Source organism: Mixophyes fleayi, chromosome 6 (assembly GCF_038048845.1).
Source record: "Mixophyes fleayi isolate aMixFle1 chromosome 6, aMixFle1.hap1, whole genome shotgun sequence".
NCBI lineage: Eukaryota > Metazoa > Chordata > Amphibia > Anura > Limnodynastidae > Mixophyes > Mixophyes fleayi.
This window is the reverse complement of record NC_134407.1, coordinates 123810533-123882621: the sequence shown is the minus strand read 5'-3', so window position 1 is coordinate 123882621 and position 72089 is coordinate 123810533. Positions and strand designations below refer to the sequence as shown.

Here is a 72089-nt window from a genome sequence, read left to right as displayed (position 1 = left end):
TAAAGAACAAAGAAACAGTTCCGCGTGCCGGGCTAGATTGGAGTAAGACTAAGCAAGAATTGTTCTGCTTTCTGTGTTTTTTATTCAGCAAACTCCCAGCAACACATCGTTCAGTTTTGACAACACAAATCGGTTGGGGACCTTCTAAAGGTTATAAAAAAAACTGTACAATAAAACACCTGACCATGAAAATAGTAATAACCATCGGTCATGTTACGTAGAGTGGTGACATTTTGAAAACAATCTTTAAAAAAACAGTACAGTTGATAGTTTATTATGGCAAAAAATCCAGAATGAAACAGAAGTTTGGAAAGCCTTGTTGCAAAAATTTCTGGATGTAGTTCTGTTTCCTGCAGAACGTGGACTGGCATTTAGAGGAGCAAACAACCTAATCGAACATCCAAGAAATGGCAATTTTTTTAGGTATGTTTGAAACTGTAAGCCACTACGACCCTTTGCTTGCAGAGCATTTGAAAATAGTAAAGCAGGCACAAATAGAGAAAAAAAGATTACAAGTACATTACTTGTCATCCGAAATACAAAATAAATTTATATCATGTTGTGCAGAATATGTGTTCAACTGCATTTTAAAGGATAGAGATAGTGCAAAGTATTTTTCTATCATTCTAGATGCAACACCAGACTCAGCACACATGGAGTAAACTACATTCATTTTGTGTTATGTTCTTGTCGTAAATAATGAACATGAAGTTTTAGAACGATTTTTGGAATTTGTCAACTGCAATAAAAAATCTGGGGAAGCTATTGCAGATTTAATTCTAGAAACACTTTGAGAACATAATATTTCAAAAACTAATTGTCGTGGACAAGGCTATAACAATGGTTCTAACATGAGTGGAGCATACAAGGGTGTTTAATCTCGAATTTATAAGTTAATCTTCTTGCTATTTTTTCTCCTTGTGCCTGTCACAGTTTGAATCTGAGTACTGTCCATATACTTCTGTCTACTGCTTCTATCGAAATGCTCTGGACACTGCAAAACAAACATACTTCCAATCTCTCATCTATGCTCCGGCTTCTAACCCCAAACACCTTTTCAATACATTTAAATCTCTTCTCAATCCTCCCACCCCGAACCCTCCGTCTACTATCAGTGCCCAGGATCTTGCTTCCTACTTCAAGGACAAGATTGATAAGATCAGACTAGAAATTGTATCCTCTTCCTCGACAAGCAATCAGCTCAATTCCTTCCCACTACCCTCTGACACCCTCTCTTCATTTGACCCCACAAATGAAGAGGAAATTTCTACTCTCTTCTTATCTTCCTACTCTACCTCCTGTCCTCTTGATCCTATTCCCTCGCAAATTGATAGATCCCTGTCTTCTGTGCTCATTTCACCTCTAGCTATCTGTAATCTTTCACTCTCTACTGGCATCTTTCCATCACTATACAAGCACGCAGTGATTACTTATATTCTAAAAAACAAGATTCCAACCCAAACTCTCTCTCAAATTACTGTTCCATCTCTTAGCTCCCGTGCCCCTCCAAGCTTCTAGAGAGATTTGCCTACACTCGCCTCACAAACTTCCTTTCCACAAACAACCTGTTGGATCCTCTTCAGTCTGGCTTTCATTCTCTACACTCCACAGAGACTGTGTTGACTAAGGTTGTCAATGATCTGATCACTGCTAAACCTAAATGCCATTACTCTCTCCTAATTCTCCTGGATCTCTCAGCTGCATTTGACACCGTTGACCACTCTCTTCTCATACAAACGCTGCAATTCCCTAGGTCTTCAAGACACTGTTCTATCCTGGTTCTCATCCTACCATTCTAATCGCTCTTTCAGTGTTAATTTCTCTGGGGCCACCTCTGCTCCGCTTCCTTTATATGTTGGAGTACCGCAAGGCTCAGTGCTAGGTCCTCTGCTGTTCTCTATCTATACTGCTTCTCTTGGAAAGCTAATAAGTTCCTTTGGATTTCAGTATCATCTCTATGCGGATGATACCCAAATTTATCTATCCTCTCCTGATCTCTCGACATCTGTGTTGTCCCGTGTAACTCACTGTCTTTCTGCCATTTCATCTTGGATGTCCTCTCGCCAACTCAAACTTAATCTTTCAAAAATTGAATTAATAATATTCCCACCCAAAAACAGAAGCTTCCTGCCTGACATTTCTATTTCTGTCGATAACATGACCATAAATCCCACCCCACTAGCTCATTGCCTAGGTGTAATCCTTGATTCACAACTGTCGTTTATTCCCCACATCAACTCTATATCTAAATCATGTTACATACACCTAAAGAACATTTCCAGAATACGCACATATCTGACACAAGACACCGCAAAAACATTAATTCATGCACTCATCATCTCCCGCATCGACTATTGCAATTCCCTCCTTACTGGTCTTCCCAAAGTCAGACTTGAACCCCTACAATCTATTTTGCACGCAGCGGCTAGACTGATTTTCCTTACAAACCGTTATTCCTCTGCTGAGCCACTCTGTCAGTCTCTACATTGGCTGCCTGTATTTCAACGAATCCAATATAAAATTCTTCTACTAACATACAAGGCCATCAACAAAATTGCACCGACATACATTTCCTCACTTGTCTCGAAATATCTCCCTACTCGACACCTCCATTCTGCACAAGATCTACGTCTCTCCTCCACTCTCATCACATTCTCCCATTCTCGGTTACAGGATTTTTTCCGGGCTGCACCTACTTTGTGGAATTCCCTCCCACGCACAGTAAAACTTTCCTCTAGTCTTCAAACCTTTAAGCGTTCACTGAAAACCCACCTCTTCAGACAAGGTTTTGATATTCCTCAACCATCATCTTAATTTCCCTAGATTACCCTATTACCATCCTCTACACTGCTAACGCAAGAAAACAACCTTCTGACCAACATTGCAACACACATAGCCCACTCAGTACTTTTACCTTTGCAGTCTGGTTGGTCCATTGTGCAATATGATGTAGCACATGCCCTTGTGTTTCTAACTCCCATTGTCCTATAGATTGTAAGCTTTCGAGCAGGGTTCTCTTACCTCTCTGTCTGTATGTATTACCCAGTAATGTCTTATTAATGTTTGTTCCCAATTGTAAAGCGCTACGGAATTTGCTGGCACTATACAAATAAATGTTGATGATGATGATGATATCCATGCAGCAGAATGTTGTCCTGAGGTTGTGACATTTTTTGTACGGTACGTTGATGCCTCCTAATCCTCTGCGAAACTTTTTTAGTGCTGAAGGACTGTCTCCATCCTGACTGTTCAAGAACTGGGATGGGATGGGCACATTGAATGTGACTCTTCCATTATTAGCTACAGAACATGTTTCATCAAATGCCTTATTCAATACACGCCACAAGGTATTATCATCTTCTCTTATCCATCAGTACTGACCTGTTAGTTCTATGAGGTAATTGTAGGGTCCATGGGGAATGTCACCCAGTGATATACTTCTCTGGGTGGGATAGGGATTGCTTAGCAAGTCAACAGGTATTAGACTATTTGTGTAATGATGTTTTATTAATTAATGTGAGCAGGAGAGGGCTCGCAAATTTTATCCCAGGTCACAAAACTTTACTCAGAGGCCTATTTTAAAGGGAACAAAATGCAGGTGGCACAGTTACCCAGCCCAGGTAAGGCGCAGTATGGGACAGGCGCGTTGGGAAGATACTCCCCTGACCTCCAGCCCAGCCAGCCACTGAATGTGAGGAACTAATGTAATATGGGTGATGTTCTTTTTTCAAAGCTAGATACACTGTGCTATACCTCAAATATATTAATCTTGTACAAAGCTGCACACAAAGTACACTGCTTCCGCATTGACCACATTGATTTTCCTACCATGAGACTTGGATTAATGAGTGTACTTGATGCAAACCCGCAGACACCTATGTGCCCTGTTATGCCCACTTTTGACTCATTTAAATTAGATACATATGTGTTTCCATGCTGGAGCTGCACAATTGCACTACAGTGATGTGAATTGCTTACATTAACCTTTCAACAACTGACATGGAAACAACTATAATTATAGCATCCAAATATATTCTCAAACCACATATACTCATAAAATAAGTGAAATTACCATCATAATGGGACACTCAATGTGACGGTTAATTTGTTGAAATGAGGACTCCCATCATTTTGAAACAGAAAATCATGTAAAATATAACATGGAGTTTTCTTAATCCATTAAAACACTCCTTGCTGTCTTTGTGAATGGTAGGAAGAAACCACTAAGGCGTGGGAAGGCAGAACAAGAAACCCCCCAGAAAATTGTTTTAAGTGGAACTAAACCCAAAAACCAAAATATACTATGTTGATAATCAAAAATTTATGAAGTCATTTACCTGTTGCCAAATTCTGGCCTATTTATGAAAATGTCTTATATTTAGTTATACCTCTACCTCCATAGCAGTCACAGCCACTGTGAATGCCCAGAGTGGTCCTTCAGAGGATCAAACTAATATCATCATCATCATTTATTTGTATAGCGCCAGCAGACTCCATAGCGCTTTACAATTGGGAACAAACAGTAATTAAACAATACTGGGTAATACATACAGAGCAGCAAGAGGGCCCTGCTCAGAAGCTTACAATCTATGGGACAATGGTTTGATACAGAAGGGTAAGTGCTACATCTTATTGAATATTTGTCCAGCTAGAATGCAAAGGTTACAAAGTAATTGGTGTGCTGTATGCTCAGTCACACAGCTACGTTGGTCAGAGAGTTGTTGTCTTGTGTTAGCTGTGTAGAGGGTGGCAATAGGGAACCAGGTAATGAGAACCAGGATAGGACAGTGTCTTGAAGACCTAGAGATTGTAGCGTCTGTATGAGGAGAGAGTGGTCCACAGTGTCGAATGCAGCAAACATATCCAGGAGGATTAGTAGAGAGTAATCACCTTTAGTTTTAGCTGTGATCAGATCATTGACAACGCTGGTCAGCACAGTCTCTGTGGAGTGTTGAGAGTGAAAGCCTGACTGAAGAGGATTGAATAGGTTGTTTGCAGAAAGGAAACGTGTGAGGCGAGTGTAGGCAATTCGCTTGAGAAGTTTGGAGCGATATGGGAGCTGAGTTTGGGTCAGAATTTAGTTTTTTAGAATAGGAGTAATCACTGCGTGCTTGAATAGTGATGAAAAGATACCAGAAGAGAGAGATAGATTACAGATTTTAGTTAGAAGTGGTATGAGCACAGAAGAAAGGGATCTACCAATTTCTGAGGGTATTGTATCAAGAGGACAGGAGGTAGAGTAGGAGGATAAGAAGAGACTAGAAACTTCCTCTCCATTTGTGGGATCAAATGAAGAGAGCGTGTCAGAGGATGCTGGGAAGAAATTGAGCTGATTGCTAGCCGAGGGAGATGATACCATTTCAAGTCTGATTTTATCCCCATAGCAGAGCAGCTCCAGATCTCTGAACTCCTAGGACTTTTACTCTTCCATCCGTAATGAAAATCTTCGTTTTATTACTTTAGCTTATCTTAATGATGTATTCCCCCCCACCCCATACAAATTTCTTGATGTAACAGCTCTTAAATGTTGTGCTTTTTCCTCAGTCATTCATTTGTAAACTTGCCTGATGAAGGGGCCTCTGTGCTCTGAAAGCTAGAAAATATAATGATTATTTTTGGTTAGCTCATAAAGGTATCACTCCTATAATACTTTGTATTTTTTGACACAAAAGTATTTAACATCACATAGAATTTAAATAGGAAAACAGTTAATGAGTGTTAACTAGAGGTGAGAGAAGTAATTAAGGGGCAATGTGGACAGAGGTGTGTGTTGCAGGAAGGGTGAAGGAGGATATAAAGATAATGACATGAAGGGAAAGCAAGAAAAATAATTTGGCAAACATTGATATATGGAAGGAAAATAGCAACAAATACAGGAATTAAAAAAAATTTACCTAGTTGTAATGTCCTGTGCAATCAGAAGTAGCAAAGTAAAGATGCAGCAGATGTAGATAATTTCTAGATGTCTTCAATTGTTGTTCAATGCTTGTTCAACTGTCTTGTTTACTGTATTTTGTAAACACTTTGTGAGAAAAGCACTTAGTGTAAAAAACACACGTCTGCCCCCACATACATCATCAGCTTGAGGAGACACCTGTAATGTCTATGAATGCATGATCTGACCAATTATATCTGGGCATTTCTCTTACAAAATCTTTTGCTAGTTATAAATTGATTGAGTTACTTGTCTTATTTCTTTTTGCAGTATTGTTTGGGGAGGGACTATAATATATATTTGTTATGCTCAATTTCAATTTTGTATATGTGAGTCAATTTTGATGCCCTTATTGATTACAATTAGGACCATCCTATCAGCAGAAGGACTTTGTAAGTGGTGGATTGGTCAAGTATATATTTGTAAATGTATACAGCTAAAACTATTACTAGTATTACTATTATAGAGGCAGATTTTAAATAAGTTCTGTATTGCTTGCTGGCAGATAAGTGAAGATGGATCCTATTGTCTGCGCACTTGTGAAAAGGCAAGCCTGCCTACAATTTCAGACAAGAGAAATTGGTACTTTGATTCCAAGGATATTTGAAAACAAATGCCGGTAGTATCATATTAAAACAACCATAATTCTATCATGATACAATTTTAACCAATTTATTTACTGCATTAAACATAGCAAAAATCTGGTATATACATCACATCTCTCACGATACTGGAGTCCAAGGGGAAAATTAAATTATGAGAGAAGTCCCATAGGATCGTCTCGCGAGGTGACAATCCACACAATGACGGTACAGAAATCTTTGCTCATATTTGCTCAGATGAGTGAAGATTTTAATGAGGAACTTTCTGCAGAAGGAACTTCTTGCGGGGTTCCTACAGAACTTCGCTCTTAATTCAATCTGCCCCCAACTCTGAACAACACTTAAGCTAAGTAGGGCAAGTGGGACCTTGCAAAAAAATAATAATGTGAAGGTGGGACCTGATGTATATTCCAACAAACATGTCAAAAAGTTCTTTTTTCTTGCAAAATACTTAGAAATGATGGTTTCTGTGTATATTAATGCACCTGGAGTGAGGAACTTGATTGTTTTCAAATGAATGTGTAATGTAAAAGATAGTTCCCCAGTGCACATTAATGAATTAATAGTGTTTCACTGTTTCTGCCACTGTGCTGAGGACCATCCCTGCCACAATACTCCCATCTCTAACAACATGTAGTGCCCGGGGTAACTGAGGTCACTCCTGGAGCCAGCCAACAAGCCTATGCGTAAAGTGTAAAATAATAATGAAAGCAGAAAACCAGGGATGCATAAGCCTCATAGCATTGATACCTATTTTCACTGGACCACAACAAAACAGTAGCCAACTGTCCATAATTCCACAGACCTTCCAGGTTTTAAAGATATGTCTTCCTGAAAATCTCCCAGTACTGATATTTTTTATTTATGAAAATATTCCTATCTCTTCTCCTTTTCCCTGCTTTATAACTTAGAATGTTTTGAAGACAAACATTAAAGTAAATTTGAAATATGTTTGCATCAGTGTTCAGAAAACATGTTTTTATGGGAATTGCGCTAGGGTCCACCTAGACAGCATCAACTGTTTAGGTACCCCAGCCTAGCAGCATAGTGTCCCTGGAAATGATATTAAATGTTGGCAACTATGTAATAAGCCCTCAAGGACTCAATAGGAATGGAAAAGAGTGCTGCACATAAGTGAGCAACTAAATTTCAGCATATTTCCATGTGCAAGTTGTTTTGTTTTGTTGTAAACATCATGTTATGCAGCCTTATATGTCCTAGCCATATAAACCGTATATGGCACAGACCTGTGTCCAGCAGATAATTTACTATTAATAATATAATCATTCAATCTACTAAAGGGATTAATTAATAGATTGCATGATTGGGTCCATTATTCACTTGTAGAAAAAACTATTTTTTATGATGTAAGAGTTTGTTACATCAGTAAAATTTAGACAGACTCTATCAGAGATCTGTGAGTTTGGATAGCTTTATATATTGAGAGGTTTATAGTTAGCACTTTGGCTTGGATTAGGACTTGCACCTTACTTGTGTCTAGAGTTAAAACTTGTTTTAGTATTAGGTCTTTGTTAGGGCTGCATAAGGATTAGAAGAATTGCTTATTTTAGTTTAAGGCTTAGTATCTTTTTTTTATTTTGCTGAAGGGTTTGTAGGATTACCAGGGTCAAATAGCTTTAAAAGTTGCCTACTCAATTGTGCTTCCTAGGACATCAAGGGGACAGTATAGAAACTATTTTAAAGGTGCCTATAATCAGGGCTGCCATCATAAATTATGGAGCCCATTACAAATGAAACCAGCATGCCCCCCCCCCCCCCCCAATCTCCTTGACCACCCCAGTCCTCTTTGCTCACAAAGGTGTAGTGTGGAGCAATGGCAAAAATATGCCCATATGCCCTTTACTTGCTCTTTAGAGCTCCCCACATGCCCTCAGACCTCCTCACCAAATGCCCTTTACATGCCCCTCAGACTTCTCACACATCCCACAGACCTCCCCAAATGCCCTTTACATGACCCCTCAGACCTCCTCACATGCCCTTTATGAGTGAGTGAGAAAAATAGAGTGAGAGAGAAGCTGACCTTTGATGAATGCAGCACAGATACTGAGAGGGAGAGAGGTTGATATTCTGTATATTGCACTATGTAGAAGGTTCTACCAGAATTAGCCCTACCAGACCCCACATAACATTAATACCTACCCCACGTATCATCATCCTCATCATCATTTATATATATAGTGCCAGCAAATTCCGTATCGCTTTACAATTTGGAACAAACACAGTAATAATACAATACTTTGTAATATCCAATCCCTCTTACCACCTACTCTTTTTCATCCCGCAGACCTCTACCTCCTTCACCCTTACTCCCTGCTTTATGTCTCTTGTTAGTCTGCCCCTCCCTTCTAGAACGTAAGCTCACGTGAGCAGGGCTCTCTTATTCTTGTGTCCTCCTCCTTCTGTTATCTTTCCCCTCAGCTCCCCTACTTGATTTCCTCATCACAAGGCTCATCCTGCCCTTAGTCTCATCTTCTCCCTTGTCTTCCCACCTTGCTGGCTTTAATCCTGTTACTTGTGCCCACACCGTGGGGCACAGGTTAAGCTTGTTTTATTTCTCTCTCCCCTCTCTTGCTAGCTTTAGTTATCCCCCCTTCCACTCTCTAGCTTCTTAGTATCCTGCACATATGCCTTCTTAATACAAGTGGATTGATAATTTACTGCACTCTGTTTGTATTACCCAGTATGTCATGTTCTGTTTTGTCCTATACTCTACTGGGTTGATAGTTTATGGCACTTTGTTCTTACAATGCCCTGTAGGCTGTGTTTTTGCTTTCTTGTTTTATTTTCCATGCTCTAGGTACAGTGCTGCGGACACTTTGTGGCACCTTATAAATAAACAACAATAATAATAATAATAATAATATCAACTTTAAATTTCAGTGTACAAATAAGCTATCAAGTATTTGCATACTACATGAAAAAACAGTCAGTATTTAACTTATGTGCAAAACAGAAAACTAATTTGCACCCCTTGCATTGTAACATGGGTTTGTCCAGAGACTTAAATAAGAAACTTCTTCATTTAAGATCCTAATGAATCAGGCCCCTGGTGAATATTGTATACTTTAGTTCCTGTTTTCAGTATACAATATGGACCACAATATTCTCAGTATATAGCTACAAGTCTATCCATTACATCAGGACAAAAAAAGAAATATAAATACACATGACATTCAAACTATTTGCTTACCATCTGCCATATGTTGTGGAATTGGCCAATACCAGATCACCTGAAATTCAGAAATCATCTTTAAACCACTGCTGGTTAATAATGAACTGGAACCAGGGGCGGATCCAGAAGTTAATTGTACCGGGGGCGATTTAGAGGGGGGGCGATTTAGCCCCGCCCCCTTTTTGACACCTAAGGCTGCTGACGGCTGCACACTATGTGCAGATCCGTTCAGCAGAGAGAGTTAGGGAGAGAGTCCTGCCCGGCTGCTCTGATTGTGTCAATCAGAGCAGTTGGGCAGGACTCTCTCCCTAACTCTCTCTGCTGAACGGATCTGCACATAGTGTGCAGCCGCCGGCAGCAAGCCCCTGCTAGGGGGGGCGATCGCCCCCCCCCCCCCCCCTGGATCCGCTACTGACTGGAACACTTACAGAATGTATCACATCCTCATATATAAATGCATTTGCATTTATTTTTACATACACAGATGTAAGCTCATTCACTGTTATGAAGAAATATTTGCACATTCTGCAAAAGATTCCTGTATAAACAGATGCAAGTGCTGTGATGCTACAACTGCTCATGGAAGCTTTGTGAGCCACACAACTTATTTGTAAATGGCACCCTTTGTACAGATGAATGTATGTGACAAGCATAATACCATAGGTTTCTGTTGTCACAAGTTTAATTAATGACTCATTCAGCTGTGGTGTCTCCTGTAACAAACAGAAATAAGGATGCTTATAAATCTACCAGCCCAGTACTTTGTTCACTAATGATTGTCCTCTAATGTTAATCTATTAATTACAGATACAGCGTATTCTGAGGTTAGTGTAAAATAACATTTGCTGTCATTTGTTGTGTTCAGTTGATTTTCCTCAAATCAACTCCATTGATGAAGCCAAGCTCTCTGCACTTAACAGAACCAAATTGATTGGCTATTGGAGCACACCAAATCACCACATTGAGAATCTAAAATGTGTAAACTTGGAAACCTGCCTGGAAATTCAAATAAATATTAGAGTTAATAATTTGCATATCATTTTTTTAAAAATGTCTCTAGAGTTATTTAGATTAGTGGGTCTATTTTTTTAATCATATTTTGGGTTCAGCCCTGTTAGACTTTATGCCCACTTTTACCTGTTTATTAACCTTTACTGTTAAAGAAATTATAAGAACAGCAGTGATGGCCATTATTGATTTTTGCTCATCATAGCTTTGTAAATAGACCCCTGAATCACATAGTCCCACTAAGCAATCGTTCCCATTGCAATCTTGCTGTACAATACTGCATTCAATATGTGCTTTTGAACCTCTTAATTAAAAATTAAAATGCCCATTTTCTCATACATTTGTAAGCTTGTGAGCAGGTCCTTCTTACCCCTTTGCTTATTAATAATCGGTTTTGCTCCATTACTGTGTTTGTTCCATATTGTAAAGGGCACTATATAAATAAATGATAATCATCATCTTCATCCTAATAATAATAATATTAATATTCATCATCCTCATCATAATAATTTTGTCTTTAAAGTCAGTAGAGCACCTGACAATGTAACCAGAAAGGTAATTACCAATCACAGGGCTCATTATTCTTTTTTTTTTTTTTTAAGAAAAATCTTTAATTTTTTTATTTACATTTTTATTAATGTTGTTTGCAAAATACTGCAGCTAGACACTCATTTTCCCTTTTGTAGAATATTTTACTTGGTTTATATTGACAAACTCTAACCTTGCAACTTTACTTGACTTTGCAACCAATAAACTTTTACTTTCGAGGGGTGTGAGGTTTTACAAATAGGTGTAATTAAAAAATTGCCATATATGGCAAATTGAATTGAAAATAATATAATTGAAACTCATCACTTCTTTATAAATAGGCTCCTTTGAAAAAAGAGTAACCCACACACTGGATTGTATCCCTTTACTTTTTTAAATGGATTTAAATCTCTTTACTCCTATGTGCACCGTTAAACAGGAATACATAGTTATTAAACTCTATAATAAAAGAAACCTGACCAAGCCTCTGAATTCTTTTAGTTCTGATTGGCCATAGCCAGCAAGAGGTGCCCTGTGATTGGACAGGCGCGCTAAACGTCAAATTAGCACCACCCTTCCCAGCTCCTGAGTGTGAAGCTGAAAATTGAGCTTTGAATTTGACACCCGGGAGAAAAGAGAACCACACAGGCATCGGAGCGAAGGGTAGACCTAATCCGTTATAGACAGAGAGGAACATAAAGTCTAGCAGCGCAGCAAAGCAGTCAGACTAGGCATACACACACTAAGTAAGACACGTAAAAACAAAATACTAAACAATTAAGAAAAGAAAGAAGCAGACAAGCATAGTCCCTGATAGTTTACAACAAAAGAAAGACAAACACTTAACGGGAAAGTTTTTATGTGAACAAAGTAGTGTAAGACATAGGGGAACATTGGCATACATACCACTGTCCTTGTAGGTATCATATATACTGGAGACCCAAAGCCAGTCCTAGTGATGATGGCTCAGTACTGGATGTTACTTCTGTTTTTGACACTGGGCAGGGGCAAGTCACCACAGGGCTCTGACTCGACCACAAAAGACAGTCCGGCTCCGGGATTACTGAGCTCTTCTTCAGATCCACTCTCACTACATATGATGAGGCTCTATGAGAAATACAGCCGGGAAGGCAGCCGCCCGCAGGATGGAAACACAGTACGGAGCTTCCGGGCACAGCCAGGTACGACACACACAGTAATATATCAGTCAGTGTGGGGGTAAGGAAAGGGGGGATTTCAAACCAATTATCTAAGTAGCAGCAACAGGATAAACATAATACAAAATTCACAGAACCAATCACACATCTTCCTAGTAGTAACGACAAGTAAGAAGACCAGAGAGATTGCATTCAAATAAACTTGTATTAGTCTCTCTAGCAGCTGTGGTTCCTCTAAAAATAATTTGCAGCAACTCATTTAACTTAAAAGGGACGCTAACGTTATTAAATATAAGGTAGTGTCATGTAATCTGTGTAAACTATTAGGGTAAAGTTTGTAATTTTATATATGTAGACTTGGAATCACTGTGTGTATGCAGGTTCACAGTGTCTCCAGAGGAGTCTTGCAGAGCAGAAAGGTCCCTACACTCACTTGCTTGGCTCAGACCACATCGGCTCATTAGTGACAAAACAGCTGTCTGTTATTTTTCACCAGAGTGAAAGTGACAGGTTATTGAGGCTTGGGAAGGAAAGCATCAATGACCACAACTGAGAATACACTACAAAGAGCAATTAGGGATATTCATTTAATTGATTAGAAGGTAAAGAACAAGAATGTATTCATTTTACTTGGAAAAATGTACTTACACTAAGCAGATAATGACTAAATCTTGCTTTCTTAATTGAAGCAATGGTTTCTGAGAATGGATGATCAATACTCATTAGTAATATTAGAGGATAGTTGAAATAGGTTAATGTTCTAAAAAGCAAAATGTACTACAGCAGATTGTACAGATAGTAGTAGATAGAGCATTAAATGATCACATAAGAAAAAAAAATCCTGGTATCTATTTTCAGCAGTCATGGTATATAGGCACAGTCGAACAGTGTGATGCAGAAACTTGTATTGGAAATGGACACAATGCTATTATTATAGTTAACAAGTATTATAAGTGAGGTGTCAAGTTGATGCAGGCCTAAAATATTAGCATATTTTTATATTTGTTTGCCTTGTTTTCTCTACATGGCATTGGATTGTTAGCTCCTCAGGGTAATATCATATTGCCATTAAACTCTTTATTAAAGTTTGCATATATACTTTTCTAGAAGGTGCTGCATTCCTCTTGTGACATTAAATACATAAAAGCACACATGTGCATGCAATTATATCACATATATGATAAGATATATAATGTGCTACTATCTGTGGAAAAGTTTGTATGTTTTCATTTTTTTTTTTTTGCATTATGTTAAAGGCAACAGCTTTTACAAAACATGTAGAGCTCAAAAAAATAACTGGATTATTCCCAGAACCCTTCTGTATACAATGTTTTGAGTTTGGCAACTACTTTGGTGACACACAGGGAAGCTCTAGAAAGCTTTGTCCACATCTGGCAGTCTTGTTTAACAGTGAATGAATGGAGAAAATCTTATTAGGACCTCTGGAAGTAGTTTACACTGTATATCACAACTAAAGGTATGCAATTTCCTTTCTGAATCAGTTTGTGTTGTAACAGATTTTTGTTGATCTATTTGATAGATTCTTTTCTGACGACTATCAGATACTTTGTGTGGATGTTGATGCTTGAGATTGTATCTGATGATGGCAGATTATGTAGTATTTTCTGTTTTATATTGGGAACTTCTTTTCTTACTGCAGGTCTAGGTTTATTGTAGATGATTATTTGTTTTTTTGCTATTTTAAACATGAAAATCCACACTATTTACTAATAGTTGTAGTAATAATAATAATAATTAATAAAAATAATAATACTAGTAGATAGGATCATTAAATTCAGTGATATTCTTTTTATAGCAGTGGCATTGCTCCTGAAAATCCTTAAGGCTGCCTATTCCAAAGATGAATAAGATAAGTGGTATGATGTAGAAATTTGAGCAACAAATGCATCTGTGGATAACTTAATCATGCAGAGACATCAACGGGCTTAAATGCATGTACACATGTTGCCTAGTTGTTAATCCATCCATGAAAAATAATTTGTTGGCAGAACTTGTATTTTTTTGTAAACTAAAGCTTCTCTATCTAACAGATTTTCTGGCTTCCCGTCCTACATATCACTTCAATTTAACATCTCTCCAGCAGTCTGAAGTTGTCTTGGCTGCCACTCTTCACTTTGGACCTGACAAAGGCCCCAGGCTTCCCAGGGACTCATTCTGTAAACGTTCTAAGAATGCTTCCTGCCGTCTTCTGATTCCACCACAAACTCAGAGGTTCAGTGTGATCTTTAGAAGCACCATCCACCGCACAGACTTGGGTTTGGTGAAAGGGAACATAAGCAATGTTCTGTCCTATAAAAAGGGGGCCTGGCATGTTAAAGACATCACCACCATCATCAGGGAGGCCCAGCACAATCAGGACCTGTTCATATCAGCGGAGATTGACTTTGGGCACAAGTTTTCTACCATTTATGAAAATAAACCTAATGAGGTCCCATACATCTTAGTATTTGCTAATGATATGGCAATTTCAGAACCTAACAGTGTGGCAATGACCTTACAGAGGTACGACCCATTCCAACCCAATGTTGGAGAATCAAAACAGCTGCCAAATGCATCTTCAGAGAGCAGAGTGAGGAGAGATGCCACATTTGTGGCTTCCACCCATAATAACGAGCTCCCAGATGTCAAGTATGTACGCTACAGCAAGCACGAACTGTGGGACAGTACTTATAAGTCCCTGAAGCAAAAGCCCCCAAGAAAGGAGCGGAAGAAGAAAGGGCAGGAGAATGCTGACACAATGCCTAAATCTCCAGTGTTGCACTTTGATGAGAGGACAATGAAGAAGGCACGAAGGCGCCAGTGGGATGAACCCAGGGTCTGCTCCCGTAGGTACTTAAAGGTGGACTTTGCTGATATTGGATGGAGTGAGTGGATTATATCCCCAAAATCATTTGATGCTTATTACTGTTTCGGTGTTTGTGAATTTCCTATGCCAAAGGTAAGAAATTAACATTTTTATCAAATATAAAAGTAATAAATAAAGTATCAGGAATATGACTTATTCCATCCTAACTTTATTCATTGCCCTCCATAACCTCTTCTGCTCAATCACTTAAAATATTCATATATATATATATATATATATATATATATATATATATATATATATATATATATATATATGTGTGTGCATTACCAATAAAATATCTACCACAAACATTCCACAACTACAATAAAACAGTTTTTCTTAATTTTATAGCCAAGTCATTTTGACATTCTTCTTGTAAAGGTTAAATCAAGCTGATCATTTCTTACAGACAATGCAGCTTCCTTCCTAATCTTTTCTGGGTTAAATTATCTGTCTCTTAGCTCCTCAAACTGTAGTCAGTCTTCTGGGAAATTCCCTGAACATGGCGACTGACAGTTGTATTTGTGCATGAACTCATGCTAGAAGCCCATTCTGTGGGGCAATTATCTACCAGGTGGTGCTGCTCTAGTGGGCAGCCAGAAGTAAAATGCATTTTGAGGTGTGTTACAGTAGGGTATCAACAACTATTTTAAGTCCTTCTTTATGGTCAGTGATGTCTGTGTGGACACCCTTTTGAAGTATACACAGGTGCAAGGTGCATGCATCTTATGAAACTGAATGAATGGAGCCATACTCAACCATTTGTAAGTCCTTCAAAGCACAATTGCATTTTAGAAGCATTTTTGACCTGTTGAACAAAGGTCAAATGCCTTGAAGTGAAGGAAGTCCTCAAAAATGCTTCAAAGCCCTCCATAAATGATTCACAAATGCTTGTATGCTTTTGAAGTGCTTCTGCAGAATTGCATAGGGATCCATTTCAGACATCAGCAGTGTTGGACTCAGTAATTTGTAACAGACTGCACTGTCATTTGAGATAGCAAACATTAGTTTTCCAGTAGTGATCACCAGTCACTAATCAGAGCTCAATTCATGAATGGCAACAGGAAAGTTATGTAGCAATATATAGCTAATAATTGCAGTTTGCTAAAATATTAATGTAAAAGCACTCACCTCACAATATATATTAGCTAGATGAAACCTGTACAGTAAATAAAAGAATATTACCAAAGTAATCTTTGTTTGCATACTAAACGAAAATAGAAGTGTATAGCGTTGGTGACACAATGCAAAAACCTTTACTCTAAAATAAACCATTATCTGTATACTATAGCAAGTGTCATAGTATACATATATAGTTGTAGTGTTGTTTTTTTTTTTGGTACCTGCACACATACACATAAAATGTGCATTCACAACACAACACAATCACCTCATCCTCAGCCATGTCTATTTTTGTCTGTTTTCCTTGTTAACGCTGTCCTGTGTCCCCCTTTTCTGTGTCTGCCACTATACATATGTCTCTATGTCATTATAATATGTACCCATTTGTTCTATTCTTTATTTGTGTATTACGTGTCTTCCTGTTCTGTAATTTAAATGAAGTAACAGGAGAACCACAAATGAGTGTGCGAAAAGGGGGAGGTGTCTCTCCAGTTGAATAAGTTCTGCCTATTCAGCAGCTCTGGGTTCCTTTCTAAATGAAAACTTGGGGGGCACAGGGTAATAGCATAATTGCACAATGCAACCTTCAGTATTTATAGTTGGAGATTATTCCAGAGCTGCTGAATAAATTGTTACTTAGTTGGAAATACAGCTTTAAAGTTATCTGCAGTGGAATCTGGTGCACCTAGGGCAGGCCTGGCCAACCTGTGGCTCTCCAGGTTTTGCAAAAATACAAGCCTCAGCATGCTTTGCCAGTAGAAGCCAGCCAAAAGCTGTCGGGGTATTCTGGGACTTGTAGTTTCACAACACCTGGAGAGTCACAGGTTGGCCAGGCCTGACCTAGGGGTTCCAATGACCTACATGTAGATGGCAAAAATTCTTCCTGCTTGATCATAGTGTATATCTTGCACACTTACACGCATGTTACAGACGTATTGGAGTTAAAATATTGTTAAAAGTACTGTAAAAGAAAACTGTAGTTTTCCTTCAGTTGAGCAGCAACTTTTTCACTCAAAGAAATCCACCATCCTTTGTTTACGGTAAATTGTTTGCACGGAGAAAGGCCAGGGTGTAAAATTGTCCATCTAATTGCAGTGTCTGTATATATATATATATAAATCCAAAAGATGAGGGCGCTTCCATGGTGCATTACTTTTAAAAGCAATTTTATTGAAAGATTCACGGATTGAACACGTATCGGATCTAGCAGATATCAGGCATGTCCAGAATCTAGCAGATACCATGCAGTGACTGCACAACCTCTACGTGTTTCATCAGGAGAGAGTCTGTCTGCTAGATGCTGGACATTGGACGGAGCTATCTTTTGTGACATGCTTTTATAAATTTGCTATCTGTTATGTGTTCAATCTCAATCTCAATCTTTCACTAAAACTGCTTTTAAATGTAATGCTTTTTGATTTTTTAGATTCCACCATTGCCCCGGTGAGATCGGGTATATGAAGGGGAGCAAGCACAGACCAGAGTCTGCTTGGTCTGAGAGTTGCAAGCAGTGTGGAAAAAAAATGATGCACAGACTTTGTAAAGTATTAAGATTCATATTTAGCACTGTAAACATTGTACGTTTGATATACACATTAACCACACCATTTGTTAAGGCAGCACCCCTACTAGCAATAATAGAGAATGGCCAAAATACCATACAAAATGGAGCCAATATATTCACGGTCAGATAGACATAACGGTAATGGAGAACGCTGAGATCAAGCCACACAATTTAGTATGTTTAAGAAAACAAATCCCAAAAGGTCATCCTTGCAAAGGATTTTAAATCTACTAAAGGGAAAATTAACAACCTTTGCATTTTGTGATGGATTGCATGTATGTATGGTATGAGTGATATATATCGAGGTGAGCAGTCAACCAGGGGTGACTAATCCTGAGGAGTCATAACAACTCAGAAAGTCTCAAACAGCGAAATCAGTTGACTAGACCATTTTCATCATCCCAGCAGACCTATAATAATAATTTATTAGAGGAGAATCAAACATCTTGACCTATTATCCAAATCTGATTGAGGATTTTCACTCGTCCAAACACATTCTGTCCTTACTGCAAACCAGTACAGGAAGGGAGTTTGTTCTAAACAGCACAAGGGTGACAGTTCTCAGTATTATATAACCTATGTCTTTGTTTGCTTAACCTGGTACCCATATAGTGAAGGTAATTTACAAAGAGCAAAATGAGACTGACCATGCGCCTTGGTTTGTGCAAGTGCACCTAATTTATGATGATGGCTGCAGCTTTAGGTGCAAGGTGGCTATGTTTGCCAAGGAGCAGCAGTTTGAGTGGAGTGAAGGTTTTTCTATGGTGTAGGCAAACCGCTGCTTCTCATTTTATGGAGCAATGTAGAAATCAGATATAATTTTGCAGAATTACATTATGGTATTGAGGTAAAGGGGTGGAAAAAGTACATATTTAAGGGCATTACTTGGTAAGCTAAGGTATGTATGATCATTTCCACTCCTCAAAAGTACTTCAGTTGTACACCTCAGCTGGTGGTCTTCTGGTCTCATCCTATTGCTCTAATGGGACCATATTTGCACCTCCATGATGCACTTTGGCAGAGATGCACTTTAGGCACACTCCGATCAAAGTAATAAAAAGTTCACCACTCAAATGTTCCATGTAGTAACGATGCTGCACATATCCTTCAACTCTCATGAATAATGTAAATCATGTTGCATAAAAGATAAAAGTACTCCACCATGTTCCATTTTCACTGTTTTTATCTTTTATGCATCACTGAGAGGGTGAAACACAGAGTGTAAGGAAAGTACGATACACCAGATCATCTGCATTAGGAAAGAGTGTGGAGAACAGTAGCTAGACACAGAGACTTCTGACACAGGGATCTTGGTTAGTACAGTGGACTCCTTACCTCTTCCCATGGACAGTGTAATTCCATTGGGATATACTATTTTTCACCTCTCCACCTTTGAACAATTTACAAATAACAGGACAGTTTTGGATTAATACAGATGTCACCTATTTAAATATATATGTTATCATATTGCGTTATATGTTCTCTTCACTATTGTCAGCACTGAATGGATATAACTAATTATACTAATCAATCACATAGGAATAGATCCGATCAGTAATACAAGGTGGTTATATAGGATTATCATCTTCATTGGACTAGATCTCTGTAACAATTGTATCAAGTTATTGACTTGTGTGTCCAGTATAGTTACTACATCTGGTAGTATCTATACTGGACACACAATGACTGACTGATATAAGCACCAGCAAGTACTACATCATAATCATGACCAAGATCTTCATCTGCTATAAAAGACCCTTACCATCCACTTCCCCTTAATCCTTTACACTCCCTATTCCCTTGAATTTTTGACCACAAGACCCCATAAAGACCCCTACTGTAAAATATTCTGTGCTAATTGTTGCAGAAGGATTCAGACACCCCTTCAGGTGGACCAGAGCTGCATCCCATTCCCCTCCCCCACTTGCCTTTAGGATCACTAATCCTCAAATGTAGCTAGTAAATAGTATTTATGAATAACTTGGTGTGAACTTGGTCCTCATAGTTGGCCCTTTCTACTGTAGGTAAACAGCTCATTAAAACCAAAGATAATTATGTTTTAAAATAAGTTTAATGCCAATTAATAATCCTTTTGTAAGGGATTGAGAGTACCATTTTCCTTTAAAAATGTATAATCAATATGTCTTTATCTAAGTAATATATTCAAATGTTGTTTGAAATCTGTTGTGAGATCCATATACAGTTTGGGATAGGTATCTGTATATCTTAGAATATAATAATCTTGTAAATAATCTGATCTATATAGTAGAACCATCCTCCTCATTTGTCTGTCAGTTTAATAATAAATTAATCATATTTTCTGATTTGCCTCAGTGCCTCCCTTACTAGTTTGGTGACATTGCTTGATGCTAGACTATTATTGGTATTAATGTTTTCATATCTTACATTTCAAATGTACTAATATATACCTTTCATATGTCTAAGATAAAACATAGATTGTACTTTAAGGTCCGTATGTGAATAAATGTGTTCCTTATTGTTGGAAACTTTCTCCACTGAGAATTTTTTAAATATTTTTGAGTGTCAATTTGCATCCGATTTTTTGTATATAAGTATCAGATTAAAGGGCAGATTCAATTTCCCAAACAACACAGGGCGTGCATCATTACCGTTAGTACGGTAATTTTAATACGGATTTCTGCTCGCTGCTCAGAGATGAGCAGCTATTGGCCCCGCTCTGTGATTTTACGTGGTCTTCCGCTTCGTGGCTGTGTCGCTGTTGTTCCTAAATGCTATCACTTTCTAGTAATATGACTTACAGTTGACTGTGGAATATCCAGCAGGGATGAAATTTCACGAACCGTCTTATTGCAAAGGAAGTATCCTATCACAGTACCAAGCTTGTCACCGAGCTCTTTAGAATGACCAATTTTATATCACAAATGTTTCCAAATGGAGACTGCATGGCTGACTGCTTGATTTTACACACCTCTGGCCAGGGCCGCCATCAGGGGGGTACGGGGGGTAAACTTGTACCGGGCCTGGGGTCACCAGGTGGCCCGGTGGCTCTCTTATACTTTCATTTTCATTCATTTTTTTTTTTTTATGCATGTTGTTTTTCCTCCGACCACAAGGGGGCGCCCCGACGGCCGACAGTGAAGCAGTCCTGGAAGTAAATCACCAGGCTGCTTTTCACTGATGGTTGGCTGCAGCGCAAGCAGGAGGGAGAGAGATCCCATGTAGCTCAACATCCTGGGGATCAGATAGGCTGCTCACAGCTCTTCTATTAGCAATGAGGAACAGACATCATTGTGAGAGGTGAGTTGACTCACATATAGGACTACAGAGCAGTTTTTAGTGTTTGTAGTGTGTGGCATATTATCTGTGGGCACTACTGTGTGGCATATTATTATCTGTGGGCACTAATGTGTGGCATATTATTATTATTATTATTATTATTATTATCTGTGGGCACTACTGTGTGGCATAATATTATATGTGGGCACTACTGTGTGGCATATTATTATCTGGGCACTACTGTGTGGCATAATATATCTGGGCACTACTGTGTGGCATATTATTATCTGTGGGCACTACTGTGTGGCATAATATCTGTGGGCACTACTGTGTGGCATATTATCTGTGGGCACTACTGTGTGGCATAATATCTGTGGGCACTACTGTGTGGCATATTCTTATCTGTGGGCACTAATGTGTGGCATATTATTATTATTATTATCTGTGGGCACTACTGTGTGGCATAATATTATATGTGGGCACTACTGTGTGGCATATTATCTGGGCACTACTGTATGGCATAATATCTGTGGGCACTACTGTGTGGCATATTATCTGTGGGCACTACTGTGTGGCATAATATCTGTGGGCACTACTGTGTGGCATATTATTATCTGTGGGCACTACTGTGTGGCATAATATCTGTGGGCACTACTGTGTGGCATATTATTATCTGTGGGCACTACTGTGTGGCATAATATCTGTGGGCACTACTGTGTGGCATATTATCTGTGGGCAATACTGTGTGGCATAATATCTGTGGGCACTACTGTGTGGCATATTATTATCTGTGGGCACTAATGTGTGGCTTATTATTATTATTATCATCTGTGGGCACTACTGTGTGGCATAATATCTGTGGGCACTACTGTGTGGCATATTATCTGTGGGCACTACTGTGTGGCATAATATCTGTGGGCACTACTGTGTGGCATATTATTATCTGTGGGCACTAATGTGTGGCATATTATTATTATCTGTGGGCACTACTGTGTGGCATATTATTATTATCTGTGGGCACTACTGTGTGGCATATTATTATCTGTGGGCACTACTGTGTGGCATAATATCTGTGGGCACTACTGTGTGGCATATTATCTGTGGGCACTACTGTGTGGCATATTATTATCTGTGGGCACTACTGTGTGGCATATTAATATCTGTGGGCACTACTGTGTGGCATAATATTATCTGGGGACACTACTTTGTGGCATATTATCATTTGGGGGCAGTATTGTTTGGTGTTATATGAACTGAAGGCACTATTGTTTGGCGTTATATGAACTGGGGGCACTATTAGGCACCCTCCCCCTAGATGTTGCTGTACACGCCCTTCTGGCAGCGAGCTGCGGCACAGAGTATCCCTTGCTCGGTGTCCCGGGGGGGGCACACCCTAATTAAGTGTTCTACGCACTCTTATGGTAAGTGACCTGAACTGAACACTCAGAGAGTACTGAGCTAATATCAGATCATCATTGGCAACAGAATTTCCTTGCAGAGTAAATCTGCTTGCCAGCCTACTGCGTCATCTTTCTATATCTTATAACATCCAAAATTGTATTTCATCCTCATTATTTGGTAGTATTTAAGGATTTTATTCTTGTTATGAGACCATGTTACACGTTTATGATCTGATTCTACTGCAGAACAGTGGTACTCTCACATCTGACAGTGCTGCTGTCCTTGCAATATTCCAGCACTGGGATCTTTCTTCTATTTCTCTAATTGGTCACTTTTAAGCAGGTACTGTAAGTAAATTCATTAGGTATTGAATGGATTATCCTGCAAATTTGGAAACTCACAATTCCTTTCTGCAGAGCATTTACTTATTATTTTAACTCTTTATCATCATCATCATTTATTTATTTATATCGCGCCAACATATTCCGTAGCGCTTTACAATTGGGGGTAAACACAGTAATAAACAAACTGGGTAAAACAGACAAAGAGGTGAGAAGGCCCTGCTCGCAAGCTTACAATATATGGAAGGCCCTGCTCGCAAGCTTACAATATATGGAAGGCCCTGCTCGCAAGCTTACAATATATGGAAGGTCCTGCTCGCAAGTTTACAATATATGGAAGGCCCTGCTCGCAAGTTTACAATATATGGAAGGCCCTGCTCGCAAGTTTACAATATATGGAAGGCCCTGCTCGCAAGCTTACAATATATGGAAGGCCCTGCTCGCAAGCTTACAATATATGGAAGGCCCTGCTCGCAAGCTTACAATATATGGAAGGCCCTGCTCGCAAGCTTACAATATATGGAAGGCCTGCCCGCAAGCTTACAATATATGGAAGGCCCTGCTCACAAGTTTACAATATATGGAAGGCCCTGCTCGCAAGCTTACAATATATGGAAGGCCCTGCTCACAAGTTTACAATATATGGAAGGCCCTGCTCGCAAGCTTACAATATATGGAAGGCCCTGCTTGCAAGTTTACAATATATGGAAGGCCCTGCTCGCAAGCTTACAATATATGGAAGGCCCTGCTTGCAAGTTTACAACATATGGAAGGCCCTGCTCGCAAGCTTACAATATATGGAAGGCCCTGCTTGCAAGTTTACAATATATGGAAGGCCCTGCTCGCAAGCTTACAATATATGGTTTAAATATTATGAACATGTTGTATATCTGTATGGAACACCAGCATTTTATTCATGCATATCAGTCCCTGTGTAGATTACAATATAATTTACCTACCACATACTCGCACACGTGAGGAGCAATTTAGTCAGAATTCAATGCTTGATGGTATAGGAAGGGGAGAGGGACCTCTGAATGAATTACTTTCTTATAGATAGGAGGCTGGCATGGCCTGTCTGTGCGGTGTGTCATATGTCTTTTTGTTTACACAATATAGTCACACTCCTCTTACATGGCAGTTTTCAGTTCTACATTAATAAATATTTGGAGTGTAGCACAATACTTTATAACCTTTCTTTGTGTCTGCTTACTGTGACTCCGCCTACCACTGCGTGTTCCGTTAGCCCCGCCAGCCACTGATAACTGATGTGGTTATGGATAAGTGAGTTAATCCTGCCTACTTTTGTGTTGGACCAGCCCACTGTTTGGTCCCGCCCATGTGAGGCCACTTCCAGAATTTTTTCCAGGGCAGCTCTAAGTTCCCAATCCGCCCCTGAGTGATGGTGTGGTGTGACCTGATGTCACACTGATGTTCCCGCCGCCGCTGTAAGAATAAGGAGCAAGGAGCAGCAGCTGCAACATCTGGGTAAGTATATTTTAAAGATATTTTATGATCACATTTTTTTTACCCTGAATTTTGTAGGAGACTAGGCTTTCAAGTATGATAATGGGTTAAGCTGTATTTCTTGAGGGATAATAGTTATTTTCTCCCTTAATGTCATAAATTAAGTTTTTGTTGTTTTTTTGGGGGAAAGGGGGCGTTCACCGGGGGGGCCCTGCCTGTTTCATTTGTACTGGGCCCCACGATTTCTGATGGCAGCCCTGCCTCTGGTAATGGGTCTGATTGAAACACCTCAATTCAATAAGCAACGGGTGTAGTTGCTTAATACTTTTGTCCATATAGTGTATATAAAATAAGTTTGTTTGTTTGTTGGAGAATATCTTCCACAGCTCTCAAGATAAAGCAGCCAAATCTTACATAGTTACTAGTATTGGAAAAGTAAGGTATTAGACCACATAGCGACAATGGGACAATATGACAAAGTGACAGAGCGACAAATATTGAAAACATCATTTTTTGTTTGGAAACAATTATTTGACTGCTGGAAGGAAACCTCGCCACATCACGACATAACGACAACGTCACAAAGCAACAAATCTTATTATAAAAATCGGACCCGCTCAACCCTGGGTGACCCTGCTTGTAATAAATAAAACAATATTCATAGCAGGCAAAATATATAATGTTTATAGCTTTTGAGTTGAAAACGTAGAGTTGATTAAGAGACAGATTTCCTCAGACCTTAAAAGGAACAAAAAGTCCCTAACTCATCCATAATGCTGGTGATCTTTTCTTCTTTCTTCCATACTAAATATCTTTCCCTCTTGGAAACAAGACAAATTTTCTGGTCTTTCAGGACTAAGGAAAACGTAGAAAATCTTAAACAGAGTCTTTTTGTAACCAGGATTTCAAAAAGAAATGGAAAAATACTTCTCTGCCTGTTCTGTATGGGAATCAAAGTCCATCATAAAACTCCATCTGGCCTCTTCCTGTTCCTATGGACCCACATTTTGATGGATTTTTGGAGGCTCTGTACAAATTATGAGGACCTGAGGGTTTCAGGAGCTCTAGGAACCAGGCATGAGGGGTATTTAAAATAAGCAGCTCACTGAACTTCTGCGAATGTGCTGCAGTCCCATATGTATATTCAACACTATATTTTTATTATATTTTTCCAAATTTGGGTTCTGCTTTTTTTTAAGTGGTCAGTAGAATATGAGTTGCGCATTGTACTATAGTCAGGAGAATATTAGCTTTTCATTGTATTGTGGTCACCAAAATAAGAGCTCTGTATTGTACCGTGGTTATTATAATATGGGCTACACATTTTAGTATGGTCACACGAATATGGGCTCTGCATTACACTACCCAGAACAGAACATGTTTCGTAAGCTACACACATTATTTCTTTTCCCGCTTATATTATGACATGCTGTTCGCTGGGTATAATCTTTTTTTTATCCCTTTTGTCACAGTCAATTTGTATCTTATTTGCTGCAGATCTGCACATGACCATTTTGGCTTTCAAAAATCATGGCATCCATAGTTCTTTAATAGTATTTTCTGCTAATTTCTTGTGCCACAGCCACACTCATTGCAGCACTAAATCTCCAGATATTAAGGAAATCTAGGTGCAGTTGGTATTGTAGACTATATTTTGTCTCGGATTTGCCTGGATAAAAGTTGTGAGGTATGAGATTGTGTGCAAGTTCCAAAAGTCATGAAATGGTGCCAACTTTTTTCAACTGATAAAGCATACTTGCCAATTGTCCAGGAATGTCCGTAAGACTCCCAAATTCTGGGTAGGTCTTCCTAGTGAAGGGGGCAGAATTAGAGCTGCTGTAAATTGACACGTACGTTTTATTGCGTCATGAGGGCGGGGCCAAAATGAAGCAATTGAATAAGCCCCAACCCCTCTGCCCATTACCCCCTATAGGTACTCCCGGAGGGGCACTACAAAATGTCTGCAAGCATGTGATAAATTGAAGAGGGTGCCATGGACAGCCAAATTCCAGTATGAAGAGGACAGCTAGTGGGACGATGAAGCACACTTAGCACAAATAATGTCACATCCACCTCTTCTTTTTCTACCTGCCTTGTGCATCTCCTAGTGTACAGGTTTGAAAAGTAGGCATGTCTGCTTATAGTGCCACAATATTGCCACTTCCATTCACACATATTTGTGTAATATGCAATTATTATTTTACCTATGCCCTACATATTCCATAGTAATGTATGTAATGAATTACAAAAACAAAGACTGCTCATATTTGAATGGTCATGTACACTGAGGGAGTGCCAGACCCAGAAATGCCACATGCACTAGTGGTAGGCGTGCATGGCACCTGGCCACCCCCAGAGCAGTGGTGATTAAGAGAGTCCTGCACATTCCTGACTGTGTGGTATAGTAGGACACTCTACTTAAACTTAGGTATGCAATGTAATGTGCATATAAGCCAATGAAAATAAAAATAAAATTTTTTAATTCTACAGGCAGACCTGATGCCCAATTATGTGATTTAACACATAAAAAAATGAGCAGTGTTTTAGGAAAATGAAAGTACAAAGTTATTATGGTGAATAGTTGTGCTATGAGATGACCTCAGACCTTTGTACACTTTTCAGTCTCAGAACGATTACTTTCAGAATCGTGACTTAAATGTCTGCTTAGCTGGACAATGAAAATGCAGATTGGAAGTGTGGAAGTGTGAGGGCATAGCAGAAAAATAGGTGCATTTGCAAAATTAAAATGAGCTTTACTTCTACCAATGTCTGTCTGTTGACCAGACCAATAACACCAGAGAGGGCTGTCTGAGTGAAGGACAACCATTAAACCTATCAAAGGATTAAGCATTTTATATTTAGATTTATGAAAACACCCTTTCTTCATATAAAATAAAAATATATTTATTCCAGTAAGCTACCAAAAGAAAATTCTGTATTTCCCCCGAAATATCAAATTTTCTTGGACAAAAAATAAAAAAGTTTGTCCTGGTGAAAGTGATGCATCACAAAAATGTCTAAATTGCATTGATGATGGTGCTCTACAAAGCCCTGGATATGAAGTGGATAATAAAATATATGGCCAGAAGTCATTCCGTGCAAGAAAGATTATTTCTCTGTGCATTTGCATTCATTAATTAGTGTATCCGATTTGCTGTGTACCTTTTTAAATCCAGTTTTGTGGCAGAACAGTCCATTTCACAGATTTACCAAGTTCCAGCATTACGATCTTTCAATTCCACTTTTGATTTACCATGCATAGGAATAGCCGTCCACCCTGTATTTATAAATTTGCTTTCAGCATACTGCAAAATTGATAGTATATTGAGTTGGAATGAGGATGGCACGAATTAACTTTGGTGTGGTTATGGTATAATAAGGGAGAAGATCTGAAAAACAATAAGGAATTCTGCATACAACACATAATTCTGCGGATGCAACATGCAACATTTTGTATCAAATTGTGAAACATGGCAAATGTTTCGTAGAACAGTGTTGAAAATTTCTAGTACTATTCACAGACTTACAAGGTAGAACAGTACCAGTGGGTAAAGGAACAGACTGCTTCTATGATACTACTGATTAATAACCTGTAGGGATCATTCACACCTATGCGCTGTTATTGTGCTTTTCATCTGCTAATGTCCGAAAACACATTAAAAATAGAATAAACGGTTTCCTATGAGCTCATTCCCACCACTGCATTCTAAATTTGTAATGCTGTGTTTCAAGTTTTAGAACACACAACAACCTTTTTGTTGAAACACTACTGGTGTAATAGATTGCATTGGTAAAAAACATGAAAATGCGCATCATTAAAACATGCATTCAATTTCATGCACTTTCAGAGGGCATATTGGTGAACAAGTTCTTAAGCAAGCATTTCTCAGGCATAGACATACATTCTACATATCTTCAAATATAGGCAGTTTCACATAAATCAATTTTCAATATTAAGTTCTTGAAAAGGAAAACTGATATGTCTAGAAGTAACCAAGCTGATTATTTTACATGTATAAACAGTGAGCATGTAGACTGTTCAAGAGTCCTTCATGGCCTACCCAGAGACTTTCACAATTTTTACATGTAGTAGACTTTTAACAAGCCGCCATTATGAGACACAAGATGGGGTTTGTTCCTGTCAGTAGATTCATCCTTCCTCAGGGATGCTTTTTACATGCTTTGGCCAGACCTTTATGAGCGAACCTCTCAAGGGCTTGTATCCTTTCTGGAATGTAAAGGGCAGTCTATTAACGCTTGGGCTGCTGGAGCACAAAAAAAGCAATTATTGCTTTTTCAGTTTTCAGAGCAAGATCGCTTGTGCTTTACAGGCTTTCACTATAAAGGATTTTTTTTAAAGCACACAGTATGGTTTAAGTAAGGTGAAAGAATTACCTCCTAGGAGATTATAAATGAGTATAAGTGTTGTCAAGATCTTTTTCGACAGAGTTTATATGTAGCAATAGGAAGTATTATATTAGAGGTGTTACATAAACCAGTTAAACACATGTTTTTTGACAGCTATAGTAATTTGTCACATTATGAGTTTACAAATGCACTATTAGATAAACAGATTATGTTGGAGCATTATACCATAATGTGGGGAAATACACAAAAATAAAATATATAAAATTCAATCAATAAGTACCATGGTGGTTGTTAAGTTAGAGTTTTAATATAATACAGTACAACAATAATATAGAGGCACATTTATCATTTATCGGGAAAAAAGAGGAATACTTATCAATCCTTATCGCATGGATAAGGATTGATGTATTTCTCAAATTTATGAAAAATGGAACACAGAAACAGCAGTTCCGAAAAACTGCTGTTTCTGTGATAAAAAAAAATCACACTTACCCCCCTCTTCGGGACGCGGTGTCTCCGGATCTCCTACTGGTCCTCTTCGTTCCTCTTCTTCCTTCAATTGAGCATGTGCAGTTCAAAGAACTGCACATGCGCACAAAGATCCAAGCTCTATCTCTGCAACTATCGTTGCAGAGAGCGAACGGTGAGTGACAGGGAGGGATCATGTGATCCCTCCACACATGCGCTGCTCAGCTCTGCTCATCAGAGCAGAGCTGACAGCATTGGATTCTTTCAATTTTGATAATGTACGCCAGCTTCAGCATTAACATGACAAGTTCCTGAAAAAAATGTTTTTTCGGGACTTGTTAGATTGCGGCCAGAGCAGTCACCATACTGTTGAATGGTGACTGCTCGCAAAAACGATCAGGAGTGCAAAGCAGCAGATATCCATGATATCTGCTGCGATGCACCTTTAATAAATTTGCGGAGGGCACATCGGGACCTGATTTCCACGGTAAGTGCACAATAGTGCACTACCGTGATTTCTTAAATATGCCACATAGACTGCAAGTATGGTCCCTTAGAACACCTGAAAGTATCTGTCAGTCATTTTAAGTTCAGACCAATAGAGCCAGGTATGAGGACTCTCCTGTTGTTTAGGCAAAATGCTTAGGATTGTCATCTGCAACATGGTATTTTTAATCCTCTGTAGCCAAGATTTGATAGCTGGAGTTGTTTATTGCTTACAGTTAAGATGTATTATGGTCTTTGCCTTGGTAAGAATATAAATAAATAACCTTTTAGCAAAACTTATAATGGATCGTGAGGGCCACATATAGCAAAATGAGCCTTGGCTAAGAAGGAACAGACTACTTAATAATCAGTGGGGCTTCAATAGAGACCCAATATTGCTTAATAATGAGACATGAGAATCAAACATTAATGTTTGAGAGTAGTAGGGAATTATCTCCAGCAAGTATAAGTGACACCAGGAAACATCTAATGAAGAATGGAGGTATGTCTATGGGGTATATTTACTAAACTGCGGGTTTAAAAAGTGGAGATATTGCCTATAACAACCAATCAGAATCTAGGGGGTAAATATATCAAGCTGAGAGTTTTCCGGTGGGTTTGAAAAACCAATCAGAATCTAGCTATCATTTATTTAGTACATTTTTACAAAATGATAGCTAGAATCTGATTGGTTGCTATAGGCAACATATCCACTTTTTCAAACCTGCAATTTAGTAAATACACCCCTATGTCATCTCCTCATTGGCTTATAATTTAGTTTTACTGTGTGTTTATTAGAGCTCTTGTGAATAGCTCTGGTTCACTGTAGTTGTGTATTACAAAAGAGGTTAGTAAATCTATGAAATGTCATGGGTAGGGGGGGGGGGCTATCACAAACACACAGAAGCTCACAGAGTCACATAATTCTTTTTTTTTTGTGTAAAATATGTATATTCCGGAGTATGGAATATACATATACATACTTGACAACTAAGACTCCTGAGTAGGTGTCTACTGCAGTACAACAGTATTTCACTAACCCTCTTCCTGTTGGTAGTGGTCCTATGAAGTCAATTTGCCACACCTGTCCAGCTCTTACTCCTCTATATGGGGCCGATATCACAAGTCAATTGCTTTCTATAGTTTAAGAGTTGACATGTTTAACACTTTCTCACAATTTCTTTTGCTATTACCTGGGTCATTGGAATGCCTTTTCTTTGTGCCCAGGCATACATGCCTTCTGCTCCTCTATGGCCACATTGAGCATGAGCCTATTCTCTGATATTGTACAGCTCTGTCTTCTCTTGAGGTGACAGTTCTACTGTGCTGACTTGGACCAATGCATCAGCAACTTCATTTCCTTCAAGTCCAGTGTGAGCATTGACATGACCCACTGACACTTATCTCTGATTACACTGATTCCATATTTCAGTCCACACCTTTGTTCCTCCCCAGATCACCTTGTCATGGACTTTCCAGCTCTTTTGTTGCCACGTTGGCATCCAGGTTGTCAGACCTTGGAATACTGCCCAGCTATCGGTGTAGATTATCACTGGACCTTCTGTTTCTTTCAATATCATCAATACAGCCTTAAGTTCTGCATACTGGCCGGAACCTCCTTCTCCTGACTCATAGATGATCTCTTGTGTCTGTGTTTGGTAGGCTGCTGCTGGCCAGCTGCGGCTATTCGATGTCCGAGCCATCTGTGGACCAAGCATATTTCAGCTGTTCTTCTGGAAGTATAGCATATGGTTCGGCCACTTGCACTGGCTCTCCTCCTAACTGGAGTTGAGGTACCTCTTTCTCAGTGCTCTCACAGTTTACCTTTCCAGCAATATGTGTGGAAACCTGTGAAGGTTCTTGACTTGATACTCCTCCTCTTTCTTGTAGGTACTATTTCCACTTCTGCAGAGTCTGCTTCTGAGCTACAACAGTATGTGCTCCCAGTCCTTCTTGTCTCACCCAACCAGCTACTGACAATACTGTTCTCACAGTCACTGGTTGTTGTTTAGTAGTACTCTCAACATGTTGTAAGGCTGTGTATGCTGCTAGAAGTGTCTTTTCGAGATTGGTGTATCTTCTTTGAGAAGATGCAAACTGCTTTGCCCAGAAACCAATGGGTATCTTCTTTTCTCCACTGTTTGCTTGTTCTGCCATAAGCGCCAGGGCATACCATGATCTGTTACCATCACATCCAGGTAGAATGGCTGATCCACCTGGATGGGGCCCAGGGCGTTATGCGCCTGGATTGCTTGCTTGGCTGCTTGAAAAGCATCTTCCTGTTCTGCAGTTCATACAAACTCTGATTTCTTTCTGGTAACATTGTATATAGGCCTTAGGATGAGGCCCAAATGAGGAACAAACGATCTCCAGTAGCCAAGTGTACTCAACACTTCCTGTGCTTATTTGGCACTGGTGGCAGTCTACATCTGTGATGTTGCCTCTTGGACTGGCTCAGGTATTGTTCTCTTTGGTCCTTTCCAGATCATCCCCAGAAACTTTACAGACTGGGCTGGGCCTTGCACTTTGTGTCTGCTGATTGCCCAACCCTCAGCTCTCCATGCTCTGCTGTATTTCCTAACAGCATGATGTCATCAATGTAGTGGTAAACACTACAGTTGAGCTCTGGACTGACCATTTCTAAATCTCTGGATACCAGGTCGTGACCGATTGTCACACTGTGTTTATAGTCTTGGGGGACTACCTGTAAGGTGTATTGTCTTCCTTTCCAGGTAAATGCAAACTGATCTTGACTCTTTGGTGCTTTTGGGATAGAGAAAAATGCATTAGCCAGATCAGTCACAGCATGCCATTCTCCTAATGTTTCTTGTATTTTCTCCACAATAGTTTTCATGACAAGAACTGCTGCTGCCAGTTCTTTAAAAGTAACAACATAAAAGAAACCAGGGGGTTCGAAATACCAAAGTGTGGTAGAATGTTCACATATAAATAATGAGAGCGCATCCAAGCCATAAGACTGCGGACCCCCTCAACTTCCTTCGGGAAAGAGTCATCAATTCACCCCGATACACTTGTAAAGAACTGAATAAATTAGTGCCTTGTTTTTAATATAAAAAAACCTATTGCACAGATTTTTTCCCTTTTATATTTTTTATGTTTTCATGCGGAGATGCATCTTTCTATTACGGATGGATTAAGGAATGCCTATTATCGGCATTAGTATTCATTATGAGCGGTTTTCAAGATTTCTATATGTAAGTGCATTTCCTATGGGGAACACTATTCGGTGGTTATTGGAGACACCTGATTTCATGTTTTGATACGAGCACCGGTTAAGAAGGAAAGTCGGCGGTGATACTACTTGTGGAATTCTCTTTGAGATTATTACTTTTGTTACACATCGTATGATTTATTTGATCAAACTGATCTGTACTATTATTTGTTTTTTCTTGCTGTTTTCTACTATATATCTCCTGGATGAATTGTGACAAACTTCAAGCACATAGAGTGGAAGTTAAGTACTTTATATTGTTTTTTTCCTTATATTTGTGGAACTAGTGGCGCTGGATTAATTTCCTTGTTCTTTTTTTATTAAAACATATAATGTCCACTGGGGGTATCTATGGATTTCCCCATTAGGATGTCCATCCCAATTATATTGCCTGGTAAATCAGAGACCAACACTGTAGCATGAAACCATGGACCATGTCCAATCTGCATTCGGCAGTGAACCCTGGCTGCCCATGACTGCGTACCTCCTAAACCTTCCACTGCTAACCAACCAATGTTGTTGCTAGGTAAGTGTGATCTATAAAACAATGAAACCTCAGTTCCTGTCTCAAGCAATGCAGTAAATGACATCACTGATTCTCCCCCTCCCCACTTGATTGCACAATTTACATAAGGGCGTAGATCTTTGGTTTTCAGTGCACAAATATCATATTTAATCACCTCCCATCATCCAATAGGCTTGGGGACTTTCCAAGTTGTTGTCAATGTAGGAGGTGCTTGTCTAGTGTCCCAGCCTATCTCATGTAATGCATGATAGGGTGATGGGTGTGGAGGAGGAGGGGCTGAAGGAATGGCATGCTCAGGCACTTACTCATCCACTCCATTCTTTGCAATGTACTTAGACTGTACTGAGCCACCGCCATTCCCCTTCTTGCTCCCCTGCAGTGCTTTACAACTTTTAAAAAAGCTCTTGTTGTGGTATGCCGTCTGTTTCTGCTTTTGGAACACCCAGGCCCGGCGCTCCCATTAGGCAAGGTTAGGCACTTGCCTAGGGCGCCGGGCTCTGGAGGGCGCCACAGAATTCTGAAATACTTTAAAACTGTGCGGCGACCGCTGACCATACCTGGTATCAAAGGGGAAAAAATGGGGAAATGTGCTTATAGAGGCACTCTGCGATCTTTATTATTGATAAAATATCCAATTCTTTATTAATATTATTTAAAATTGAAAATAAGATCCCTCTAATTGTAAATAGCGAAATATAAAAACAACAAAGTGAAACAAATGTGAATTAAAATAGCAAAAATAATTTGCTATGCCCCGCTACTTTATATATCAATTGTTATGTATATCAATTATTCATACTGTCCAATCTATAATATAATACTGTACTCCTTTCTCATACTGACTTTGTCAGTGGTTTATTTAAATAATTGATGGAATAATCGTGCTGTTGATAGTATCAGTGATTGATAACTTCAGTTCATTGGTTACTCTACAATAGTAAATGGTAATCCTACATATAGGCTTAATGAGATTAATCGTTGGCAATAAATTAATAATTGCTTGGTTTAATTATACCTTGACCAAGCAATCTTGTATAATCACTTAATTTGCCAGTGGTAAAATACCTAATGTGATATTGTAACTGCTGCTGTGTCTTAGTCCTGTCTTTAATAAGATCTCACACACACACACTATTGTATCTCACTGTTTGAGGATTGATCTAAATGTAGCTAGTGATATACTGCTAGGCTGTCATAAGGTTAATCCCCCGTAATAGTAGATCACATATAAAGGTTAAGCTAATGAGCTACGTTGGGATTCTATTGATAAATGCTGAAGGCTGCTGCCAGACCCCGACCACACACTGTCACGATCTCACACGCACACCATGCATACAGCCTATTAGAGTATGAACGCTATCTATAATCTCTATTAATAGAGAGGAGTGAGGACATTCAGTAGCGAGGCGGACGCCAACGCGCGTTTCGCTACTCGCTTTCTCAAGGCCTTGAGAAAGGGATTTATGGTCATGTTATCAACAGAGATAGAAATGTCAGGTATGCTCTCATTGGTGGGTGGGAATATTATTAACTGTTTTAGAAAGATTAAGTTTAAGTTGGCGAGAAGACATCCAAGATGAAATGGCAGAAAGACAGTCAGTTACATAGGACAACACAGATGTCGAGACATCAGGAGAGGATAGATAAATTTGGGTATCATCCGCATAGAGATGATACTGAAATCCAAAGGAACTTATTAGATTTCCTAGAGAAGCGGTATAGATAGAGAACAGCAGAGGACCTAGCACTGACTGAGCCTTGCGGTACTCCATCTGATAAAGGAAGCAGAGCAGAGGTGGCCCCAAAGAAATTAACAGTGAAAGAGCGATTAGAAAGGTAGGATGAGAACCAGGATAGAACAGTGTCTTGAAGCCCTAGGGATTGCAGCGTTTGCATGAGAAGAGAGAGGTCAACGGTGTCAAATGCAGCCGAGAGATCCAGGAGAATTAGGAGAGAGTAATGGCATTTAGGTTTAGCAGTGATCAGATCATTGACAACCTTAGTCAACGCAGTCTCTGTGGAGTGTTGAGAACGAAAGCCAGACTGAAGAGGATCCAACAGATTATTTGCGGAAAGAAAGTGTGTGAGGTGAGTGTAGGCAAGTCTCTCTAGAAGCTTGGAGGGGCACGGGAGCTGAGAGATGGGACGGTAATTTGAGAGAGAGTTTGGGTCAGAATATTGTTTTTTTTAGTAAAGGAGTAATCACTGCATGCTTTTATAGTGATGGAAAGATGCCAGTAGAGAGCGAGAGATTACAGATTTTAGTTAGAGGTGAAAAGAGCACAGGAGACAGGGATCTACCAATTTGCGAGGGAATAGGATGAAGAGGACAGGAGGTAGAGTAGGAAGATAAGAAGAGAGTAGAAATTTCCTCTTCATTTGTGGGGTCAAATGAAGAGAGGGCGTCAGAGGGTAGTGGGAAGGAATTGAGCTGATTGCTTGTCGACGAGGAGGATACCATTTCTAGTCTGATTTTATCAATCTTTTCCTTGAATTAGGAAGCAAGATCCTGGGCATTGATAGTAGATGGAGGGTTCGGGGTGGGAGGATTGAGAAGAGATTTAAATGTATTGAAAAGGTGTTTGGGGTTAGAAGCCTGAGCATAGATAAGAGATTGGAAGTATGTTTGTTTTGCAGTCTTCAGAGCATTTCGATAGGAGAAGTAGATAGATGTATATGTGAAGAAGTCATTAGAGGTGCGAGATTTACGCCAATGACGTTCTGCTTTACGGGAAAGTTTTTGAAGATTTTGTGTTGCTGTAGTGTGCCATGGTTGACATAGAAGTCGACGTGTAGTATGTAGTGTCGCTGGAGCCACTTGATCAAGGGCCGTTGCTAATGTTTGGTGAAAATGAGGTACTGCCATCTCAGGGGAGGAGAATGGCTTTTCAACAAATACTCGTCTCTCTTCCCCCCCTGTATCTCGGGAAACCACCTGATGGCCCTCCTGATGTAGGAGAGGCCAGAACTGAGAGGGAGCTGCATCTGCAGACAACCCCGCTTGTACCAGGGACCGCAGTCCTCGTTGCTGTTTCAGATATATCTCTTGTAATGTGTTTTGTGGTGAATGGTCTCAATTATCCTCCTTCTTCAATCATATACTCAGAATCTTCCTCTGAGTCATCTTCAATTTTATTTAAATTTTCCTAATCCTGCGCAACAATTAATGTTCGCACTCTGGCAGGTTTTGTTGTTCACAGTATCTATAGTATAGGTCTCATATTTCTTCTGCAAAAGCTGATTGTCAGTTTGCTGATACAGGATTGCAAAACAACATTTGGTTCCCTCAATGATTCTAGTTCAGTTTCCATTTCCTTAAAGTTAATTTCTAACTCGTTTACACATTAAACAGCTAGACTAAGTATCGCTGCAGCTGCTTGTCTCTGCGACTTATCATAAACAGACAAATCAACATTCTGTTGGGCTGAATGAATTTTGCAGCTTCTAACATCATTGCCTTACATTTCGCTGAGCTTATAAAACACACAGGATAACTCTGCTTACTAACGAAGCTTTTAAACATTTTATTAAATAATGACATTTTCTAATGTCACTTTTTTAACACCTTACCACCCTGCTAGAGCAGCGCCAATAATGTTTGCAGTGACAGGTTCTTTCAGGTTGCAAGGAGTTTAAGAGTCATGACCACAAAGTTCAAATATCAATCTTTTATTGCAAACAAGTAAAAGTATAATAATCATATACTTAGCTTCGATAGTTCTCTTAGAAATATGTTTAATCAGCAATTAACCAGGGCCCCACTCTCATCTCTCTCGAGCTGGATAGACAAATGACTGACACCATTACCGACGGTCCAAGACGAGGCAACTTGTGTTGAAGCAAAACCAGCTTTTATAGAGAGGAAACTAAGGACAGATACAGCAATCTGAACAGCTGGCCGTGACTGGTGTCACCTTAGTCACTTAGCAATGAATACACCTTTTCTGCTACCACAAAGGATTTATTATGGTGTCCTTACGTTCACCAGAATCACGGAGAAATATGCTAGATTAAATATGTTTAATCTGAGAAATATTTCCAAGGCTTATTTACAAAAAGGTAATAAACAGACATACAATAAATTGCACAAATGAGTTCCAAAAAATAAAATAGGAAATAAAACCAGAGTCTTTACTTACAAGTTCAGGAATTGGCATGTGAGGAATACACTTTGACAAGAATGGCGCATTTCAGCCTTGACAGACTCCCTCAAAAAAATGAACAAACTTATTGTCTAAGGCAGAAGATTTTAAACCCTTCGTACAGGTGCTTCATCCCCACCTTGGGAATTTACACTTTCAATTAAGTCAGATTGATTCCCAAAATGACACAGAATCCACCCCCAAAGTAAATTATCTATCACTAAGGTATATGTTTGGGCACCTCACAGAATCTCTCACCTCTGATCTTTCTGCCTGGCTAAGCCTATCTCCTTTGCATACACAAACTACTCAGATATCTGTCTCTGGGCCTGGCTTGTTTCAAAAGACCATTGACACTTGCCTAGGTCAGACTCAGGTCAGTTAACCAAATACACTTTGAAAGGTTACATAAAATATTCACATTGTTATACATTAATTCAACAGAAAATAACAATCAGTTATTAGATATACTACATTTCGTCACACTGACATATAAGATATAAACAGAATTAAGAACTTCTTATTAGTACAGCTATGAGTAATAAACAGTTTCACTTATTCTACGCAGGCGCAAAGCAGTGAAATTACACGGGCCTTTCCAGTACATGCGCAGTTAACATTGGGGCAACATCTAGCTGATATATGCATCTAGACATATCCCGGCTTTGCCTTGCATACATAACATTTCATAATACACACAATAAAAGTAATAATAAATAATGGATAGAATAATAGATGAATAGATAATAAAATGTTCAGGGGCCATTTTGTTTGGCCTGTCACAATAACACACTGGTAGCAGGGTGACAGGAACTCAGAATACCAAAACCAGGAATTGAAAGAACAGGATCAGGACTGATTCACAGAAACTGCAGCCATGTGACAGCATTGCATAACACAATGATCTGGCCATGATTGTAGGGAAAGCCCAACAACAAGAGCAGGTCATTAACTGCTGTTGAGTGCAGTAGGGTTGATGTCCACAGTAATGGGAATGAGTGGGGAAAAATGAACACTGCTGCATGTCATAGTGATACTCTATATGTAAGTACCCCATTGATTTTAACCTAAGCGGAGCTGTATCTGAAAATTATAGTAGATGTTTAGGCCTACTCTCGACTTATGCAAGCAGTACCCCTATCAAATGTAGCAGTAGTCAGTAAAAAAGCAGGATCTTCATAAAAACCACCTCATGAATGAGATTGATAACCTTGGTGGTTTTCTCGGTAGCCTCATGATCCGGATCAAAGCCTACTTATTATTGGTGAATTAAAATTTTTCTTCAAACAGTTTGACATCATTTTGCATACAACTTTCACAAAGACACAAAGTTCACATTCAACAGTGACATAGGTGTGTAGCTGGGGCACAGTTTGGAATCCTTGTCTGGCTTGGGCAGGAAATATGAGTGGTTAGGGACTGAGGAGAAAAGGTGCTAAATTAGCTGCTGTCAGTAGGAGTGGGAGTTTTTCTTTTCTAAATGTTTCATAGTATTGAACCATAAAACCATCCAAACTGGCACTTTTTCCTTTAGGTGTCTCCAATAAAGCTATGAAGTTCAGTAAGGGAAAAGGGTCAGCCTAGCTTCTCTGCCATTTGGCTAGTAAGACTAGATACGAATACCTTCTTGAGGTATGTCTGAAATAAGTGTGGCCTAGAACCCTTAGATGATAAGGAGTCAGGTTTATATATAGAGAAGTTTAAGAGGAAATGAACTTCAGGACAATGGCTGCTGAAGAGAATTTAAGGGATCCTTTAGTATCCCATATAGATTCAATGTAAGTCTGGCCTCTCTGTTGTCTTAGGGCACTTGCCAGTAGTCTACCAGCTTTGCTTCCAAATTCATAAAACTTATATTTACAGAACACTAAGCTGCATTTGATTGAGTAATTGGAACAAGTATTAAGCTTTTGGCAAACTGCCGTCATCTCAGCAAAGGTGTCCCTTGACAAATTAGATTTGTGAAGTGTTTCCAGAGCTTTTAGATGTGCCAGTAAGTCTTTCCTTTCTGCAATACTTTGTCCCTGTTTTTTTGCTCCTATTTGTATCAGTTTGCCTATCAGGATGTACTTAATGCCAATCCAGACTCTAATGTCTAAAGTGTTAGTGTTGCCTTGTCTTGGATGAGCTTCTTTTGTAAAAGGCTCCAAGGTGTATAAAAATGGTTTGCAATTCTAGATTTGACCATCACTTGAGATAAACTTTTGCAAAGGTACATTTTTTTTATTAAATAAAGACCCTTAGTGAAAATATCGATCATCATAAGAAGTGTGGAAAAGCCATATATGTTGCTAGCTCTTGAGCAATTAGTGTAGTGTCCACTCAGACTCAGGCTTTCTGATATGGTTCCTCATTATAAGTACGTGCTCCCCCCACCCCCTCTTCTCTTAAACTGTTGTATTTGAGGCACTTACCATTGCTTTGTGAGCAGACATGGCAATTACATAAATGGTACAATAGCTGTGAACAGAAATGAGCAGATTCCATTTTAAATGGTTTTTTTTGGAATTTCAGCCATAAATTACACAAATCGCAGACTAATTATTAAAAATCAATTAGTGCTCTGCTACTCTTTCCAGTATCACCCCTCATATTATTTGGTTTAGGTTAACCTTAAAACAAATAGTAACCCTATTAGTATATAGGGCGAAGCAAAAACAAGACCATTTGACATCAGGTTTTTAAAGCCAACAGGTTTTCTGCATTGTGATAAATCCCATTATAGTCAGACAGGTATGTAAAAAAAAAGGTGCTGTAGGGAAAAGGAACATATAAAATAAAATGCAATATAAAGTGAGGTTTGTTTTTTTTTGCATTTTTTTTTTATTATTTATTTAAGATTTATAATAATAAAGTATCGCTGGATTAAGCAACACTAAAATAGCCTTTTTTATGTTGATAAATATATATTGTACCGAAAACCACCTTTTAAGGATGGGCCGCTACTTATGGGCCTGTGCTGTGTACTTCCTCCCTGGGCTAAAGTCTGCCAGCCAGCCCCTGAGTAGAGGTAATTTCTCTGATTGGATAGTGATGATAACACAACACAAACACAAATCTCGCCCTTCAAACTTTGACCTCAAATGCAATCAACCCTTGAACGATGCATCTAAACTGCGAACACTAGTAGCAAATTCCGAAATGCAAGTTCTAATTGAGGTCCACAGCCAATTGTAGAGAAAAAATTTTGACCACTGCTAGTCTTCAGAGAGAGGTCTGAAGTGGAGTTCATCGTAGCTGTGAATAGAGCTGGAAAGCATTAGAACTCGACAAATGCAACATTATCTTGCCGTGCTTAACATAAAAACATAGAATTTGACGGCAGATAAGAACCGCTTGGCCCATCTAGACTGCCCAATTTTTAACCTATAGTAATCTCAAACCCTATTTGATCCTTTAATCTGTGTATGGATATCCTTATGTCTATACCAAGCATGTTTAAATTGCTCTACTGTATTAGCCTCAAACACCTCTGATGAGAGGCTATTCCATTTATCCACTACCCATTCTGTGAAGTAGTATTTCCTCTGATCCTACTTCCCTCCAGTTTCAGGTCATGTCCTCGTCTTCTAATATTTCTCTTCCTTTGAAGAACGTTTCCCTCCATTACCTTGTTAAAACTAGAGAAGTTCACTGACTCCTGTGTTCTGGTTTTGGTTTTGGATCTGGATTAACTTCGTGTTTTGGTTTTGGCAAAACCACCCTTGCATGTTTTGGATTTAGTTTAGGTTTTGGATCCCTATTTTTTTTCTAAAATCCCTATTTTTATTTTGCTAAAATCACATAATATTGCTTCCCCCCTCCCCTCAACCTCAATAACACTACTTTCAAGTCATTTGCAGTCAGTTTTGACCACCTCACAGGTCACAATATTATTTTCATACACTTTCAAAGACTGCAGTGACCTGGCTGGATGCTAAGAGACAGAGCAATGACACAAATACACAGCAGTTCATAGCACATCTAGGAAACATTGCCACACAGCAGTGGCAGAAAAGAAATTGTAATTGGGCCTTCCCACCCACCCTTATGTAGGATATTGAAAAGGACATGTACAGTTTAACAAAGCAAGCACTCCAGCGACAAGCAGTGCTACTTCTGTGGCTGAAGTGCTTGGTTTGTTTGGGCCCCCACAAAACAAGCTAACAATGGGCTTAAGGCATCTAGGCAAACAGTGCTGTTAATGAACTCTACTGCGGCAAGCCATGCACCAGTGGAAGCAGTTCTTGCCAGTGATAAGAAGAAGGCCATTGTCATGCCTGGGCATAAGACCAAAAAAATCCACCTCTTATGTGTGGAATTATTTTTACACAAATCCTGACAACAGTCTAGCCATTTGTAGCATTGTAAAGCCACAGTCAGTAGAGATAGGGACCTTAACCATGTAGGAACCTCATCCATGTTACGCCATTTGAAGCTAGTGAAAATCAGAAACTTATGTTAAAAAATAACAACAAGCAGTCCAGCATCAGCTACCTCCCTTCTCTCAGCTAGATTCCAGCACCAGCAATCTACACCCCCAACACCTTCATCATCAATATCCTCACAAGTGATCAGAGTGTAACAGATACTGGATTACTATTACTAATCTTGATTAGCGCTGGCTTACCTGAGGCGCGGAGTCTAACGATCTCCTCGGTGTTCACCAAGAACCGCCGCAAGGCGGGGTGGGCTTCACTGCCAGGAGTCGCAGGTCGCGGTCCTCGGGTTCGCCCCAAGATGTAGTGCAGCGGAGTGGAGAGGAAGATGCGGAGTCAATCAAGCCGGGTGTTAGGAACCCCTCCAGCCAGTACATCAACACCCGGAGTCTGCTCTGAAGTCTGGTGTTCGCTGGAGCCCCTAGTGGTGGGGACAGACTTGGCCGCAGACAGCAGAGGGTCGTGAGTTGTGCACTGACTGGGGAGAACCCAGCGATAGAGTATAGGAGTAACCAGCAGAGTGAAGTCCAAGCAGGGTTAGAGGGACGGCAGCAAACAGAGTATCCAGTAGACTAGCCGAGGTCAGAGGCGAAATGGCAGCGTCAGAGTCCAGGCAATAAATCAAGGGGCACAGGCAGACAAGCGTAGTCAAATATTCAAGCAAGGTTCGGCAACGGTAAACAGGATCAAGGATAAGCAGGTACAGAGAGGGAGCAGGCTACAGCACTGGAGCAGGCTACAGCACTGGAGCAGGAACTATAACCGGCAGTGAGGCCCAGTCCTCACTGCCTTAAATACTATGATGGGCAAATCAGAAAGGAGGAGCACAGGCTGATAATCAGCCTCAGGAGGCTGCTGATTAAATATTACCTGGGAACTAGCATAGGACATATTACAACCAGGAACATGTATGAATGACAATATAATCATGCAAGAGCTCCCCCTGGAGTTGGAGGATGTCCCTACAACCTCTACAAATATAACAGTGCATTGAAACTAATGCACGTGCTCGGCTGCTACCTCATGCCAGGATGCGGCTTACCGCCGCGGCTCGTAACACCGGGTCGGTAAACAGGAATGGAGGCAGGCAGAATCAGGAGTCAATCAAGCCGGGGTTGGTACACGGGTCACAACAGTAGAGGGATATTTAGCAAGCCGGGTCGGTACACAGGGGTTGGAGAGCCAGGATAATCTAACAAGCAGAGATCAGAACACCGGAAGACACAGGAGACTGGAAGACTCAGCAATCCACGAAGCACAGGAGCCAGGAACAGGTAAGTGGTAACTTGTTGCTCTAACAAGGCTGCAGTGTCCAGGTGAGCTTAATATAGTCTGTGGATAGTAAAAGCCGCCTCCCAGCCACGATCATGTGACCACCCAAACCAGGAAGTGCTGCTGTACACAGAGACAGGAAAATCAGCAGCATGCAAGCAAGTAAGTTTGTGACACAGAGTCCTGCATCCAAGTTTCTAAGGCGAAATGACTCCTTCCCTATCCAGGACTCCTCTGAAGAGCCCTTGAGCGTTAGGCCCACTGCTGCTGGGGGTGGATCTTCAACCCAGAAGTAGACCAAGAAGAAGACTACTAGTAGTTTACAACAATTGACTGTTAAACAATCCTTTGCAAGAGGAAGCAAGTATGAAAGCTGTCACCCAGTCGCAAAGCGGATCACAGACGCCGTGGTGACTATGCTAGTATTAGATCTCCATCCAATATCCACTATTAATGCAGCTGATTTTAGACAGTTAATTGAGGTATTTTGTCCCGTTACAAAATTCCATCATGACATTATTTTACTAGAAAAGATATTCCTCACCTCTTCAAGAAGGTTTGTAAAAATGTAATTATTGGGCTATAAAATGCCATTCTACCCACTGTACACTTAACCACAGATATATGGAGAAGCGAAACTGGGCAAACTAAATATTATATGATTGTGACAGCCCACTGGGTTGGGGATTCGCCTTACCCAGCAGTAGCAGTATGTGCCCAAGAACATAACATTTTTCAGAGTTAAGGCTGACAGATAATATCATAAACTTGTAGAACAGGCAGGAGAGGTGTTCACCTATAGCAGCCGCCTTTCCCGTAGAGCTGTACATGATCACATGTACTCAGATGCCCCCAGGTCTTAAAAGAGTAGTACAAGTTTATAATATTAGTGCAGCGCAGATGAGGGCCTAATGGTAGAAGGTAGTGGAGTCCAGAAACAGGCCGAGGTCAGAGGGGCAACAGCAGGCAGCAGAGTGAAGTCCAGGCAAAGGTCAGGGTCGGCAGAAAGCAACATATCCGGACAACAGGCAGAGGTCAGGGTCACAGGCAATCCAACAGTTCAGTAAGCAAGCCAGGGGTCATACACAAAGAATCAATCCAAAATAGCACAGGAGCAGGTGGTGAAAGGTGCAGGTCAGCAACCAGAGACAGAAAGCTATAACCAGCAGTGAGCCAAGCTCTCACTGCCTTAAATAGTGATGTGGCCCAATGAAAATGCAGAGTGCCCAACAGTAACTAATCAACCGAGGTGACTAATGCAACACCCCCAATCAGCCATAGGAGGCTGAGCTATATAGACCTGCGCCCGGCCGTCTGACAGCTGGCCGGATGTGGTGGCAGGTAGAAACAAATGTCCCGGTTGTTGCCTAGGCAATCGAGACGAAGAAGGCAGAAGTGACGTTCCGGTCATCATGGTGACGACCGCGACGCCCGTAGTAGAGAGAAGCGAGCTGGCCGTCATGGCTCTTGACAACAGGCTACTCTGTGTGTCGGCTGCTTCACTTAGAGGCATATTATTATTATCGTAGATATGTAAGGCACAACAGTGCTCCACAGCGCCGTACAGTGGAAAGACAAGGACATACATAAAACGACATACGTAAAACAAGAACAGACAAGGCAGACAAAATAATGGAGACATGAAAACAAAGGGTATGGAGGACCCTACTCATTAGAGAGCTTAAATTCTAAAGGAAAGAGGGCACAGCTGAAAGAAGAGGGCCGAGCGTGGCTCAGATTGGAGATTGGGATAGTTGTGAGGTTATATTAGTGTGAATATCGAGGATAAGGTCATCTCTAAAAAGAGGTGGTACAGAATGTTTTAAAAAATGACAATAACATGCACGAGATGCTGTCTGTATCCCGAAATATTTAGGGTCATTATTGGGATTCTGCAACAGAATATAGGAGAATGCTGCAGCTGCAATAAAAATAGAATTTAGGGGGAATGTACTTTAGTCCATCGCAGTGGAGACTACTTCCCGTGTTGTGCAAAGTGCTGAAACCACTCGAAGTAGTCACCTGTAAAGAAAATGCAGACAATGTTAGCTTGAGTCAAGTGATTCCCCTAATTAGACTTTTTGAAAAGCAGCAAGAGAAATTGAAGGAGGAAATGAAACAGAGCAATTTCGCTATCAACTTCTTGAAATCGGATCATTACATTTTGGCAACTGATCCTAGGTTCAAGAGCTATGTCTTCTCTTTCTTTCAAACTGACCCAGATTTCAAGAGATGCAATGAGCTCCTGGTCAGCAAGCTGACAGCTCAAGTGGTACCTGACACAATGACGTCTCATTTTTCAGTTTCTCTGGAAATTGCTGCTAGGAAAAAACTTTGCTTTCCCAAGACACCCAGTTTATCTGGTCTGAAATAATTTCCCAAAAATAGTGACAGCTCTTCAGTAAAATGAACTACAAATTCCATGAGGAAGGCCATTACCGGCAATTACATCAAAGTACACAGACGTCTGAGATGGTGGGTTCCAGCGTGGATGAATTAGTATTGTTTGAGGATGATGTACACACTGATGAGAGTGAATATGATGACAGTGTAGACTGCAGGTGCTGAGAACTAGCTGAGAAAAGGAAGCTAGCTGATGCTGGCATGCTTGGTAATATTTTGGGTAGAATGGTATGTTGGCAATTTTATGTTTTTTTGCAGTAAACTTTCACCTTAATTAGAGAGGTGTTTTTTTCTTTAAAAATGTGCAAACTTTTTATTTACATTTTTTGTTTCCCTGATTTAAAACCACTATGCACTTGAACATAGGCTTTAGCACATGAGGTAGAGGGATTAGTATCATCATGACTGAGACTGGAGAGTGACAAGAACACTGTGACTGGAGAGTAACAAGGAAACTGCCACCCCTCCTGTTTCTGTATGAGCTATGGCACAGTAAAATGTGACTGGAGACTTTTAATAACACTGTCAGCCCTATTATTTGAATTTCTGTTTCAGCACTAAACACTGCCACCTCTCCTATTTCTGAGTGAGCTATGGCACAGTACAGTTTTAACTGCAGATTTTGAAGAACACTGCCAACTCTATTATATCTATTTCAGCAATGACAATTAGCAATGGAGCTGTCCTGTTGGTGTGTAAGCTATATAACACCAAGACTGCCAGCCCTATTATTTCTATTTCAGCAATGACAATTATTAATGGAGCAATGGAGCTCTCCTGAATGTCACTGGAGACCTTGATGAACACTGCTACCCCTCCTTTTTCTTTTCTAGTTATGACGCTGCCCAATTGCACTAGAGACTGCCTAGAACCGTGCTACCCCTTCTGTGTCCCTCTGTGAAATGGCGCTGGATCGCCGTGGAGGGCGATACTTAAAGAATTAAAAACTCACGAAATCCGACAACGTAACAATGACGTTTTGCCTCATTTTCAATTTCGAGGGCCAGGTAAGTACCGAGCCGAGCCGGCTAAGTGCAGGTATGTTCGGTTCTCAGGGAACTGAGCCTCAGCATCTCTAGTTTCAACCTGTGATATATTTGAAAGTTTCTATCATGTCCCCCTATTCCCTTCCCTGCTCCAAACTATACATATTGGGCCTGAGTCATTAAGCACAGCAAAGCAAAAAAAAAAGGAGTAACTTTGCACCTCTGCAAAACCGTGTTGCATTGGCAGGGAGGTAAATTTAAAATGTAGGGACAGATTTATAGTTGGGGTAGAGCATGTCTTAAATCAACTTTAAATTTCAGTGTAAATATAAAGTTATAAAGTATTTATATGTTACATGACAAGAAACTCAGTATTTTCTTTATAAGCAAAATAAGAAGCTAATTTGCACCTCTTGCATTGTAACATGGTTTTGTCCAGGATCAAATTTTCTCCATTTTTTGCCTTGATCCCCTTAATGACTCTGGCCCATTAAGATCTTTTAGTCTTTCCAGGTAAGTTTTGTGCTCTACACCATGCGCCATTTTAGTTGCCCTTCTTTGTCTCTTATGTATTTATATAATTCTGGACATATGGCTTCCAGAATTGAAAGCAATAATTTAGATAAGGCTATATCAATGACCTATACGGTGGCATTAGTGTTTCTTTCTGCTACTGATTCCTCTCTGTCACAAACTTACCTGCTCACACTCTTCTGCTGCTGATTCCCTCTGCCTCTGTGTAAGCTCAGCATTTCCTGGTTCGGCCGGTCACATGATCGTGGCTGGGAGGCAGCACATTCATCTGCACATTATATAAAGCTCACTCTGTCACTGCAGCACTGTCAGAGAAATAGGTTTCCACACCAGTCTGACCGCCTGTTATGCTGCAGAAGCTGAGCTTTCCTGTGCTTTTTCCTTGGATTGCATCTCTGCCTATAAATCCTTGTTTACCAGTCCTTCCTTGTTTTTGACCACTCTCTCTCTGGTCCTGATTTTCTACTGCACTACTGCCTGTGTATCAATTCCGGCTTGTTATTGGACTTCCCTTCTGCATACTGATTCTGTACCTCGCTACCAGCAGTGTACCAGTCCTCGGCTTGCTGATCTGCTTCTGGATTACCCATCCTCCATCTCCGCTAGTGGCTTTTCAGAGGGCCGCAACCTGCAGGTTCCTGGCTGCAAGTCCAGCCTGCCTTGCGGTGGTTTTTGGTGAAGACCAGGGGATCCGTTAGACTGGGCACCTCCTGAGACAAACGTTACAGTTCGCTCTGAGCACACCGCAATGGACCCAGCAGACAACCCCCATCCCCCCTCCTGCAACACTTGATCGGAGAGTAGCCCGAGTCCAATCTGAAGTCTCTCCAGAGATTCTCCACTCGTCTGGATTAACTTCAGAACACACTGGTGGCATCCAGCAGTCCACCCTGCCAGTTGATACAGTCCTGCATGTGTCTGCGGCTTGTCAGTTACACATTCCTATTCCTCCTAAGTTTGACGGGGATTCCCAGTCCTGCAGAGGATTTCTTAAGCAATGTACTATACAATTTGAACTCCTTCCCCGTGAGAAGTCTAAGGTGGCCTATATTACCTCACTGCTGTCTGGCCAAGCCCTCGCATGGGTATCACCCTTATGGGAGCGGAATAATTCTCTACTCCACAACTGTGCTAATTTTCTGACTACATTCAAGAGGCTTTTTGATGGGCCTGGTAGAGTCTCTAAAGCAGCAGCCGCAATTCTGCGCTTACGCCAGGGCTCACACTCCGATGCCATTCAGTTTTAGAACATTGGCTTCTGATCTGCACTGGATTGATGAGGCTTTGATTACAACATGCTGGCAAGCTGGCCTTCTCCTCTGTTCATATCCTGGTGCAACCCAACTGCCAGTGTCTTTCTTTCTTGAAGTGGATGCATCATCTTACGGGACTGGGGCTGTTCTCTCTCAGCGTGAATCCTCTGGGAAACTTCACCCCTGCGGGTTTTTCTCTCACAAGCTCCTACCAGCCGAGAGAAATTATGGCATAGGTGATAAGGAACTCCTAGTATTCATATTGTCTCTCTCTGAGTGGAGACATCTGTTAGAAGATGTGCTGTTTCCTGTAACAATTTATAGTGATCGCAAGAACCTCTTGTATTTACAGACAGCACATTGTCTGAATCCTGCCAAGCAAGATGGTCTCTGTTTTTCTCCCCGTTCAATCTCATACTCACCTACCATCCGGGTTCGAAAAATGAGAAAGCAGATGCTTTCTCTCGTTCTTCCGATCCCTCTGACACTGGACCCCCCAAACAGAATAAATTTATCTTGAACACTGTGATAACGTTAACAGTAAGGTTTACCCTCTGTGCTCTGGGTGAGATCTTCGATTCTCCTTATATATGTACTAAACTATTACATTGGGCTCATACTTGTCGCTTCTAGGGGCATACTGGGGTTAAGAACACCTGGGAGTTGCTCAATCAAAATTATTGGCGGCCATGTGTTTGTATTAATGTCATACAATTTATTGCCGCATGCTCCATCTGTGCCCAACACAATGTACACCGACAGAAACCATATGAAAAAACAGTCAGTATTTAACTTATGTGCAAAAACTAGTTTGCACCCCTTGCATTGTAACATGGTTTTGTCCAGGAGACTGAAATAAGATCCCTCCTTATTTAAGATCCTTAATGAATCAGGCCCACTGTCTGTATGTGTGGGTGGCACCACCGATACCAGGGGCAAATGCAGGATTTTTAAGGGGGGGGGGGAAATATTAGAGTGAGAGCGCGAACTGCTGAGCATGCGCCCGACAGTAGTACAATACAGCACTGCCGCGGACGCTTCTTTGACAGCGCCGCGGCTGCTGTACAGTGGCGTTCGTTCGTGGAGGGGAGGGGTTTCTGGAGAACCAGAAACCCCCCCTGCGTGCGCCCCTGCACATATGGCTTAATTTTTGGTGGTTATTATATAGTATGGGTAGGCAAGAAAAGTGCAAGTGTCTCTTATTAGCATAAACTTACCCAAATGCGCTCTTGCATATTCAAGGCATTCAAAGTAATAATATTTCACAGCATTAATACAGTTATATACTAGACTGGACAATGGTAAGCAGAGCCAGTACTTATATGTGTTTACTATGGCTATACACATAGCCAGCTTTCACACTTGATTGACAGATTAATGCATCATTAATGCTAAGTTTGATAACAGTTGTGTACCTCTACACTGGTAGAGGAAACCAATAGTTACATGTGTATACTATAGACATTCACATAAGCAGCTCTCATGTCCCAATGGCATAAAACTTCTTTAATTATACTAAGTTTTTGAGCAGGTCTGTATTACACTTAATTATATAAGGGAGATGTACTTTTAGTAAAAAGTAGCTTTCTAACTTCAAAAGTACATCAACATAATATTAATACTTGGATTTAAAGGTGTTCTGGGATAAATTAAATACATTTACAGCTTCCTAGCAGCCATCTCCTTTTGCCGCTATGGCATTGCATATTTTGTCCTAATGTGCTTTCATATTTACATGTCACCATGTTCCTATTGGCTAGTACCTTAAAGTCAGATGTCTGTCAAGCAAACTGACCAGTGACAGAATTGCTTTGTGAGGTTTAACATCTTTATGACATCATAATCCTAGCAAAGCTGTCAGGTGCAGCATGATAAAATCCTGCACAGCAATTTAATTTTGGATCTGTACATAAATGAGAGAATACTTCACATGAAATGCAGGACATTGTCAAAAATCAGCTATATTAGGAGAGTGAGAATTGTGTTTTAGCATAAATTACACACTAAGGGGAAAATGTATCAAGCTGAGAGTTTTCCGGTGGGTTTGAAATGCCAATCAGATTGTAGCTATCATTTATTTAGTACATTCTACAAAATGATAGCTAGAATCTGATTGGTTGCTATAGGCAACATCGCCACTTTTCAAACTTGCCGGAAAACTCTCAGCTTGATACAAATCTGCTGTCATTGTCTATTTTTAATGGATGTCTTTCAGTTTTAAAGACAGACAGACAGACAGACAGATAGATAGATAGATAGATAGACAGACTGATTTCAACTGAAAGCAGTGCCCACATCAGGGGCAAACGCAGGATTTTTAAGGGAGGTTTCCCGCCCCCCCAAAAAAAAATTTTAGAGCGAGCATACCTGTGTCCGATTCCTGTGAATGGTGTACTTTCTCACAATACATACAGTGATCAAAGTGGGGGTGTATGTGATGTTATGCGATACCGCCACGTCTTCAATTGCCTTCATTATAAAGCTATTAAATTCCATTCACTTCAACCACTGTGTGTGTATGTATATATATATATATATATATATATATATATATATATATATATATATGTGTGGAGGTTCTGTACCTGGTGGAAGCTGATGCGAGGAGGGTCCCATATGCCGTTTTCAGAGAGACTCTGAGGGGACTGCCGCTAATGCTTTCTACAAACAGATAAGCCTGTTTTATTTTAACCCGATGTATGGGCATTTCATTGTCTTTTATGGATTAAATTGGATAATACCCTTTAATAAGCTTGTTTTTTATGAATGTATTTTAATTACTTTACTGCCTATATGGAGTTTAGTTGTGCATTTTATGTCTAAAAAAGACACTTAAGTCTTGGGGGAATCATCCATGAGTAATTAATCATTATACTCTATTTCAATGAGCTGCTTGTGTTACACATGCACCACATTCCATTTACCAATGTGCATGAAGGTTATCTGTTAACCCCTTGTTGAAGAGGTGGAGTTCACTTTTAGAAGGTGCCGGAATTCCGGTGGAAATAATCCTTGGAGAATTAATCATCTTTGTAATTAATTTCAGAGTGTTCAGACGTGACTCTTGCTCTTGATGGTATCACACTATGTTTGGCGCTTCTCTTTTTGTGTTTTTTTTATATATATATATATATATATTATGTATATATATGTACACCTTAAACCGGTACCTGAAACCGAGACTAATAGCCGATTCACTCGAAGAGAGGCGGGCTAACCATGCCCAATATCGTAAATGTGCGCCCAAACAACCACTGGCCATCCACTGACTGCGTTTTCCGGCCACGCCCAGATCCCTACGAGTCGCTGCCCGCCATCATACTTAAACCTGCCGAAGCTAAAACCCTGTAAATATCTTGAACAAAAATAACTATGTCTTCTTCACTCAAATGTACTCCATCTCCCCTATATAACAATGTGTTCTGAAACCGAATCAGCGGGTGCTCAATCCGCAAACCACCTATAGAGCATATGAAACGTGCTACAACAGAATTAACTTTCCTCCTCACTTCATCCGCTACGCGCCCATTGGGAATTGAATGCCAAATCCTTCTTGGCACAATATCTGACCATCAAATGATAAGGGAAAGCCAAGAGGAATGTACCCAAGCCAAATCCTCCTGAATACGTAATATCAAATCAAACGACTTGCTGCCACCTATGTCATTTCCTCCTAAATGTATCACCAGTACTTGGGAAACCCCTTGACTATACACATTACACATCAGGAGCTTTCGAAACGCAGGCCATCTGGAACCTCTACGACCTATCCACTGCACTACCACTGACCCCGTAAAAAGCGAAATATCTCTAGCTGCCCTGTGCAAACCAGGCCAATGAATGTATGAATGCCCCAGCACCCAAATCCGCACCGGGGTCCGATGGTCTGTAGGGTAGGAGAAAACCACATGTTAGTGCCAAGCAAGGTATCTATGTATACCAGCAAGAAGAAACGGGAACTCCAAGGAGCACCCTGATATTGGAAATTTTTGAAAAAGAACAACAAATCAAGAGACCAGGAACAGAACATCAAAACATCCAACACCACCGAACACAAAACACACAAGATTGCACACTCACATACAAAGAAGAAAAAGATTTTGAGCGGAAGCACAGACAAAGGTAAAACCATAAAACTCAGTGGTAAAAAAAATGGGCAAATCCCTTCGCGCTCGACCTCCGAAGGCCCAAGCAGTCTAAAACCTGTGCCACTGCAGCAAAGAATAGAAAGATAAGAGGATTAGGTAAGAAGAGCAGGACGAACATAACGCTTGTATACCTTGGTTTTCCACCTACCAATCCCCTTTATGGCCTGTTCAGAAGCACCGGCCACTGCTGCAGACGTGGCGGCACCGATTCTGAAGGAATGAGTACCGAACGGGGACCCGTCCAAGCCCAGCTTTGCCAGTGTACGCTTAAACACTACCGTAAACTGGTATCTGTTGAGGGGGGTACCATCACCATGTACCAGCCACAGGATAGCAGACACTGGACGAATAACAGCAAAATCACCAATAATTACAATAGGGCAAACCGAGAAACTCATCTTTGGAGTCAATGTAACCCAGTGTCCCCTACCCAACTGGTCAGACTTGGATCTCCTGACTTTGCAACAAACCGAGGAGAAAGGGGAAATAATTACATGCTTCGCCAACATCCCTGACAAGGGCAAAGACTTAGAAGCGGCTACCACTTCGCTCACTCTTAAAGCACCAAAATAGAGCATTACAAAAGCAGCGCAAAATAACGCAACCTCATAGGCATCACGTGCTACTTCCATGACCCTCACCAGCAGATCTGCCAAAAGCGCCTCACTAATGGGCCGCCTTCTATCTGGTAACTCTGGGCGCTCCCTCGCCCACCCCTTTAATGCTCTGGATATCACAAAACTCTTGGTGTAATCTATCTCTCCCTTTAGCCTAGCGAAAAAGATATCCCCGCCAGGGACCCTGCCATAGCCGCCTTGGACTTACTGGCTTTGAAACCTGCCCAGACAAATGCTAGCATCAGCTTATGCCCCGCGACCTCAGCCTCCTGCCCCCGGCTCCGAAAAACACACCAGTCATGCCAAGCCGAACGGTACTTTTCCCTTGTGGCAGGGGCCAATGATGACTCCGCAAGGCCCTCTATCCCAGCTTGACAATCTGCCAGATATAAGCGGGACAAGGTGACCCCGACAGGGATGCTTGAGGTGCCAAAGTTCGAATCTTCTCCCACTGCCCCCTAGATAACGCATCCACCAGCGCATTATTCGCCCCGGGAACATGCTGCGCCCTGAACCCGATGTCATCAACAAAACACCTCCAAACTAACCTCCGTAACAACGTGATAACCGGCTAAGATGTAGCCTGCCGATGAATGGCCTGTACGACACCCAAGTTGTCGCACCAGAAAACTATTTGTTTTCCTACGAATTTTGGGGCCCACAACTCCAATGCGACGATGATCGGGAAGATTTCTAAAAGCAACATGTTAGCAGTCCAGCCGGCCTGCACCCATTCCTCGGGCCAAGGTGCCACACAACAATCTCCCGCGAAGTAGGCCCCAAAACCCACGCCCCCTGCCGCATCAGTGTAAAGCTCAAGCTCCTGACTAGACACTGGGGCGGAAGGCCACGCTCGAACCCCATTGAAATCCCGCAAAAACAGATCCCATACTGCCAAATCCGCCCTCTCCAACTTCCTACAGAACACCCGACCCATCGGTATCACCCGACATGCGAAATTAAAAAGTCCCAGTACAGACTGGGTCCTTTTCAAAGACATCATTGATGACCCCAGGGCATCCCCTATGAGCTCACGCAGCTTCCCCACCTTGTCCATTGGAAGTCGACAAAGGCCCAAGACTGTATCAATCTCGATGCCTAAGTACGACAACTGTGTCGTAGGACCCTCCGTTTTATCATGCGCGACTGGAATACCAAGTGAATGAAAAAGAGCCCCCACTGAACACAGGATTTCCCCGCAAGTAGGTCCCTGACTTGTGCCCACCATCAGGAAATCGTCCAGATGATGGGCAACACCATGGTGACCGGTGCCGGCACAGACGCACCAATGCAGAAACGTGCTAAAACACTCGAAAAAAAGCACAGGAAACCGCGCACCCCATGGGAAGGCATCTATCCACGTAGTATCCATCCTTAAGACGGAAACCCATGAACGGGAACGAGTTAGGGTGCAAAGGAAGAAGCCGAAACGCCGACTCAATGTTCGCCATCAAAGCCCTGGACCCAAAAGACCTCACTATCTCTAAAGCCTCCTCAAACGACTGGTACACTACCCTGCAAAATCTCTCCGGGATGGCATCATTCACAGATGCCCCGCTGTGAAAAGAGAGGTGCTGGATCAGGCTTCCCCGCAGCCTTTTGAGGAACCACCCCTACCGGTGATACCACCGAAGTTCCGATAAGGGGGGTTCGTTAAAGGCCCGCCCATCCGCCCGAGCGCCACTTCCTTACGCACCTTCTCCACAAAAATTTCAGGGAACACACTAGCAGTCTTCAGGTTGACCACAGCTGCCGTCCCCACAGACCCCTCAATAGGCAACCTAAAGCCGTGCATGAAACCATCCCGCAAAAACTCTGCTACCCCCTATTGGGTAGCGGTCCAGCCATCGACTGAGGCTGATCACATTAACTGGGGACGCGGCTTTCCAGAGCTCCGGAAGCCGGACGACTGACGTCAACCCCTCCCCCCCCCTAACCGGCTTATCACAAGCCCTGGCGGAGTGGCCTCCACCGCACAACATGCAAGCATGTGAGAACCTACACGCCGCTCCACGCAGGCAGACTGACCTGTTAAAGGGGAAGCAGCGGCCCCTACCACCAAAGGGAGCGCCAATCCTGCCACGTCTCAGCGGCCGCCGCCACCCCGTCCCTTGGGCTGACTCCCCCCAACTCTCCTGGAACACTTTTAGCCATGTCTCAACATCTCTATATCCCAACATGAGGCTCGCATGGCCATCGTATTTTTCACGAAAAACCTCATCATAGGCCAACCACACCCCAGGGCGCAATGAAGTATACATTTCATGGATCATGTGAAGATATTTCAATATGTCCATCCACTCTGGAGGGCGTGTCTCTAAGTAACAAGCCGTGAAAAGGTAAGCCCCCGTAAGCCAATTCTTATAGGACTTGTAAGTCGCCTCACCCCCGCCACCCTTAGCAAGGGCCTGAGCTACCAACTTCGTTCCCTTCTCTGTCACCGCAAACATGTCAATGAATCTGCCCTTGTAAATCCTGTCCCTGACCGACATTCTCACCCCTTGCTATATCCCTGAACTAGCGCAACGAAGCATTTCACCCCCTGTCACACGGGAACCCTGACTGTCTACACCTTGACTGGCCCTCTTCTCGTGGGACAAAACGCTTGCGCAATTTTCTAAGCAGTTTCTTAGATCCCTGCCCAGACATATCTGATCCAGTACTGGAACTATAGCAATCAGACCAAACAGATTGAACATCAGGTAAATCAAACAGATCCTGCTCACCTCCAAAAACCGAGCCGGCCTCAGAAACCTGCGCCTGACCTTCCACATCCGACCACGCCTGGTAACGTTCCTCCTGCACCATAGATCCGACCACCCTCATACACACCGGCTCATACCATCCTCATACCCACCGGCTTCTGCTGAGAAAGAAATGTTACTGCCGGAAGCTTGAGATAGAGAACCACGGGACGCTGACCTAGGCCCCGCACTCTCCAGATTCAAAAACCCCTGCCTCTCTTTGATCCCCTGGGCCCCCCATGTCCCCCTGATCTCATACTACCACCCTCGGACCTGCTATACCCATGGGACCTACGCCGCTCATCCGATCCGCGCCCCCCCCGGCTCAGAGCCACCCCGGGACCCCTGCTCCCCTGACCTAGCTGCTGCTAGTGGCCCGGAATAACTCTGCACCTGCCCCTCCTGCTGAGGAATGCCTACCTGCACCACCGCCGCACCACCCAGGGCACCCCTTTGACCCGAGCCCTCCCGTGAATACCTGCCTACCGACAGAGCCCCACTACTTCCCCCTGCTGCCTCCTATGTCTGCGCATAAGATTCCCAGAGCTGGCAGGGGGGCCTCACTCACAGCCCCTTGCACCCCCCCCTCCTGCAGCTCTGCCACTCCCTCGGCAGATACCCTCATGAGCCCCAGTCACACCCAAGCCTGCACTGGGAGGGAGGTCTGGCACAGGGTCCCTAGAAACTAACAATGGGGAACTCCTGTATCCTCTTGCAAGAAGTCCGCCAGACTCAAAATGGCAGCGGGGAACAGTGCCTCGATGCGCGGCGGGGGGAGTCACCCCCCCTACCGCCCACTGCCTGCCACTCATCCCTACGGGACCTATGTTGCCTGCCGGGGAAACCACAGGACCCACACCCGTGTGCGCCGAACGCGACCGGAAGTGACGGCTGATCCAGCGCCATGACCACGGCATAGCCCTCCGCTACAGGCCGCAGCGGAGGACCCCACCGACTACCACTGTTCTTACTAAGGGGTGAGGGGGACTGTCCGCTTCCCCTCCTGCTAGCTGGTGTAGCACCCAAACCCGACATCCCACCGAAGCACAAAATAAAACGAGGGGAGGAAAAACGCTAGATGAATCTGAGGGAAATGAAGGGACAACGGTAGAAAAGGAACAAATTAAAGAATAAGGAACACAGAAAGCGGGAAACAAAAAGAAAACAAAAAAGGGGAGGTGAGGGGGGGATTAGGATTGGGGGAACAGAAAAGGCAAGAGGGAAACTATAACAATGAGGAGGTGGGAAAACCAAAGAGAACAGCTATAGAAAGAGGGATATACAGACAATGTGAAACAGATAAATAGAATGAAAAGGCACTGAAACGGAATTACAGGCAGAGGGAGGAGATACTTATCACATCCACGTCTGTCAGCTCCAACGTCCAGATCTGCAAGGCTGAATAATACTCCACCCATCAAATTTATAACCTCTGGAACCCCTCCCCTATGACATCGGATGGGCGTACCACCAATAGTTAACCCTTACCTCCAGAGAATAACTCAGTTAAGAATACAGCACAGCTTTTATTAGCCTTCGCTCCTATGCAGATCTCAGTTCTTATTCTGTGTGTAAGCAGGAGCATTGAGAGGGCGCCCGGGCCTGACTGTGTAGTGGGAGGTGTCACAAGCACCCTTCTGCAGCTATGGAAAGGGCCTCATGGAGTTGCGGTACTGGGGCCTGAAATACCTCTTGCCAGCCCTGTGTATAAGCAGTTAATTTATGCTGGTTTTTTCTTTTTAACAACATTGATTGGTTATTGGTTTTCAAGTGTCAGTATGTCAGTTTTGTTATGGGTGACACTAATTTCTAGTATTTGTGACAGTCTATGTCTATATACTATATTCTGTATACCCTGTCCATATAGTCCCTAGCAAATTTCTTAAATCATTTGTATGGCAACTGTGCTCAAGTTTTTATATAAAGTGATCACGTTATGATGAGTAGTTGTATTGTTCCATGTCTGCACAGTAAGTCTCACTCATCAAAGAATATACAGACGGGCAGTTCGTTTCATTTGACCCACATGCACCTATTTTTCCACCTAGTGCATTTTAAGATCTGGCTTGTGAAAGTCTTCCATGCAAATGTTGTGTTTTGCTATTTGCAGAATCCTGGACCACAGGGAAATGCATCTAGTGGAGCAATTAAAAATGTTGCTTTAAAGTTCTGGACCACTTATTTATTTAATTTCATGTTTCTTTCCTCTGAAAATTTTGCTCATTTATGTCTTTATTAATGTCATAAAAAAGTCAAAATGGGATATCAAAACGTTCTATTTTATCTGTCACATTTCAACAACTGAAAGTATTTATTGGCATTTCTGTGCACACAGTGTTTACATCAAATGCGCCTGGAAGATGTAAAAAGAATTCCATTGAAAAACATTTTATCTGTCACCATCAAGAGCGTGTAACAAATCATTTTGTAATGGGTAAAAAGGCTTTGCGGTCACCCACCAACCCTGAGATTATTAATTTTGAATGAAGGTGCAGAACAAGGCACATGAAGATGCCATGTTACCATGTTAAAATGCAAGGGGGGAAAATTTGTTATTTTGCATGTAAGGAAAATACTGGCCGCTTTTACATGTACCACACAAATACTTGATAGCTTTATTTTTACACTGAAATTTACAGTTGATCTAGGACATGCTCTACCCCAACTATAAATCTGTCCCCACATTTTAAATTTACCTCCCCCTCTAATGCAACATGGTTTTGCCAAGGTGAAAAGTTACTCCTTTTTTTGGCTTTGCTCTCCTGAATGACTCGGGCCCTATATGTTTATTTTTATATAATATGTACAGAGCATAAGATAGCATTCAAAGAGAATACAATAACAGTTTTCATTAGAGATTTTGCTGGGTCGGAATCACCCCAAGAAATCCTGCCTTTACACCTGCACTACCCTTCCCACCCCTGACACATACACCCTTACACACACACAGTCACTCACTTTGCTTTTATGTGCCTAAAATTAGCAAATCAAAGTTCTAAAAGCTCAGTTGACTGGTATTAATTGTTACTGAGTGTTTTGGAAAATAAATACTAACTGAAAGACTTTGCTTTGTACCTTGATTAAATAAACAATTTTATAATCATATGTATTACTTTTTTCTCCAACAGGTTGTACGACCCTCAAATCACGCAACCATTCAAAGCATAGTCAAAGCTGTAGGGATAATTCCTGGTGTACCAGAGCCATGCTGTACACCTGACAAAATGAGCTCACTCAGTGTCCTTTTCTTGGATGAAAGTCGAAATGTGGTACTAAAAGTGTACCCCAACATGTCAGTGGAGAGCTGCACCTGCAGATAATGGTTGGAGGATGTCGCACAGAATTCTTCAGCTCTAGTAGGTCATGGACTGATGAGGCCTTCAACCCTTCTCTTTGTTCTTTCCTAAACATTTCCACAGTGCTAAGAATCCTTGTTTGTTTATATTCCAAACTGTCCTGAACAAGCATTGCAAGGAGACATGACATTACAAAGAGCAGTAAATTAAGAGAAAAATATTAGACAGGACACAGGTGCTACTGGTTCAAGTTGTTCTTGGTCAGTGAGATGAGGTATGAAGACACAGATTCAGCTCACACAATAAATAAATCTGGAGAATATTTTGCTTACTTTTTAAGGGAGTGAATGTGTCTTTACAATTTTTATGTTTAAATGCAAAAGGTGTTTAATATTGTTTTGTACTTGTGTAATATATATATATTGTTAATGTAGAGAACTATGGATTTATATACAAATATGGTTCAAAAGCATAGTGTTTCCATTATTTACAGTGCCATTTGTGTAGAGTTTTTCACTATTATCAAAATAATGTTTTTTTCATTTTTTTTATGAAAAATTAAATATAATTTAACTTTACAATGTATTTAATTAGAACAAATGCATAGCGTTGATTATATTGAAAGCTGTTATTTTCAGAATTCTCCTTTTTCAATAATTTGGATTCTACATTTTTACAGCTTGCAGGGGTCACTGGTGCTACTTTTGCCCATGAAGAGGTTTGTGATGCTAATGTTTCTTCAAATGCTATCTCCACCCAAAATTATCAGCTTACTATTCAGTATGTATGGGGGGAGAGCAACTATATTAAAAAAACGAAACCTCCCATGTTCATGGCTCCACTTTGCTGTGTTGAGCCTGTTGTGCAGATAGATGTCATGGGTACTATTCAGGCACTCCAACATTCCACAAACTGCTATAGCCTAATAGAATGCAGGAAAATACAACAGGGGGATTAGTTAGTAAGTAAATATATTCTCTGACATATCTGCCCATTACAGGCTAAATAGTAAAATATGTATTTTGTGTGTAGATACCGTCTACAACACTGGATGATGAATATTATATTTGTAATAACAATCATTTGTAAAAACATTTGTAATAATCACAGCAGCTTGTTTCTGGAACTCACAGGAAAATAAAGAATAATATACTTAGACAGGGGCAGAACACGGCATTGCTGAGCCATTTACAAAATCTGGTGGAGAGCTTGGAGATGCCTGAGGGCCTTTTCTGAGCATGCACAGTGAAGCTTCGGACTAGCACATGCTCAGAAGAAGCTATGCTATGCACTTCTGAGTGGGGCCTCAGGAGGGTGGTCCGGCATCAGAAGAAGCTATGCTATGCACTTCTGAGCGGGGCCTCAGGAGGGTGGTCCGGCATCAGAAGAGGCTTTGCTATGCACTTCTGAGCGGGGCCTCAGGAGGGTGGTCCGGCATCAGAAGAGGCTTTGCTATGCACTTCTGAGCGGGGCCTCAGGAGGGTGGTCCGGCATCAGAAGAGGCTATGCTATGCACTTCTGAGTGGGGCCTCAGAAGGGTGGTTCGGCATCGCCATGACACCCCTCACCTTCGTGCCCCTTAGTGTATGCACTCCCAGCGGTGGCTGTAGTTCTGCCACTGTACTTAAATTTAAAGCGGCGCTGCCTTGTAAAGGGAAGTTTCCCTTTGCAAGGTCTGAAAAAGAAGTCATCAAATCAACCTAAATATCCCATCAAATCACTTCCTGTCACTTATATATAGGGGCCTAACATTTAATACACATTACAGCAAAGCATTATGGATTTTAGAGAAGCATAGGAATATGCCTTTGTACCCTCTACTAATATAATTGTAGCCTATAATGTTATCCTACTAGTAGAGCAACATTTTTATGCAACCTATCCACTAAGTTAATGCATGATAACTAATATTTCTAATCAGTGAGTGATAAGACACTACGGGCTAGATTTACTAAGCTGCGGGTTTGAAATAGTGGGGATGTTGCCTATAGCAACCAATCAGATTCTAGCTGTCATTTTGTAGAAAGTACTAAATAAATGAAAGCTAGAATCTTATTGGTTGCTATAGGCAACATCCCCACTTTTTCAAACCCGCAGCTTAGTAAATCTAGCCCTACGTCTCATTACATAATGACTTTGAATGCTGCAGTCTGCCACTTTGAAGATAAAAGAGAAAAACATTTGATCAGAAGGGCTTTCCCAAAAGAAATTCATTCCTGAATGTAAACAGTAGTAACCACTGAGCAATTGCTTTTGTATAGTCAAACTAATAAAAACTAAAATATGATTGGTTCCTACAGGTTAAAGTACATTTTTTGCTACTTGCAGAATATTATTATATGACCCCCTAAAATTATTATGTTTGTAGGCCTAATCTCATTTGTTCATTTGGATAATTTGTACTGTGCTCCATTGCTTTGAGAATGTAATTTATGTTTTGAAAGCTCAACTAATATGTTTATGGAATATTTTTATATTAGATAACTATAAAATATCTATCATGTCTGTGTTGTTTATTTTGAAGGTAAAACGATTTTTGCACATCAATTGAATGCTATTTACTCCTTATTTTTCTATTTTTAATTTTATTTTAGTGCCTTTTAATATCTATATAGGATTGGCAAAGGTATAACCTTTCTCTGGTCTTCAGGCTTCTGGGTGACTCAAGAAAGAATCGATTGGTTTCATTTTTGGTTCTGGAAACATCAGCATGGCTTTGAGTGCCTTAAGTGAACATAAAGTGCCTTAAGTGAGCATAAAGCATTTATTGAATACTCCAGTAGGTACAGTACCATTCATGCTGTAGTAAACCACAGTGGGCACCTCTTTGCCATAATAAACCTAAGTGTGTACTTTGTTTTCTTAAAAAAAAACAAGTTTGGGATCTGCCTGGTAAGGTGAACACAGAACCCCAACATGGTATTTTCTGCTGCTCTCCATATGCTCTTCAGGATTGTTCTGTTGTATTCAGACTGGTTCTGTGCTAGTCAGATTATTTTATGTGTATGTGCTTTGAGGCTTCTTTTACTTATTTTACCTGTTAAAGGGAGTTTCCACCCAAAATTATTTTTGAAAGACTAATTACACAGGTCTGCAAAATGTAAGGTATTGAAATCTTTTTTAATAATACTTTTATATTCTTAATTATCCTGTGTACATCAAGAAATAGTATATAAAAAAATTACCACATCACATTTACCTATAAGGGGGTTACATACATTTTTAAGAAAAAACAAGAAGTTTAATTGTTCTTGACATATTTATTGAGAAATAAGAAGAAGTGTAGATGATATCACTTTGCTTTTGTCTTAATTACATAATAAAATAACAATAAATCAAACAATAATAGAAACAAAACCATAATTATTGAAAAAATCGTTAATATCTTGTTTTTTTTCTCTTCAAACTTCGTTTTTTTCTGTGTCGTCTCTGTGTATCATCCAACAGTAGCCAGCCATAATGCTGATGTCCCAACGACCCTGGTATCTTGTTTCTACATCTTTTTTTTTTATCATCAATCATTTTTATTGAATAAAACTTTACAGATTATTGGGGTAGAGAAAAAAGAAAAAGGTAAAGGGTACAAAACAAAAGGTACTTGGGGAAGGTACCCCCTCGCAGAGGGGGGGGGGGGAGATTTTCTCAATGAGTCTTACCATATAAGACTAACTGATACATGTAACAACAAACAGGATATAGTAGACTATAGCTATATATTGGTTACCACATTGAGTATAGCTAAACCAGTTACAGTGAGAATTACTAGCATAGAGGTTATATTAGATCTTTTGGAGGGCTTCAGGTAGAGGTGATGATGAGAGGTCCGGGGAAGAGGAGGTCGAGCCCCCAGTTACTACGGCACCCTCAGTTATATATTCGTTCCACTTAAACCATTTCATTATGGGAGCTGAGGCTGATGTGCAATATGGCATATCAATCGTCTCCATCTCGAAGCTGTGCTGGACTTTGGAAATAATTCGAGATAGAGCAGGAGGATCAGGAGCTTTCCAATTTTGAGCTATAGCCTCTCTGGTTGCTATCAGAATGTGGCCCAAGTGGTAACGATCTTGCTTGGGAACTGATGTAGAATAGAAATGGAGCAGAGCCACCGCTGGGTTTGGGTCTATGGACAGCCTCAGTACCACCAAAATAAAATCAAACACTTCCTGCCAGAGAGGTTGGATGGCTGGGCACGCACAGAAGACATGGAACATGTCAGCAATATGGGTGCACTGACGCCAGCAAAATTTGAATTGAAAATGCCAAATAATATGAAGCCTGGTGGTTGTGAGGTAGAGTCTGTTGATTAGTTTAACGTGCATCTCAATATGATTTACACACCTAGACATACAATGGGAAGTGGTATATATGGTGTCCCATTGCTGCGTGGAGAGAGAGAGAGAGATTAAGATCTGACTTTCAGCATGTCTGACAGGATGCTTTAGGGACAGTGAGTAGGGATTGGAGGTAGTGATACCAGAATGTTATGCTACCTCTAGTGGAACCTTTTGTCAATCTGTCTAGCAACTAGATCGGGGGTGAGGACTGAGAATGGGGGGGGGGGATTGGAGACTGCTCTTACCCAGTGACGGATTTGGGCATATTTGAATATATCTTTAGAGGGTATATCAAAGTGTTCCTGGAGTAGGGAGAAGGGTAGAAAAAGATCTTGGATGTATAGAGCAAACAATCTTTTAGAATGCCAGGGGGCAATATTAAGGTCTGGGATAAGTTTAGATAAAGCTTGAAGGGACATATTACGAGTAGTAAGTGAAAAATCCTTATGGCGGGCCATGAAAGGTGCCATGTTAGCAAAGCATCCGAGATGGAGAGGAGTTGGTAAGTAGGTACAGGGCGGGCACTCTTATGGGTCCACAATAGGTCTGAAGGGGGAAAAGCCAGAGAAGAAGCCCGTTCCAGGTCCAACCATGGCTTAATCTTAGGGGGGAGAAACCAATCACTAAGGTGTGATAATTGACATGCTTCCTGATAGAGAGCCAAATTGGGAAGTTTTAAACCTCCCTGACTTCTTGGAAGAGTCATACGATGGTAAGCCATTAGTGAGTGTTTCTGCTTCCAGACATATGCTATCATTAGTTTGTATAGTTGATCTAGATATTGTTTAGCAACAACATTGGTTATTGTACGAAAAAGATACATTCATTTTGAAAAAAGCATCATTTTTTTTTTAACTATTTATTTTGAAAAATAGCAATGATGTACAGATAAGAATCAACAATTAGTACATTTGCAGGAATAGAAACAAAAACAGAACAATACAGATCATGGGCGTATGTCAATGGAGCTGAAAATATTTGAGTAGCAAATATCAAAGACAACAACAGGTCGTCATTAAATAGACAGGTAAGTATACAATTGTTATCCAGAATACTCAAGAAACTATAACATTTTATAACAATGTAGTAAGGGGGGGGGGAAGGCGGGAGCACTGGTCGTCACCGAAAAAAAGAAAGAAAAAGAGAACACACTTCCCTTTATCCTCACATCTCCTTACCCTTTTCTTTCCCTTTCCCTTTTAAAAAAGAGAAACAAATAAATAAAAAAGGGGCAATAAAAGTTTCGCAGGAGAATACTACCTAGATACTCTGGGAAGGGAGACAGCATCAAGAGTCAGGCCACCTATGAACATAGGGAGTTCTTCTTAGGAGGAAGGAGTTGGTACAAGAGGTATGGGGTTATAAGTAAAGCTAAGGAGCCCAAATCTGGTGAAATTTATCATCCTTATCATGCAGGTGGTATGTAATCTGTTCCATCTGGGCAATAAACCAAATATAGGATCACAAGGCCGCCATAGTGGGGGGTTCAACTTGTTTCCAAGACTTAGCTACTAGACATCGCACAGCTGCAAGGACATGGGAAGCCAATTTCGCAGACTCTATCATGATGAATCAGAGGATAACAGGAGAAAAGACCATGGGTCTTTCCGGACAGGGCATGGCAGGAGGGAGGAGAGGAGGGTCCTCACTCGATCCCAAAAGGAGGATATTTTACGGCAGGACCACCAAATATGTAAGAAAGATTCCGTCTGGCCACAACCCCGCCAACATAATGGAGAACTAGGGGGAACATTTTAGTGAGTTTGTCAGGTGTGTAGTACCACCTATAGTATACTTTATATGCTTTCTCCTTCACCAAGGTGGAAAAGACAGGGTTACCTCAAAGAGGTAGAACTGGAAGAGAGGACACCGGGATATTAAGAAGGGGCCAGCAGGTCCCATATCGCAGCTGAGAATAGTAAGGTAGGACATTGGGAGGTGAGGGGAGATCCAGCTTGTTTTGAGAGACCCCATATACAGGCCAGCATTGGAAATTTAAGATAGGCGGATTCAATGTCAACCCACGACAGTGCCGCGGGGAAGGGGGGCAAAGGAGGCTACAAATGAGCCGCCCAATAGTAAATTTTCAAATCTGGGAAACCCCTACCACCACATCTGGTGGGTCTCTTTAAAAGAGCCAGCTTAATCCTGGGAGACCGGCCGTTCCAGATAAATTTAGAAAGACATTTTTGAATAGATGACAGATCCGAAAGGGGGACTCGAACAGGAAGGGTCTGAAAATAATAGAGAAGCTTAGGAAGGAGGTTCATCTTGACAGAGATGATACTGCCCAGCCACGAGATGATCAATGAGCGCCAGGAGAACAGTTCAGACTTGATTTAAGCAAAGAGGCCCGGGTAGTTCTCCCGATAGAGGGAGTCATAGGAGTCGGTAATAAAAATACCTAAGTATTTAATTTTCTTTCTTTGCCACCGAAAAGTTAAAGCGGGAGGTGAGTACCAGTCCTTCTGGGGAGGGAATATTAATATTGATCTTGTAACCTGAAAGGTGCCCATATTGGTGTAAAATGTTAAAGAGTCCAGGAAGCGACTTTCCTGGCTGCAGGAGAGTCAGAAGTACATCATCCGCAAAGAGAGAGAGCTTACTCTCCAGATTCCCCGTTCACACACCCTGTATGTCCGGGCAGGCACGGATAGAGGCAGCAAGAGGCTCTACGATGAGGGCAAAGATGAGAGGTGACAGAGGGCACCCCTGGCGGGTACCGTTGGATATGGTGATAAGGTCAGAGGGAGAACAGTTGATAATGACTCTTGCGGAGGGTCAAGAGTATAAGGCTTGAATACCCATAAGGAGGTTACCCGAAATCCCAAACGCCGACAAGGCTCGGGACATAATCTCAAGAAAATCCTATCAAAAGCCTTATCGGCGTCAAGGGAGAGAATAATGGCCGGGGCCTTCCTGGTATTAATGATATGAATCAGATCAACGACTCTCCTGGTATTGTCTCTGGCCTGAAGTCCCAGTATAAAGCCAACCTGATCGTAATGTATAAGGGAAGGAAGGACCGAATTTAATCTATTAGCCAATATTTTAGCATATAATTTGACATCTGTATTAAGCAGGGAGATAGGGCGATAACTAGTGCAGTCATGAACATCTTTACCCTCTTTATGAATGACGGAGATCCGAGCCTCCAAACAATCCCTAGACCAAGAACCCCCAGTCAGGATTGAGTTGAATAGGGTGTGCAAACGGGGGACCAGAAGCCCAGCAAACCTCTTATAATACACAGCAGTAAAGCCATCCGGCCTCGGATCCTTTCCTGATTTCTGAGACTTTATCGTCTGTTCAATTTCATCTCTATTAATCTCATCCCCCAGAAGAGTACTAGCCTGTGGATAGAGTTTCGGAAGCTTAGCAGAAGAAAGAAAAGATTCAATCAACTGCGAGTGTTGTTGGGAGACTAAAGGATCAGACGGTTGGGGAAGGTTATAAAGTTTAGTGTAGTAAGATTGGAAGGCAGCACATATCCGCTGAGGATCATAGTGTAAAACTCCATCGGAGTCTCTGATAGCCAGGAGATTCCGGGCCGCTATCTTAGCTCTAAGTTTGGTGGCCAGCAATCTATCGGCCTTGTCGCCCTTTTCATAAAAGTGCTGATTGAGCAACGTCAGTTTATTAGCAACCTGGTGGGATAATAAGAGATTTAGTCCGTCAGTTGGATAGCTTTAGCCAAACAAAATCTCTTAGTCCGAGACGCCAAAGCAATAAGATGACCCCGTATTACCACCTTATGAGCATTCCAAAGAGTCAAAGGAGAGATATCAGGGGTGTCTTTCGTCTCTAAATATTCAGAGAAGAGAGAATGAAGGTGAGTAGTAGTTTTTTTTATCATGTAGGAGTGATTCATTAATTCTCCAGGTTGCTCTAGGAGGGCGGTGAGAAAGGGAGGTAAGTACAGCGGAAACGGGCATGGTCCGACCAGGTAACAGGAAAGATCTGGGAGGAGCTAAGTTTAAGAGTGAGGTCGTGGCTGAGCAGGATCATGTCAATCCTGGAGTAGGTATTATGGGGAGAAGAGAAGAAGATATAGTCCCTGGCCAAGGGGTCTAATACTCTCCATGAGTCATATAAGTTATGGAGTTTCAGAAAAGCCTGAAAGGCAGCAGTGTTGTGGACATCTCTCCTCTGGGGAGAGGAGAAGGGGCCTGAGGAACGATCTATAGTAGGGGCTAGAAGAGCATTGAAATCACCAGCAACAATAAGTTCACCTTGATGAACCCGCGCTAACAAAGAACCCAGTTTTTTGAAGAATTTATGCTGGCCAATGTTGGGTGCATAGAGGTTCACTAGAGTGCAGGGGAGATTATTCAGAGTGCCTAAGAGGATCAGGAATCTACCTTCTTTATCTTTATGACAGTCACGAAGTTCGAAAATTAAATGGCGCGCAAACAAGATTGCTTCACCCCGCTTTTTCTGCCTATGGTCACATGCATGGAACGTCAAGGGAAATTTTCTGGAACGAAGCTCAGGGTGGAGATGGTTGACAAAATGAGTTTATTGTAGGAATATCAAGTCTCCTTTAAGAGACTTAAGAGATGAATGAAGTTTAGCCCGTTTCTGAGGGGAGTTGAGGCCCTTGACATTATAGGAGATAAGGTTAAGGGTCATAGGTAAGTCAATGAGGAGAGCGCTAGAGACCAGTAGGGGTAAGAGGTATCAGGGGAAAGGAGAAAAAAAGAAGAATGGACAGGGAATGACGTGGTAGGTGACGACCAGTGAGGAGAAGGAGGGGAGAACCAAAGGTTAAGGGTACAAGGGGACCGACATAGTGGACCAAAGTCCACTTGTCGCAAATGCTGGTAAAGGATAGGGCATGATGGACAAGCCATCGGGGGACCAGCGTAGAGCCCTAGGCTCTAAGGGGGATGGTAGACTAGGAGCAATCAAAAAAAAAAACAACAGAGGGCGGGGGGGGGACCCAAGAGGGGAGCCCGAGAGACCAGTTTAGTGTGTATGACCTATAGAGAGGGAGGGGAGAGGGGAAGGTATAAGGAGGTTACTGACTCCTAAGGTAGAGGAGGAAAAGGGGAAGTACATGGAAAGAAAAGACCAAGGAAATAATCACAGCAATAAACATATTATATGAAGTAGAAATTAACTCAATAACACTAGACATATTGTAATAGGCACATGAGAAGCCACCGGGTGTGGCCCAATAAAAGAGTTGTAGAAAGAGAATCAAATAAACGACACAGCAACCGTAAATACATCATAGAGACAATTAAAACAGAACATCACAGCTAGCTATCGGTGGCAAAAGCAGGAACTGTAGTCTGTGCATCGTCAGTGCCGTGTCACACCTAGAAGAAGATATAAAAAGCAACAGCCCGCCTTCTCTGGAGGCAGGCAGCAACAAGGCAACAGACAGTAGAAGGTATTACAGTGTCCGGCGCTAACATTGTAGTCTCAGTACAGTAGAAAATGAAGGGCAAGGTCATCTGCAGACGTGAAAGCCTTGAATTCTATATCCAATTATAGAACTATGTCAGGCAGTTGCGAGGGCGACGAGACCAGTAGAGGGAAGTGGGGCTGCACTTTGAAGAAGGAGCAGGAACGGGAACATGCTGGTCAGGGATCCGCAGATTGCAGTTTAGAATGGTGAGGGACAGTTGACCAGTCTCTACGAGGAAGCCGTTGTGCTCTCGGTGTGGAGGGACCCACCACATTAGCAAGGGCCTGAGAGGCTTGTTGGTTCAGACCAATCTTTCGTAGGAGATCCCATGCTTCGGCTAAACTTTTAACTGACAGTTGTTGGTTCTGGTGCCAGAGATAGAGACGGAAGAGGAACCCCCAGCGATATCTGATGTTGTTCTGTCTGAGGATTGAGGTGACAGGCTGGAGTTCTCGCCTCCGAGATAAGGTGGTGGGAGAAAGGTCCTGAAAAATTTGAAGGGTATATCCTTCATAACATAAAGAAGGAAGCTTTCTAGCTGCTTGTAAGACAGCCTCTTTGGTCATGAAATAATGAAGACGGAGGATAACGTCTCTAGGTGAAGATTGATCAGATGGACGAGGTTTAAAGGCTCTGTGGGCTCTATCCAGCAAAAATTGATCTTCTGGAACAAGCTCGGAGAATAGTTTCCGGAGATAGGGGTCCAGGTGCACAGAATAAACAGACTCTGGGAAGTCTTTAATTTGGAGCTTATTTCTCCGGGCTCTATTGTCCATATCTTCTTGATGTTCATGGATGTTATTGAGCTCCTGGCGAATTTGAGATGGGTAGTCAGTCGTAGTTTCCTGATATGAGACAACGTCCTCCATTTTCCTTTCAATATGGTCCGTGCGAGAACCCAGTGAGGGCACTTCTGATCTCAAACTATGAAGAGCGTGCTGAACTTCAGCGTGGACTGAAGACCGAAGTTCTTTCATTTCTTTGATAAAAGATAGAAAGTCTTTTTTGGTAACTTGAGCAGACACATACTCGTCAGAGTCTAAGTCCTCAAGAGAGCGAGGAGAAGCTGCTTGCTCTGTTCCAGAGACTGAAGAGGTCTTATTAGAGTAATATTGAGGGATACCCTTAGAGTGGGGTTTTTTGTTTTTTGGCATAATTAAGAATAGTAGGGTCAGAGATAGAAAAGGATTCAGGAAGGGTAGGTCAAATACAGCAAACTTCAGAGCAGAAATTTGATCAGAAAAGGCCAATCGGAGATGAGATATCAGCTACATCACAGCAGCATTACAGTTGGGGACCCCGGCCATCCTCATTGAGCCAGATGTGAAGCTAAAACATATGTGGTATCGTGCAGGGAATGAAAACTGAGACTGGAGGGCAAGCCCTGAAGTTTAACAGGTGACACAGGGTCCACTCACCGACCTACCAATCCCCTCCAGCAGCGACCGCAGCAGGCTACGGGGGATCACTTCCGGGGCCACAACGTCCAGCCGAAGTCTGGGGATGGCTATTGTAATGAATCGCCCAATTGGAATGGAGCTGTATTGAGGGTCACAGCAGAGTTGTCTTTTTAGTGCTAAGAACCTAGCAGGATAATCAGAAGATTGAGATTGGTATTATTGGAATTCCACTGGGTGGCAGTAGAGCCCCGCGCTGCTGTCACTAAAAACGATTTGGTTGGGCCAATTCGGTTGTCAAATTAGATTGTGGCCAGAATCATGACTTTTCTGTAGGGCAGTGGCCCTGTTTGCATTCTGTGACAGAGACAGGGCAGGGCGGAGTGCTGCGGGACCTGATATTGTGAGCAGGAGCAGTAGCACACAGACCCCTCGTCAGCGGGGAGCCCAAAGCGCGGATGTCTGGGACTTCCAGTTTTTCGGCGGCGGTGAGATGCTCACCTCTTAAAAGCCCCAGCCAGGCAAGTAAAGGAGCCAGGAGTCTCGGATGTCAGGAAAGGGTCCGGGAGGTAAGGGGGGGCGCTCCGAATCGGTCACAGAGACAGACCATGAGATCAGACTCACCCGGTTCGCGGCCTCAGGCGCCAATGGATGGGAAGCCTCAGTCTATCTGTGCAGATGTTGCCAGGCAGGTAGGCTCTGGGGGGTCTGGCTCTTCTGGGCAGTCCGCCAAGGGATGAGTTGCGCCCGTTTGCGGGACCAGAGGCCTGTAGGCCTCAACACTCTCCGGGAGATATAGGCCAGTCACCCAGATCCTCCAAAGTTCCTGACGTGCAGGAGACTGTAGCGCTGCTTAAGGACACAGCTTGGAGCAACTTTAAGGGCAGCAAGACCCTGGAAGCCAGCAAAATCCTCCCAAGTGGCAGAGAGCCAACAATCCGCCCCAAAAAGCATAATTTTAAAGTTGGCAATACGACCCAGTCAGGAGATTTTGTAATTGATCCAGCTCTCAATTAGTGTAATAAGATGCGTAATTAGTGGGATAAAATTAGTCTCAAAAATGTCAGCAGTGGTGGTCGGAATATGGATGCCTAAATAAGACAGAGATTTTTGTACCCATATAAAAAGAAACATTCTCTGTAGATATGTAAGAGTGGATAAGGGGATATTAATGGGCAGAGTCTCTGATTTAGTGATATTGCGTTTGTAAAAAGAGGCAGCACTATAGCGATCTAAAAAGAACTGAGGTCCCCGGACTGGTAACAAACAAGAACACATCGTCCGCAAACAAACATGAGTGAAGAGTGATCCCCGGGAAGTCGGGCGCTGATCTGATTGTTTGGGTCAGGAGTTCAAGAGCAAGTGCAAACATCAGAGGGCAGCCCTGCCTAGTACCTGTCACTCACCGGAGTGTGAGTGCCTCCACTCTGGTACGTGGTTCTCCATCTTTCCCGCTCACACCTGTGTGGAACCGCGGCCATCCGCCATCCTGTCACACTGGGCATGCGCAGGTCCCTTTAACAACTACACCTGACCACTAATGTGATTGATGGATCAATCACCCCTCCCTACTTAAGGCACCTGCAGCCTTAGGTAGTGGG

At 41.5% G+C, this 72089-nt stretch overlaps 1 protein-coding gene across 2 annotated transcripts; it reads left to right on the top strand.

The window, feature by feature from the left end:
• The first annotated feature begins 11913 nt into the window (after positions 1-11913).
• Positions 11914-61885, top strand: GDF10 (growth differentiation factor 10). Of its 2 annotated transcripts, XM_075215283.1 has the most exons (3): positions 11914-12447; positions 14475-15382; positions 59171-61885. In XM_075215283.1, the coding sequence occupies exons 1-3, from the start codon at positions 12225-12227 to the stop codon at positions 59360-59362; spliced, it is 1323 nt and encodes a 440-aa protein (XP_075071384.1). In that variant the 5' UTR covers positions 11914-12224; the 3' UTR covers positions 59363-61885. The 2 variants fall into 2 exon arrangements, 1 of the variants encoding a protein (XP_075071384.1); XR_012693191.1 differs by lacking the exons at positions 11914-12447; positions 14475-15382 and adding an exon at positions 21141-21257 and having other exon boundaries at positions 59171-59257.
• Positions 61886-72089: the final 10204 nt, after the last annotated feature.

Coding starts and splice junctions, on each gene's coding strand:
- GDF10 (XM_075215283.1), top strand. CDS start 12,225: ATGATGGCTCAGTACTGGATGTTACTTCTGTTTTTGACACTGGGCAGG. Junction 12,448..14,474: donor GAGCTTCCGGGCACAGCCAG/GTACGACACACA, acceptor TCTATCTAACAG/ATTTTCTGGCTTCCCGTCCT. Junction 15,383..59,170: donor GTGAATTTCCTATGCCAAAG/GTAAGAAATTAA, acceptor TTTCTCCAACAG/GTTGTACGACCCTCAAATCA.